General features: G+C 43.7%; 1 long non-coding RNA gene across 1 annotated transcript; it reads left to right on the top strand.

The window, feature by feature from the left end:
* The first annotated feature begins 45,282 nt into the window (after positions 1-45,282).
* Positions 45,283-62,122, top strand: LOC120388047. The gene is made up of 3 exons (XR_005590481.1): positions 45,283-45,398; positions 61,484-61,543; positions 61,997-62,122. It is a non-coding gene; the product is annotated as an uncharacterized LOC120388047 (long non-coding RNA).
* Positions 62,123-72,089: the final 9,967 nt, after the last annotated feature.

Here is a 72,089-nt window from a genome sequence, read left to right as displayed (position 1 = left end):
GTTCCTGCCACATACCATCCTGGAGCCAATGCACAATACCATTTGACATCAAGAGGGATACCATTCAGGGACTGTAGGTTCCCTGTGACAGTGAAGACCATGTGACCATTTAAAGGACTAGTTCCTCTAGCTGGAAGCAGGAGCAGCCTTGTAAATCTCCACAGGCCTGTTAAGAGAAAGGGGACATATAGCACACACTGAACATTGCTTCAAGCACCCAGAAGTGTTAGTGCACCCCAATGTCCTAGCTCTGGAGCTAGCAGTTTCTCTTCGTGGGTTTTATCTCCCGTTAGCGTCAGAATCAGACTGAGTTTCTATGGGGTGATATTGAGCACTCAGTTGACTTCTTTCTCCTACATCTGCTCTTGCTATCAAACCTACTTAAACAGATCAAGAGCCTCCAGCTCATTGATGAAATAGGATTGAGTGTCGTGTTTCTAACCATCATGGGTGAAATCCTGGCACCATTGAAGGCAATGGGAGTTTTGCCACAGACTCAGTGAGGCCAGGATTTCTCCCTAGATGTTGCCTCATGAATTTATTTTGCAGACTTTCTAACTCATTGGGCATCAAGCGTTTGGAAGTTCAGCTGAAACTCAAATGTTGTTGGCTTTGCATTCTGAAATCAGTGGCACTACTCCAGCTTTACAAGTGAGATCAGATCCAGGCTGAAGCGCATTGTGCCATTTCTATAATAAACACAGACATCAGTTGCTTGTTTCTCAGCACAAAAAACATTCATGAACGATAGTGGAGCATTATGTCGAATCAATCCATGTAAAATAGCAGGACATTAGTCTGCTATGAAGCACATTATCTATTAGAGCAGTTTATGTGGCAGAAAACTGGCACCTGGCTGGTTTCTCCAGATTGCTGGGTTTTGTTTAAAATCAGGGAAGCCCACAAAAGTCCAGGCTCTGGATTGGGTGGCAGCTCAAAGTTGAGAGCACTTGGCCTGACTGCCGTTTTTCCCCTTCCAAGTTTGCTTCTCTCTAACGCCATATTGTAACATAATCCCCGAAGAGCCCATGAACTGAGAGTCCATCTCTGGAGAGAGAAGGGTGGGGAAGGAATAGGCAGTTTCTATACCAGACTAACCTTTCCCTGCCATTGGAGCTCCAGGTATGGCTCATGTAGGGTGCACGGTTCTCAGCTGTCATTGCAACAGGACACAGATAACCTGAGTTCAAAAGCTAACGAGCCCTCACAATTCCCATGAACTTCAATAGGGACCAGGGATGGCCAGTGCCTCTGAAAATCAGGCCACGAGTCCCTGAATCTGAGGTCACAAAAGTACAGCTTCACTCATCTGACCTGAAGCAGAGCTGGTTCACATGAACTCAGCCTATTGTTCAAACTCTGCATTGTCTTTTGATTGCATTGCTGTGCTGCCAGGCTCCAGTCCCTGAGCACCCAGAGAGGGTAAGCACTTCACCCCAGAATAGCCCAAAAGTTAGGGCTCCTTCCTGCAAGGTGGGAGACTCTGGTTCAAGTCCCTCTACAGTTTCTTGGTCTGGCTTTGATCAGAAAATCCATCCTGGACCTAGGAAAAGTTTCACTCAAACTGACACATTCCTGTGAAAAGTTTTGGTTTTGTCCAACTGCTGCATCATGCCTGACAAATAGACTGTAAGCTCCCCTGGAGTGGGAACTGTCTTCTTTGTTATTTGTCATCATTGCCTAGCAGCATGAGACCCCGGACTATGATTAGCGTTCCCAGGTGCTGCTGTCATATCAATAATAAATAATAACAAATGCAAATCAGTGAAGTTCCACAGCCCAGAGTCTGACAGTAAATTACATTCCATGATGCTCTTAGGGTGGAAGAGCATGGAAAGATAACTAGCCTCACTAAGGAACTAAGCTGCTGTAGAACCTGACTGTGGACAACCAACTCCAAGATCCAGTAGGGGAAGCAAGGAACTTGATGCCTAGGTTACAGAAAGACAGCGGCTGGTTTATGAAAATATGCCAAAGGAAGTGAGAGTGAGTGGACAACATGCAGGGAAAACTAAATAATGAATTTGCCCATTACAAACTGTAGAGCATCTGTATCCATCATGTAGCAAAATCACCTTGATTTACCTTCAGTTTTTAAGTGAGTCTGTGTGACTAGGCTTTGTACTGGCCATATACACCAGGGTGAATCCTACCCTCACTAAAAATCCTTGTGGACAAATAATTACTCAAAGTGTGTTCAGAGAAGTGAAAAAAAAAAAAGGTCTGCAAATACCATCGCTGTACAGCAATGTTCAGGACTATGGTATGGTTTTGCTCAAGCTCTGATCTCTAAATTCCAGTCTCCGTTTATGCCTCCAGTAGGACAGCTTGACAATTGTCAAAGTCACGAGCAACTAGCTGAATGAATAAATGTAGGCAAATTGGCAGTGAACATGGCTTTGCTGTAGTTCTCCAATGATTTACTGTGTGGTTATTGTTCCTCTCTACGTTGGGATTGAACACGACTGCTTGCACCTTTCTTAATCTGTGTGAACTGAATAAAATGAAAATCTGATTCTGCCCAAATAGTGACTTATGCAAGATGATACTATAAAGACTGAATTTGAAGAAACAGCTACATCTATGATACCCACAGGCTCTCTCCTATGCACACAGTTTGCATGCTTGGAAGTTTGGAATTTTGGGTGGCTGATTACCTTTGTACACACATGCAACCCTAATTTGTGGGCATGCATGAGGTCTATAGACACTACAACTTAGATGCATAGAAACTGCACAGACTTTGCATGGGTCTCCATACAAAGTAAATGAACTTTTGAGTTTTTTTCAAAATTTTACTCACTGTTGCAATGGGCTCTCATCAAAACTGAGCACACAACTTTAGCTCTGCCTCATTGTGCATGTGCAGTACTATGCAGGCTTTAATTAAAAGTTTGCAATATGTTACAATAATTCTACAGCTTTTGGTAATCATATGTAGCCTCTTGGAGTATTATAAAAATTTAAATCTTTAGGTAGTGCCTAGTTTCTTGTCTATTTTTACATATTTTTCTTTCTGAAAAAAACCCACAGGAAACCAGTCTGACTCTAGGAAGATTAGGCACCAGTATGCATGGGGATGGGGGTGGTTAGAATTCAGATGGAAACTTTGGTGAAAAAACAGAGAGGAAAATGTGTGCATCACATCAGTCTGGCAAACCTGCTTGGCGGGACAGATAGTACTATGAAGATGACTTTTTTGCTTGGAAGTTTCTACACATGACTTTTTGCCAGCCAGGGAAGCTGACAATAGCCCTCCAGGCAAATCCCAAAATTCTCTTTCCTCAAAATGGAATTTTACCAGATGTCTCTTCCCATGAAAAAATTCCATTTTTGACTTTTCATCCAAGTTTGGGAAGGGATTTCCTTTTTCTTGCCAGCTTTAGTAGATTCCATTGCAGTAGTCCAGGCAGGACATACATTTGTACACGTGCATGGAACATACGTCAGTGAAGCGATTGTCTTCACATCTTGTGAGATGAGGGAGTAACAAGCATTTAGTTACCATAGTGATGGCTGCTACAGAAAGGGCTAAGAAAGGTAAAGAGACAAGAAGTCTGTGGTGAGGTGACCCCACGTAGGGCAATCAGCTGGACACTGAGCAGGTGAGCAAGAACCAAGATAGCTGCAGATATTTACCCAGCCATCACAGGGCTGAACTCCAGCACTTGGTTTGTTATTTGAAAGAGAAGAAGAACTCCTGCCATCAGAACGATCAGCCTGGGACGGGAATGGATGCATTTTGCCAAGGTCCATTGTCATCATTACGAGAGTCCTCTGCTCACAGAGACTGTGGAGGAGAGGGGTGGTCCCCAGAACTGGGACACCTTGAGTGTAAGACAAACCATCTATCACAGCTGATAAAGATGAAAACAGCAGCAGCAGCAATGGAGGGCAAAGCTCCCTACCATGCTCCCAAGGTGAGCTGCAAGGGCAACATGACAGATAGTTTAGAAAGAGGAAGCAGAAGAGAAGAATGACTAGAGATGGTCCCTGCAGAAGAATGCTTTCTCTTGCATTTAGTTTTCATATGAATGCAGTGATCTCCCCGCCAGGTCCTTGATCTTTCTCTTGCCTCTCGTTGCTATCCAAAGGGACATTCTTGCTGCTATCTGCGCTAGCATTAAACGCTGGCACTACATGCTTCATACCCCATCTCCCAGTGCAGTCACTTGGCATTATCCAAAGGGTGGCAGCAAAGTAGCTGTGGTGTATGGGGCTTGAGGGAATAAAGGTAGAAAAAAACTGGAGAGGGGTGTGCTGAGAGCCACTGAACCAAACTACATGAGGGAACCACTTCAAGCCAGGGGGTGCGGCAGCCCCCCACGTACCCCTAGTCCCAGCACTTCGGTGCCTGCCCTTTCTATACGCATTGGATCTAGAGTCCTTGGGCCTGATTCTTCTCTACATGCCAGGCCCTTCCAAGTGCTCTGGCAGTGAAGGTGGAACGTTTGGTCTCTGACTGCCAGCTAAGGCGAAAAAGGGCTGTAGTGTAAATGGGAATCTTCCTTATAAGGCACAAAGTGTGAAAGTGCGGAGAATAATGGTCAATTCCAAATATTCTGGTTCTCAGGACTTAACTGGCTCATAATTAAGAACGTGTTACGGCAGAAGGCCTTAAGACAATCTTTTACCTTTTTGTTAAACCTGCTGTACAGCTCAGCGTGGATTTCTCATAGCACTCAAATGCAACTGTTTCTTGAACTCTGAGTTCATTATCCATTAATTAACACATGTACCTGCACAGGCACACACAGAGTACATGCAGAGACAGTGACATTATGGATTTATCAGGATCCAATCTCTCCCTCAGGTGCTGGTACCCCTAAGAGCCCTGAAATGATTGGGCATTTGATAATGTATGTGATAAAATAAATAGGAGAAAACAGCTTTCTGAAAACTCAGTAAAACACCCTAATAATGTTGACAGCACCCAGCTGCAGGGTCAGGAACACAGGACTGGGGCAAAGGAGGGTTTTTCTCCTCCAAACGGGTTTTGGATAAATTGGGATCAGCATACAAACTTCCTTATGATTTGGTTACCTCAAGGCGCAGATTGCCTCTGAACAACCAGGGCCCCGCTCTGTTGTAAAAAGGCTAATCGGGAGGGGGCAATGCAGAGCAGGAGAATGCAGAGCTGTCTTCAAATAGCACGTCTGCAGAAGAGAGGGCGTGGGGGGACACCGCCTTCCCCCGGGCAGGTGTATAGAGGCCGCTCAAGAGTGCTGGTGCACTGGAATGGACGCAGTATGGAGTGGCACATGCAGGAAGTGGGGGGACCTGGGCAAAGCCCCCCCCCCCCCGCAACACCTTGGACCGCGCCAGTGGAAGGGCTGCAGGCTGAAACGTCTCAGGCATTAGGTCTTAGGCCTAACCCTTTGCACCTTCTCCCCCATGCTCGAGCGTCTCCGCGCAGTGAGAGGTGTAGACTAGCACACTCCGTTGTTTCTCATGAGGTAGCAGCGGGCGTCTGAATACGCTCTTTCCTGAACTCAGACTCCCTCGGCTCCCTGTTGGTTCTGCAGGAGCTTAAGTACAGCGAGCAAAGGCCATTTCTGAGTCAGCAGAGAGTAGCAGAAAAGCTGTCTTCTATCAAATGTCGTCTCTGGGGACAACCAACCATCTCCTCTGCTCTGCTCAGTGAGGGAAGCATCTCCGAGTTGTCAAGTTCCTTGTGTTTAGTCACTATAAAGGCTCTTCTATAATGCCTGGAATGGAATTCCAGACCCTAGCTATGGGAATGCTCTACAGAAGTCAACAGAGAATTCAGTAGGATAGCTTGAAAGCAAATATCGAATGGACCACATTCACTATTCAATTCTATACGCTGTTAGAATAATTTCTATAGATCACTGGTGGGTTTATCCCTGTTCAGTTCTATAGGACTTTTACATAAGGGTTATTTACATGGCAGTATATAGATTAGACCTCCTGGCACATGCACTCATATTTTAAAGCTTCTTTCCTGAAGAATGAGACACAACTAACGCCTGCCCATTGTGTTAAAAGGAAGTACACACAGGGACATAACATTCGGATGCTGTCCTTTGGCTGTTGGCTTCTAACGGCGTCCGGATTCCAGACATGATCAGTCCAAATTTAACACTGTAAAAAAGCTGAGAAAATTATTCCCAACAAACAATGAATGAACAATAAATTTAGCCTCGTTTCCTGCTTGCGGAATAGCTGTGGGCAGATTGACAAGCACTGAATAATTTCTACTGCTACTAGCTGCATATGCAAATTTAAGCTTTGGATGGTGCAACTACTTGTGCGTGCAATGTTGGCAGTCACTCTCTGTGAACATTTTTGTGTGTAAAACTGATTGCTCAGATCTCATGGAAGGGAAACACTCAGGCAGGGTGAAAATTAAAAGAGAATTTGTACCGAGTAACCTTTGCAAAAGTGAGATTCTGGCGCCTAGGTTACTTTTGAAATCAATACCCATGAGATCAAAATCAGTATGAATGGAAATACTTTTTTGAAGGATTCACCGAGCTCTATGCTATGCAGCTGATGTTCAGCGGGACCTGCCTTAGGGGCCCTCTTTGGCATGGGCTTCCTAAGAGATTATCTCTGCTGGGCAGAAACGGGTACCTACACTAGCTATTAAAGTCCAATGAGCAGAGATAAGTGAAACATCTGCCTCGCTTATAGCTATGTGTGTCAGGCTGCCAGCATGCCTCCCCCGTGAAGCTTCCTGCTGATCCAGGAACTGCTCAAGCATATAATAAGCAGACTTCCAATGAGTTCAATCCTCCAGCTTTTGTTAATGTGCTTGCAAAATGTCTCTCTTCCTCCACCTTATGTGGTGTATTAATGTTTGGGTTTTGGCCTTGAGATAGTTGCTGGAGTGGCCACGTATTTCCTGTACTCTCACTGTCCTATTTTAATGCCGCAGCAATTATGCAGGACTTTGGTAAGCAAGCATGCTGCTAGATTGCCGACCCAGAGCTGTTAGAAACACTGGGCCGCTGTTTAAGTGGCATTCCCAGAGGAACTTATCAGCCTTTCCTTTAGGCTTCATTCTGTAGAACTCAGTTAAGAAGCTGGGAAACAACACTTGTTTCTCTTCCCAGTGGGCAGCTTTTCCATTTGGCACAATGATTCCCTCATCAGCCTCTGGTTTCAGAAGGCAGGTGGCTTCTTCTTAATGTTGTGCATCAACAGCAAACGATGTCGCAAGCGCTCTGGGAATAGGGTTAGTTACCTTATTCTACATCAGCTCAGAAAAACATTTTCACCAGTGTTTGCAGATAGGTAAAAGGGGACCACGATGGCATTTCCTATGTCGAGGGCCATTTGTGTACACTTTGCTGTATTCGGGCAGCTGGAGGGGGGACCCGCATTGGAAGCCTCTTGTACGAGATAACATGTCCTCACTCCTTCCTCCTTACATCATAATAGTTGTGTCTCCTTTCAGTCTGTGAAGAGGACAAAGGCATGGAGCCCGCTGAGGTCGAGTTCAGTGGAGGAATCTGTCCCTCTTTTTCTCTCCTTCCTGCATGTCAAAGTCAAACATTTATTATTCGTGGTCTGTAAGTTGCAGATCCTGCAGCTGTCTGGGGGGGCTCAGGTGCTTTGCTTGGCTTATACCATTGGAACAGTTGTAAACTCCCCCCTCGGCATTTTACTACCAATTCATGGAGCCTCTCCCATACTTTCAACCAATTCTGAACTGTGACGGATTGTCCGTCCCTGGCTAGTACAGGAACATCAGAACAAAGATGAAAGCTCCACTTCTAGCAATTTCACTGTTCTCTGACATGCTTTGTATATAAACTTTGTGCTCAGAGGCTCCCAGAGACTGGCTATGGTTTGAGATGGAAGGGAAGAGGAACATGAATGAGGAAATGTCAGTTCTTCCTGGTACAGGACCATTTTTTTTGAGATGCCACAAGTTAGCAGCCAAAGTTGCAGCTAAACTTGTTCAATCTCAATCTGGTTGCACAATCTACATACATTGCATTTTAAAAGCTTGCAGGACTGGCCTCTGGCATATGCACACTGCATAAGTGTGGTTGTCGTTGGAGATCTTTTCATTCCCATGTTCTTCCACCCTGGCACACAGGGCAGGGCACAATCTAGACCTCCATTAAACTCAGTCTCCACATAATCAGATGCTTCATCTGAATTTTTTTGATCAAGCAATATGGCTGGGAATTCCATGAGTCTGTTAAAAATAACAGCCTAGCGGCCCTAAATGATGAAGGAATGATGGTGTCACATACTTTGTGTCCTGTTTGAACTTCTGCTGCTGGCGAGCACATGTAAAGATGCGCAATGTATCTTTGAAAAGGAAAGTGAACTATTCTTTTCCAAGCCTGAAAACTATGCTGTGGGGGCTGAGTTACTGTTTGGATGAAGGAAGGTTTAGGTCGCTTCTTATTGGTTCTGGATGGATTCACTCTGTTCCCCACTACTTCTAGGCTTTGAGCAGCCAGATGGATTTGCTGTTGACTTTTATTCTGGCCTGAGCAGATGAGGAGTCAGATGGAATTAAAAATGATTTTGGTTAAAAAGAAGCTGCTTATGAGAGTCTTAATAAAGTTTTGAAACACGTAGCTGAATGATTTCTAGGGCAACTGTCCCTGGGAGGTTCCTGTCACACTTGTCAAGAGCTGCACACAAGAAGCTATTGGGGGTATACAACAAGAAGGGTTGTTGGCCCTACAAAATCTCGAGAGCTACGCTGCACATTCCTCAGTGCCATCTACAAGCACCTTATCTGTTGGCTGGCTATTTACATCTCTGCCTTACAGAGAACTCCTGGAACAACATCTGCATATTGCTTCCAAGTTCCACTTTTTTAAAACAGAGGAATAGGTAAGAAGCAAAATGTAACAAACAAATGAATTCTAACTGATTATTACCCTCATTTCACAGATGGGGAACTGTGGTCCAGAGAAGTCAAGGGTATGTCTACACTGCCCACTGTGTTTCCAATCCTGTGCTTGAGCGTCCACACTGCATTGTAAACCTGGGCCTCAGAGTCTTTCACACTATGCAGACAGACCTTCTGACTCGGTCCATGGCTTGACTAGCATACTGCAGAATGACAGGGCTTGGACCCAAGTCACAGCAGGGCCTAGGTCCCATTCCCCTAGCCGGGTCCTAGGACCTAGGTGCTTGCTGACCCAAAGGGGGGCCGTGGGCGCAAATCTGAGTCAGAGCTCAGGCTTAGCCTAGACATACACCCAGTGACACTGGGAGTCTGTAACCGAGGTGGGAAATGAACACACATTTTCAGAGCCCCAGTCGTGTAGCAAAGCCACAAGGCTCTCTCTCTTCTGATGGACAGGCTCCTGTAGGCCAATCAGAGAGGGGTGTTGTAGTTTTGGACAGAAGGATCTCTGCTGCCATAAACTTCTGAATGGCATACAACCTAGTGATACCCCGATGTCCCAGGAGGCCAGCGATTTGTTCCAGTGTATCGGAATGGATTCAGATCCAGTCCATTTTGTCCTCTCACTTACGGAACTGGAACATGATTTCATTGGGTACAGCGGCTTGGCAAGGCTCCTGAAGCTTATGGTTTGCTCAGCATCTCAGTTACATCCCCGAGCCTGAGAGTCTATAATTCCGGGAATGCAGAGTAGTGTTGTCTCTACTTAGACAAGATAGCTGCTCCACAGTGAACCTGGCAGACAATGCAAGGCTGTGTGTGTGTGTGTGTGTATCGGGGTCAGCAACCTTTCAGAAGTGCTGTGCCAAGTCTTCATTTATTCACTCTGATTTAAGGTCTCACGTGCCAGTAATACATTTTAATGTTTTTAGAAGGTCTCTTTCTATAAGTGTATAATATATAACTAAACTATTGTTGTGTATAAAGTAAACAAAGTTTTTAAAATGTTTAAGAAGCTTCATTTAAAATTAAATTAAAATGCAGAGTCCCCCAGACTGGTGGCCAGGACCTGGGCAGTGTGAGTGCCACTGAAAATCAGCTTGCGTTCTGCCTTCGGCACCCGTGCCATAGGTTGCCTACCCCTGGGGTATAGTATATAGTGAATGAGGTTGTGGGGTCTGATTTGCAGAAGTCAGTGGGAGCTCATCTCTGAACTTATAACATTGTAGAAAATGCTAAGAACTCTGAAAAATCAGGCCCTTGGTATCTTAAATTGGACACCCACAATTTTGACAATTTTGACCTTAAGATCTGTGCCTCAGTTCCCAATCTGTAAAGTGGGGAGAATAGCCCCTCACCTCAGGGGATTTTGTGAAGATAAATTCGTTGATGGTCCAAGGGCGGTGAGCACCAGAGAAAAGTCCATGAGGAAGTGCAGATTTTGGGGATAATGTGCAGTAAATGCCACAAATGGAAGGATGAGGATGAAAAGAAATACCCATCCAGTGAGCACCAGACATCCCGTGCACTGAATGAGGCAGGTGTCCTATGGGAAAAAATAGCCTGTGATTGTGTAATTAAAGCCTATCCTACGCACAAGGGGCAAACTGAGGTTGCACAGGCAGCCTTTACACGGGCATTTCTTTACTTTTAAGTCCTTGGCTTTTCAACCTTAACTTTCTTTCAAACAGTTTTTTTTTATATGTAACTGCCTAAGATGATGATGGGAAGTTAATATGTGTTCTGTGACTTTGTGACTGATGATGAATAGACGGGGAGGATAGATTAATTTGTTCCACCTGGGAAATGATCTGAGTGAGAAGCTTCTAGTTACCTGGACTGTGCATTTCTTAGGAGTATATGTCTGAGTGAGAGCAGTAAATCCTTTTGTATCCATTCTGAGGTGGGTTGTAACTAATTGGCTGCATTACTGATGTGGAAGAGTTATAATGGTTACAAGTCTACATTATGGAATAGAAGGGAGAAAATGTACACAACGTTGCTCTGTTCACTTTGATATATACAATACACACACACACACACACACTCACTTTCTCTAAGTTCCAATGACTTTTTCCCCAGCTTAGCTTTAATTAGATTCTATAAAACATTTCCAGCTGAGAGTTCTGGTTCAGTAATTACTATATCTTTCAGGTTCAAAGAAACCAGCATCTCTCCTCTTAGTAATTTAACAGTACATTTCACACTTGAAGGGCTAAATGCCCTCCAGATTTTCCAATCCTTTCTAACATAACTGGAAGAGGTATTGTTTTTACTACTAGTAAAAGCAACCTTTTCCTTTGATCTCTTCACTGTAAATTTGGCTAACGGTTGGAATTATCCCCAGCGCTGAGCACTAGGTGTGGAATCAAGTGACGAACATCCAGTCATTCTGTTCCAAAGTCAATCATTTGACATTTTTGAATGTGAAGCTCCCATGCCCAGGGCCTTCCGTCTCACCAGTGCATGGAGAAAGGTATTCGTTTTATACTGTTGTACCTGAAAAGCCCGTCCTTTTAACCACTGCTCAAAATTGTGCTTTACCTAAAAGGAGGATCCTTCAAAAAAGACAAAACTTACAGAGGGACCAGATTTAAAACAGAGTAACAACAGAAAAGCCATGTGAGAACTGTCATCTCTGCTCATAGCTCAGAGTTCTTTGTGTTTTTAAAATGGGCTCACAGCTATAGCTGGTTGGGACTATTTCATCTAAATGGTTTTTTTGGACAGAAAATGCAGATGTGTCAAAACTAAATCTTTTTGTGGGAATGAATCAGTTTCAGCAAAACTTTTATCAGGAAGATTTCTCAGGTCAAAGATGGGATTTTTAGTCAAAACCAGAGAGACCAGAAAAACCAATCAGGGATTGAATTTTGGCCTCCGACATCTCAGGTAAATGTCCTAATCCTGAAGCTATAGAGTCAACCTCTGCATAAATAAAGAAACATGTAGTGGGTAACTAAGCGGCATATCTCCAACAGGTGAGATTGAGAGTGGTTAGATGCTTAGCATAGGGACTTGAACCTGACCCATATCTCAGTTGATCCCCTAACGACTGGGTTTTTGGCTAGTCTGATCTCTCTTGTTCTCACTATTGTTTTTCCTGAAAAATTTCAGAAGATCTCAGTTTTGTCTCAATGCAGAATGAAACCAAATGCCAAAACTTAAATTTTCTACACAAAATGGAATTCTTGTTTTTCTGCCAGCCCTACTCACAGCCCATCTGAGTCTCAGCTGTATCAACACTTTGTCCTGTTGAAGACCGCTTAGCTCTCTATTTGCTCTTGCAGTGCAATTAACGAATCACATTTTCAGCCATGGCTTCTGATTTTGCGGCTGTGGAAATACATTGAGTCTGTAGAATTGCTTGCTCATCCCTTTGGCCTGTGCAAACATTTGCCTCTGAAAATTGGCTAGTTAGGTGCAAATATTGGCAGATGCACAATTTTGTGAGAGCAAAAACTTGCATGTACTGCTTGATGAGTTCAAAACAAATTTGATTTAAGCCTTGCTTAAATTTAACCAGAAAATATCATGGGAAGGATGATGGTGTCTTCAGCGCCTCCAAGATCAAGATGAGCAACTGTCCAGGCTTCAAGAAGTCTTATTCAAAGGTAACAATCTGGGACCAGCTAGCATGTTCCTATTTCTATACCTGGCTCTTTTCCCCGCCAGTTTAATGCTGTTGGTAAAGTTCCCCTTTCGTGACAGCTCCACAGTCCACATTTTGCTCATCACTGCTTTCCTCAGCTGCACTAAGTAAGATTCAGCATGTCTCCAATACTTTTTCCCTTGGAAAATCCTCGGTTCCTGATCCATCATAATCAGGGCTAAGAAAACACAAGCTGCAAAAAGAATAGACAGTCACACAGTGAATGTTTGTTGATCTCCAAATGCAGCTGTAAGGTAGGAAAAGCTTCCATCAGCAGAGAGCTAATGAACTGGAGGGTTAGCGGGTGGGAGCTGAGGAGGTATAGTCCCAGGGAGAGGAAAATTACCAAACCTTCTCTCCCCTTCTCTATTTCTTTGCAAATTTTCACTAGAATTCCCCCAAAGTCTCTTTTTCTGATCTGTTTGCTTCATGCCAGAATGACAGCTCTGGAGATGAGGCAGGCGCAACATCAGGGCAAATTTTGCTGCCATGTCCTGCCATTGAGCTTCACTTCTGACCTGGACAGACCCGGTCTAGGATTGAGGGCAGCGTGGGGCAGAGATTCAGTCCCCACGGCCCTTTCCATACCTGGCTTCTCAGCAGACTGACAGCATGGGGCCGTTTGGTGCTGGTTGTAAGAGTGCAGCACCATAGGACTCCATCAATGGGGAAAATCCCTTTCAGGCTGTGAGCAGATGAACTTACCGTATTTTCAGCTGGCTCCCTGCAGACTCATCTTGCAAGTAAATGGAGTGTGACAGAACACTTTGCAATCCGCACGGCAAGATGGGAGAATGTCATCTTCAGTGACCTGAATAACATGCTTTGGTGCTCACTAACTACCCTCCCGGAGTGGGTCTGTGAGCCCATCTGAAACTGGCTTTTGAACTCTACATTGATTGCTGGCTTCAGACTTTGTTCAGCTGCCGGGGCTGCACTCGTGTGGCTTTGCAAAGCTGCCACAGACTAGGATGACCAGATGTTCCAATTTTATAGGGACAGTCCCAATTTTTGGGTCTTTTTCTTATATAGGCTCCTATTACTCCCCCACCCCCATCCCGATTTTTCACATTTACTGTCTGGTCACCCTACCACAGACTCATTTTACTGTGGCTCTCGCCGTGACATTAAGGCTTTTTTTGCACATTGGGATAAATGATTTAAAAACAAAGCCATTTGCACCAGAAGGCCCATAGTTGGATTTCACCTCTTTGCTTACTGGGCATGGGGGTTAAACTCTTTACTGGTGTAACTGAGCCCTGCTACATTGACATCAGTGCAGTTACATCCATTTGTATCAGCAGAGAATTTGTGCATGGAAATGGAGGATTGGCAAAATCCAGGCATGTAATAATAACAATCCTGTACAGTGCCGTTACACAGCATCTTCCTTCCAAGGATCTCAAATCCCTTTACAAATGTCAGCAGCGAGTAACATGCACTTGTCTGGGTGCCCTTAGCGCCTGCAATTATTGGACTGCTGCTTTGGTGTTTAACAAGAGGAAATTATGATTTTATTAAAACAGTCTGCAACAACATTTATACTTTAACTGGAAAACACACACAGATGAGTTGTTAGTGCCAAACTCTGACGTTCACACCCAGGCCGCATGCTAGCATTGCTGGCCTGACAAGTGCTAATATGCGGCTAGCTATGGTCCCTGTACACACCTCTGACCATCCAAACGAACCAGCCTGGCACTGGGGGAATTCCTCTGCTGCAGACTGGCAGAGGGCCAGGGCCAGGACAGGGGCGTGCGAGGGGTACGTCTGGGAGCCGGGAATGGAGAGTAGAAATGGAACGGGTGCTGCCAGAATGGGAAGTGCTCTGCTCTTGGCGGGGCAACAGCCAATAGGCAGCACAGGATCTGGTTCACTGCTCTCAGTGAGAGTTCATCTGTGTGGGGACTTTATACAAACTATTTATGCACACTCCTATCATCGATCTATCTATCTATCTATCTAGCTATCCACTCATTTCTGCCATTCTAGAGTTACTGCGTTCTTTTACCCCAGCGATTAAACCGTATTATAAGATAAGAGAGAAACAATCAATCATTCATGTTTTAGAAAACTGGCAGAGTGACCTGGTGCATATATTTCACATGAAGTTTACACATAGAGCCATCTTCGGACTTCTTTGTTGTTAACTCAGTAAGAATGCTTATTTCTTCTCTTCATTCTCGTATCCCTGGTCAAAGCCAGGAGTTTTGTAGGCCACTCTAAAGAAAAGCCAGCGAGGCTTGTTCTCTACACTCTCATCTCTGGTGCAGAGAATGGGTGTAAAATGCTGATAGTCTGATATGGCAGGTGTTCATACCCCCTTTCCCCAGAGGTATATGCACACCTTACTGGAGAATCTGGCCCAGTATCTTCATGGTATATTAGGTTTCCATACCAATGCCTGATTCTCCTAATTTACATCAACTTTGCACCAGTGTAACTCCACTGACTTCACTGCAGGTCCTCCTGATTTACAGCTGTGTGCATGAGCCTCCCTCATGTCTGCATTTAGAAGTAACAGTGCTTTGTGAACGGACTGGATCATTGTCAGTGGAAGTGATCTGCTGGGACGAAGCTCCCTAATTTAGCAACAACATTAACAGTAAAAAACAAACAAACCTCTGCTTTATGAACTGGAGTAAGCCATAAAGTCATCTGATCTGTGATAATTCCCCAATAACATTCCCCAGGGAGGAACATTCAGCTCCTATAACCATGAGTGGAAGGGAAGATTTAGAAATGCCAAAAACAGCTTGGAAGCCTCTAGTCATTGTTCAGAAAAGATTATCTCAAACTTTAGATACAGTTCTTGGGACGATTGACCTTTTCATTTGCTCGGTATTCTTGTTCACACCCAAACGTGTTACCTGCAGCAACACAACACAGACTGCAAGCTTCCAAGCCAGAGGTGGGGATTAGCCTTTGCAGTGGAGTTTTAACATCTTTCCTAATAAGGAAAGAAAATTCATTTAAAAATGGTAGAAATGTACTCTGGAGAGAAATTTAGCTCCATGGCAAAGTACTATTTGCTGGCAGTAATTATACATGAGCTTTAGGACATCCACATTATTCTTTAAGTATCGGGCTACTATAGAGGTGGTCAGCATTACACTGAGTTCTAATTCACACCATTCATGAAGGGAGCAGATTAAGGGGAAATGGAATTAATTGTAACCTAATTCATTGCCCTTATACTGAGAGCTGCAGCTAATCCCTTTACAGGAAAAATATTGTATTCTGAAAAGGACTGTGCCCTAGTGATTTGCAGACCCAAAAGAAAGGGAGTGTGAGGATGGAGTAGGTGTTTACTTTGGACAGGCAAACCTCAAATGAATTGAAGCTTCTCCAGACTACCTCTGAGCTCTTGGAATGCAAAACTGGACAGGAAATCTTACAACAAGCATCTCTCTCCTAATGTTTCAAGGCATCTGGTTCTGGTCCCAGGCACAATCTGGAATGCAGAGGTATATGAAAATTGGGAAAAAAGAAAATGCCTCCATCAGCTATGCATGGATCTCCTCCCTTTGACAGGGAAGAGGGGCTCAGGATCAGTGTCCTCTATGGAGTCGGGACCGGATGGCCTATGGGTCACAATGAATTATGCGTAGTTAATTCCTTCTCCCACACCCTGTACATTTTCATCCCCAAAGTAACCTGTTTTGTGTTTGTCTGAGGTTCAGAAAAAGTTTGGCTCCTTTTTGTCCATTTTGACTGGAGCATCTACATTTCAGGAGAAGGGTTAAGAAAGACTGTTCTCATGGCATTCCTGAATGGACTGGAAACAGGAAATCCCTGCATAGCGATGAACGAAGAGAAGGCTTTTTTTTCTAAGATTCCCACACCAGTTTAGCAGATTTAAGAAACTTGGTGGCTCTGGAGAAGTTTTCCATAAATTCCAATCCTAAATGAAAATGGAAAGCCCATGCTCTCGTTGTTCTGGTCCATTCTCTAGTTCCCAGCAATTTGCTGCAGAGAAAATCCCCCTGTCCCTTATTTTCTAGTAATTCAGGAGCTCCTCACAAATGAGCATTTGCTCTCACAGATGGGTTCTGATTGTGTTGCAAGGTAAGTCACTGGTCCCTGAGATGGGAGGGATCACGTCTAAGCCCACGACTCTTTCATGTCTATCTGTTGAGCAAGTGGAGATCAAAAGAGGCAGCAGGGGAGTGTGTGGACATGTGTTCAAGGACAGATTTGGTACTGAATTTCAAACTCAGAAGAAGCTGCTTATTTTTAAGTGGGTGTCCTCGGGGTATAAAATTACAAAACAGCAGCAAGAAGAAACAGGGATGAGAAGGCTGGCACAGCAGGGAACATGTGGAGGTGGCTGCGACTCAGGGCTAGCACAGCTGGCTCCAGAGGAAGGGCAGAGGAGGGCAAATGGGGATTAGAAGACTCCAAAAATCAAAGCTAAACCAACTCTCAAAACAAAGAAACCATTCCACATCGGAGGGAAGCATCACAAAAGCACTGGGAGAGTTAACTGTGTAGGGACAAAAGACTGAATGTTTCCAGCTCTGATTTGTATGGAATTTTTTTCTCTAAAAAGAATAACACTCTGGGTTGACAATTCCTGTGGATCTGGATATACTCTACAACAAATGAAAGCCTGCTGCACTCTGTACAATTACTGCACGAGGGATACCAGCAGCACACGGAGCTGGCTATGGGACTATCCCTTCTGAATGAGCGTAGTGTTGGAATCGATGATTTGAGTTGTGCAGACAGTCCCTGTGATTTGAGTGGAGCTCATTGTAAGAGCAGCTATAGATAAGAATCTGGGTCTCAGTTCCTTGTCTGTAAAATGGGGATAATAATCTTTCCTCTGTTTCTTCTGAATGTAGATTGTAAGATCGTTGGAGCGTGGACTGTCTCTCACTCCATGTTTATACAGCATCTGGCACAATGGGACTCAGTTGCAAGTGGGGTCTCTAGGACTACTATAATAAATATCATCATCATCATCATAGCAAATGCTGGAAGCAGAAGCTGCTCTTAAAACCTTGTTCCAAGCCATTTTGAGGAACACCCACTGATTGGGGAGTATTTTAGCTATTAGGGGAAAATGAAAATTAACCAGAGAAATAGAAACTTCTTTTAATGTTGCTGTTGGAAGGTTCAGTTAAAGAAGTGGGTTTTAAATTCTGCTTGACAGGTCCTGAGTAGGAAAGCCATTAGAAAAAGAAATTTCCAGTAAAAAATTTCAATGAAAATGAATTTTTTTTTTACTTTTTTTTTGTTTTTATTGAAAAAACTGTAAACACAAAACTAAAAAGTTTATAATGTTCGGCTTGTGGGGTCTTTGTGTTGAATCCTTCTGGTCACCCTCCTTCTAGGGTTACCAGACAGCAAATATGAAAAATCGGGACGGGGGTGGGGGGTAATAGGACCCTATATAAGAAAAAGACCCAAAAATTGGGACCACCCCTATAAAATCGGGACATCTGGTCATCAAACTGGGAAGGAATTAAAACTGAGCTGCCCCCCCTACAGTATTTGAACCTGCAGTCCAAGGGACTCTGGAAAATTAAGAGCAGTTGATACCCAAGTTCATTTAAGTCAGAGGAGGTGGCTGATTGTCTATCATTCCTGAAAGGATAAATTCAAGGAATAGATTGGTTCAGTTCCTTCTTTATCCAATTATTTTCATCCTTCTCTGTTGTAAACAGTTCCCATTTTTCCCCTCTGTTTCTTTAAGGAGGTGTAAAATATTCCTTGTTGGAGAAAGTCCCTTTTCGATTATTAATTTTTATTTCTAATATGGCAAAGATCGTTCAGCATCTGAATTTGGAGGATTTTATTATTCCCTCCCCCACCCCCCAACCCCCGCACACCTCTGCATATCTTCCTGAAAATGTACTAGCAACTTGATAAAAATCTGTTTTAATGGGAACAATACCTGGAGGTATAACTGCCCTAACTTAATGGATTCTTTTAAGATAAAGGCTGTCAAATATCAGATTAAAAAAACCCTTTATACAACAAGAGCAACTATATTACGTGTACTCAATCAAAAGCAGACTGGGGTTCTATAAATGAAACCATGGCTGTTAAGAAAGATATTCTACTAGTTACCGAAAAGAAAAATGAGATTTGGTAAAAAGAACAAGAAAACCTCAGAACCAGACATTGTTGTGTTCCAAGAAACCCAAGGTGGCTCATGTGAGAAGCATCTTTAAAACATGGCAGCACCATCTATTCAGAATAAGGTGATGGGTTCCATTCAGTTATTCTCCACAGCCTTTAAGATCTAACGTGAAAAATGGAAATGATGGCCTCAGCACTGAAATCAGCAGGTTTGCTGCTGCTGGACAGTGACCACCACAAACTTGGACTGAAGTAGAAAAACAAGCTGTGCCCAAGTCAGGGTGGGCATGAATCCAGAGACGTGAGGCTTTTGTGGTGCATCGCAAAGTTTGGTCAAACCTCTTTTGCTATCCACATGCTGCTGTAAGACTCTGCGGCTGATGCGTTCATTTGTGCTGGCTGGATGGGAAACCTCCTAGACCTTTCCTCAACCCTCTGCTCTGAGACAGGATCTTAAGTGCTGATCGAAGAGGCAAAAGCCAGCACTCCATGGATGGGCATAAGGAAACAACCATCCTTCTTCTCACTGAGGACAGCCCCAGGGAAACAGCCAACTCTCTCCTTTGTCTTACGCACTTGGGATGGGCTGCGGGATTGTGACATGACTCACCATGTGATGCGAATGTCCCTCAGCTGAGCTCCCAATGGCTGAGTTGGTGCATGACTCAAGTGGCTTGTCTAGGCCTGTGACTGAGGTGACACTGATGTTGGGGTTACTGCTGGCATGAGTGAGAATGAGACAACTCCATGTGATGTGGCCCTCTTGGTTACTACAGCAGGATGTGTCCCCTGGAGGCTTCTGGTGTCTCACTATCTCCTTTGGCATCAGGTATTTGGGCGTGGCAAGGAGTGAAATGTTTTATAGCCCCATATCCAGAGGATGCTTCAGATGGAAAGATTTGAAGGCTTCCCTGGGAGCAAGACTCCCATGATGCTTTGCAGTTCAGATGAAGCTAACTTTAGAGAGTGGAATTACCCCAAGTAGTAATCCTTAGCAGATTTTTAAACCTGCGAAGAAATTTCCTATGTCCTAACAATGTCCTAACAGCAAGATATGAAGTAAATTGCAATGGAACAGGGAACCTTGGCAATAGCCTGAGATCAGGAAATACACGAGGACCAGAACAATGCACAATAAGGGTGACAAGGGCATAATTGCTCCTAAATCACAGGGAAAGCAAGACCATCTGTAGGCAGGATGCCGGCTGTAAGAGAATTACATGGAAGGTCTTCCACAGCTATTGCAACTGTATGACTCTCTGTGTATGTGCTGGCTTTACTAACTCTTAATCAATAAATCCAATCAAAGCTGATTTACCCAAGGTTTGTTATTATTAAACTAATCTGGACTGGAGAGAACCCCTCTCACAAAACATATACTCGCAATTAATTGATAACCAATAACTGATAAATACAAATTTAATTGTTAATTGATTATTGACAAATATTGATTGTTAATTATTAACACTATATACAGGCAATATCATCAAAGGGTTAAACCCAGCACAGTTTCGTTTATAGCAGATGACACAAATTCACACTGTTCTCCCTGTTCCTTAGCTCTCTCTCGTTGATTGCTGTTTCTACCCCGATCTGACATGTAGCTGAACTAATCCACCCCTTCCTTGAATGCAGCACAGAATCCCACAGAAGATTGGAGTGATGATATTATAAATATGAGGCGGGTAATTAATCTGTCTTCTGCTTCAGTGCCCTGGCAAGGATTTAGGCCTGCAATGAGCTGTGGTTTCTTTGCTTATGAAAACATACCAAGGTGACTGCTCTTATGTGCTAGGCTATCACAAGATAACACACAAAGCATCCCGTTTCTGTTGCATTCATTCATTCATTCACTCGGCTCTAGTGCCGGTGGAAGCTCTGGGCTTGCTGTGCTGGAGGCTGATGTCTGCTGTTAAGAGCAGAATGGTACAGTACAGTACAAGCAATTCAAACCCCTCCCTCTGTCAGTGCGACTGAGACCTGACCAAAGCGGTAAAGAGGAATTCATTTTCCATCAGTCTTTGGTCCCTCTGCTGAGTCTGCTAGCTGTGTGACCAAATAAATAACAAGTATAAGAAGAAATGGGCTAATATTCAGAGTACTTCTTTCACGCAGGCCACCAAACAGCCATTAGAGGGGAACTATTTTCAGTCTCTAGTTACTTAAAGCCACACTCAAACCAGTGAGCTGTATGTCCCATTACCAATCTTTTGAGACATCCATTAGGATTATCTCAGTGTTATTTGTTTGGGTTCAACTAATAACATGGCTACTACCATACTCTACTAAATACCTGGAAATCCAGATAAAATACTAACCTGACTGGTTTGCCTGCAGCACGTGTGGGAGTAATAAATTGCTCATTTCCTTCTGCCATTCGTCTTCCCCTCTTTGTCAATGTTGCAAATTCTCCTAGTTAAAGTGAAACTGGGGAGCTATTGTTATCACAGAAGTAGATGAACAGACCATAAATATGTGTCAAAATGTGCCATGCCAAATCTAGGTTATTTCCCTGCAAAGATAATTTCTCATCCTGGATTTCAAGTCAAACACAGCTTCAAAATATAAACTGTTCAAAGAATTTTTATGGTCTTTGATTTGATTCCACACATCCATCAGATTAAAGATTTGTACCACAAATAAGGGTTTGCATGCAAATAGAGTCCAGCAGACAACAGTCTTTCCATCCTTTTTACTCTTGCTTTGGCAGATTAAAGCCGCCCCTCTGAACAGAAGGATCTCTGCTCGTGACTCAAGGGGCTTCCACTTTCCCTTTGTTTTCAGCCCTTGAGAGATGGCTGGCCTGCAGAATGCAGGTGATGGAACATTTTGTCCCTCTTCTCACTTAGCTGACAAAGTGGGAGAAAGTCTCCATCTGATTTCATCTAATCTAAGCCAGTCCACCCATGACATCTGAAACGTGCCCTGCTCCTCCTCCCCTGGGAAAAGGGGGAGAGTGGCTTTCCAGCCTAGCCATCATCAAGTACATCTCCTGCCAGGTCACCAAATGCCCTCCCTTTCAGCCTTCACTGCTGAGCACTGGGTAGCTCTTTCCAGTGCTGCTTCTCTGTAGGAGTGAAAGCCTCAGCCAGGCCCTCCAGGGAATGATGAGAGAGTGAACCAGCTATGCAGAAAAAGGCTTAATTTTTGCCAGGCTGAAATTCTCAGAGAGACATTTCCAGGCAAGGTGCACAGTACTGGGGAGGGAGTGTCTGGGATTAGGGCTCCAATATTCTAGCCTTCTCCCCCATTTCACAGTCTTACAGATGAAACCCACAGGGATCGGTAGACATGTCATGGGCATCTATAGAAATTAGCCTAAAATCCAGTAGAGATGAATAGAGACTGGATAAAGAACAGTTCTTTATTGTCTAGCTGATTCCATGGGATTTCTCAGCACACTGCCTTTCAGGTGTCCCAGGCCTGGGTAATACGATACTAACCCATATGGCATTATGAGACGGAGCCTCCCCTCTTAAATCAGCACGTAGGACATGGTACTCACTGTACCTGTCTGCACAGACTATCCATTTCCTTGTGATAAGAAACGTCTGTAGAGGCTTGACCCTGCCCTGTTTCTTATAAAATATTCACTGCTACAGAACCAGAGGTGCTGTCTTAATAAAAATGCCCGGCTGGGTAACCAAACTCATCCATCTAAAAGGCTGCAGGTGGAAAATATTTCACTAACGCGCCCCCTTTGAGAAAGCTGGGGCTGCAGATCGTTAATGAAGTGTGTGCGCAGAGGAGAGACTAGCATGGACTAGCCGTGGAACAGGGAGAGAGAGCCCCATTGTGAGGCAGCCACGGATTTGCTGAATAAGGGTGATTGACAAGGTTATTTTTACTCATCAGAAAAAAATGAAAAATGAGTTACAATACCCGAAACAACCTTCCCTTTTCTTTGCAGAGCTAGTCAAGGCTGAGCTTCTGCAGCTCATCCAGAATATAACCTCTCAATATCTTATCAGAGCTCAGCTCTTCATAAAGTGGAAAGAGGGAAATGCCAAGGGCTTCTTGAATAAGAACTGGTCCAACAGATTTTGGTTGTCAGATAAGACGGTGTCTTGGTTACTGAACTAGCCTGTCAGCAGCAGAGATACAGGGACCCTATTCTTCATCTGAAGGAAAAGCCATGGTAGTCTCCCGATTTTGGCTCTCAGGTGGTTAGATCCAAATTGCTTCTTATGCCTCATTGCCTAGGAACCTACAGAGGTTGCAGTTTTACCCCCCTCCTCCCTGTCAAGTTTATTGCTTGCAGCCCGAGATCTGCAAATGTGAAGACAGGATGGAGTCCTGCTTGGATATCTGAGCAAAAAAATAACCTCGCTGTTCTGCAGCTAGCCTGATGGAGTTCTAGAGGCATTAATGAATCGGTGAGAACCTGGCATGTGCTACTTTAATGGGTTATCCACTGAGGTGGACTAGCTCACTTGTTCCTCTACAACTTGCTTTACATGAGCATGGGTACAGTGCTGACTGGACAATGTTAACACGTTGCACCTTTCTAGAATTGAATTAAAGCAGTTAATTAGGTGTGACTGATCAGGCAAGGAATCTTTGATCATCCAGCAGATTAAGACTCCAAATATTGTTACATTCTTTTTCACTCCCAATTTACTTAAGCTCATATCTAGACATCTGACCATGGTTGAGACTCAATACACTGTGGTCTCATTTTTAGTTTTATGTTACAGTGGTGTTGCATCATTTTGTATATTTTAAGCTGGGTATCTATGGGAGTGTGTAAGTGTAATGGTCTGTAATCGTTTATTGCAAGAATGTTTGGAGAGATGGAAAGATTCTTGGTTTTGTTTCTATATCAGATTTTGGTATTAGTACCTACCTTTCTTTTCAAATGGGATGTTTAGCCTTTTTATCTCTTTGGTTTCTTTTCAGATACTTCTCTTTGGGGATTGAACAACTTGTAAATACAAACTCATTTTTACAAATAGTTATTCAGAGCTATACAAAGAGAAGGTCACTATCATCTAAAACATCCTGAAGTACATTAAATAATGTGTATAAAATAGATACATTCACTAATGTACATAAATCATAATACATGAAATAGTGTACATACATTACTTGACACTTAGTGCATGAGATGCTTTGTGCAAATTCACCAATTAATGTATTGTACAGAAGTGGTAGCACAACTTGTGCACATGAATGATAGCTGACGCAGTCACATGTTATTTCAAAATATCATTAAGCTTTTTAAATAAAATGAACCACAGGAACATATTCAATTAAATGCACCTCTGGCAAATTTATGTGCGTTCTTGAAACAGCTCTTCACTGGATGGTGACAAAATATTTAATAATAAACAAAAAGAAGTAATTGTGCCTGTCAGTGGAGACTTGCAGAGGAAAAGCTGAGTATTTATCATTCATGTCTGATTTTCCTCATCAAGGGCCAGCCTGCCAGGAAGAGGGGCGGAGGAGATCCTGAGAGCTAGATTAATCCTACTGAACAATTTGTACATCTGATGCCAAACATACACGCTTTTTTGAAATCTAAGAGAACATGCTGCAGGTCAAATGTAAACTATAAGGTAGTTTCCAGCTGAGCATTGTCAGGGTGAAGTGACTAGCACAGAGAATACACAGGGTTGCAATCTATTTTTCATGTGGCTTCAAAGGCCTATTTGGTCAGATGTGTCAGCTAAATTTTCATTTCATTATTCCCAGAGTTGCTGCAAAAAAGGCTTCAGAGATCATGTAGATAAAAAGGGACCATTTGTACTAGCAAACCAGCCACATTTCTTTTCAATAAACTTCTCAATGGGGTGGTACTATCTGCTGAACATGCCTTGGCTTGGCTAAAATGGACATATAAACATATTTTACATATATATAAACATATAGCAACATGTGTTAATATATACTATAAAAAAATTTCCAAAAGAAAGCACTCCACTGCATACACCTCTCCCCCTGGGCAGAGGATGAGCGAACAAACTACATGTGACAGAGATGTAGTCACATTGCTTAATGCACTAGTGGAAGATGCTCAGATACTATAGCGATGAATGTGGTAGAAGATAGTATATAGACTGGAATATGCACTGTTGTTTCGTACGGCTTTGTAGAATATGATTAGTCCACCTTAACAGTTACCTTAAATATCATGGCATGTTAGCAGCGATCTTAAATCTGTGGAATAATAACAAAGCTGGAGTTTGTTGCTGACCTGTCTCTGGTGTGTTCCTTTATTTATCAGAGCATCCAATGGGTCAATGAATTTAGCTGGCAGTATTTCAGAGCCAGAGGTTTTCAGTCTGATTCCACATGGCATTGTTAAATTCACATTAAGAAAATAAATGCATAGCTTGCTTTAAAATGTCTGCACTATGTCCAGAAGAGATTTCTAGGAATGGCAATCAGCAAGCACAGTGAGTGGGTCACAGGAGCATTTGATAAGCTCTCCCTTGACTTCGTTTCATCTCTTTCTCTCTCACACACTGAAGTGAGAATCTTTCTTGTGGAAGGGAAAAAGGAACAATGATGAGAAGCAAAACTGAGTAACTGATGGACATGCACACAGAATAAAAGTGGACGTCCTTCTCAAAGATATGCTATAGCTCAAACAGGAGTTATGGGCTTGATGCAGCACTTATTGGGCGAGGTTATGACCTGTGGTATGCAGGTCAGATCAGAAGATCAAAATGATTCATTCTGGCCTTGCAGAGATGCACACGTACTATTTTCTCATACGCCATGGAATTGTGGTGAGTGGCCACTTGCTTTTTTTCTGCAAAGTGGTGGGAATGGAAGGAGCCCAGCTACTAAAGTCTTTATGTGGCCTGGCAACCAAGGCATCTGAGCACCCTACAATCTTTAATGTATTTATTTGTCATCATGACACTCCTATCCAGTAGATTAGGGTGATCGTCTCCATTTTCCAGCGGGAGAACTGAGGCACAGAGAGATTAAGGCTATGTCTACATTTGGAGTCTCGGTAGGTTTGTACTCGGGGAGGCTTGTCCATGCTGCAGCTCACCGCTGCCAATGCTACCCAGCTATTCTTAGCACAAGTGTGAGTATCTGTACATCTGCTGGGAATCCACCCCCTAGCTCCACTGGGTGCATATTCAGGACAGCCAGCCTATGCCACCCCAGCTACACTGCTAGTTTTAGTGCCTCCATGGAGGGGCAGAGTGCTCTCCCCATCCCAGAGCACAAACCCGCCCCCCCTTCTCCTAACAAATCCTGCACACCCCTGTCCTTTCGCAAGGCCCACAGAAATGTGCCCACTGTGGGGTGCTGGTCCCTGACTGGGACTTCTGGGCACTGCTACAACACAAATGATAAATAATCATAATTATCATCAGTTACTACAATAAGGATGAAGAAAAACCCAACAAAGTCACCCCATCTCCGGATTCCCCAGGCATCCTGTTTTCTGTGCATTTAATGCTTTAGATTGTAGCTCTTTGGAGCTGGGACAGTGTTTATTTCACAGGGTACACAGTGCACAGCACCTTGTCTGCACAAACCATCTAAACAAACAGATAATAATAATACTTAGGGAACTATTGTTATTAGGCCTGATGAGGCCTGATGTCACTGCTCTGGTTTAGTTCTGAACACTCAGAATGAAACACAGTGTTTGCCTCTCTGATCTTGTTGCACTGTTCAGCCCACTGAAAACCAGTTGCTTTTTAAATATAAAAGTATAAGGTTAAGTATAAGCTACATACGAACATATTAAGTGCCAGCTATTCATCTTGAATGAGTTATCAAAGAATTATTATTTATTGGTTGTATTGTGATAGCAACTAGGAGCCCATTGTGCTAGGGATTGTACAAGCAAAGAACAGAACCTGCCCCAAAGAGGCTAATAAATGACAAATGTCTCAGGGCAAAGGACATAATTTAAGACATTTTAATATAATTTATTAGTCTCCCTTCTCCTTCAAATGCTCATATAGACTCCAGCTGGCACCCACTAAACAATTTGTTTCAGATCCTCAGATGGCATAAATCAGCATTGGCTTCAATGGAGCTGTGAGGACTTTATATCTGTGAGAATCTGGTCCTATGTCAGGCTGTAACATCCCCCATCTCCAAAGAGAGTTGTGGTAATATCGTTTAAACAATCCCTGCACTTCCTGTAATGGGTTTATGGGGAGATGGGGGGCAGAAAACAAACAGAAACAAGGCAGCGATGATGACAACGATGATGATGAGAGAGATGCACCTGAAAAGAAACCAAAGGGATAAAGAAGGCAGGCAGTCCATACGTCAGAGCAGACAACCCCAAGGGGAACTAAAGTTCCTGCAGCTGAGGTCTCACTCATAGATTTAAATTCCTTGAAAGAATTTTCTGAGGTTTCACCGGGGGAATATAACAGTCCTCAGATGTGATCCCAAGCAGTGCCGGAACATCAAGTCCAAGGTTTCCTGGTGAGATAGTACCTGTTGGAACTTTGTTTCAAAGCCCATGCGGACGAGAAGAAGAAGACAATGAAATAGTCCACATGAAAATGTAGGAGCCTCCAAGAGAAAATAACAGACTCTTTTCTAGCTCACTCTTCTGCACATTCAGCAGAAATAGTGTCTGGATTTCAGATTTCTTTTGCTGATTATTGATAAATGCTTCTTCCTTGGTCAGAATTTTGATGGGCATTAACATTTGATTTTCACTCTGCTTTCCTTGTTCTGTTTCTGATCTCTCTCCAAGCATTCATTTTTTAATAGAGGCTGTGAATTAGTCTTTTAATATTTAGCTGGAAGATATTATTGCAGTGTGACCCACTTATTTGCTTTTTGAAAATATATTTGGCTGGAATTTGAGGCATGGATGGGGTGGTGGATCCCTGGAGGTGTGGTTTGTTAAATGTCGCATATATCTAACATTTAAAAATTTACATTAACAATTCAATTAAGTGAAAGGTCCTGGGCTGAAGCCCTCTGTTTATCTCTTGTAGAGGTACAGAATGGGAAACAGAAATACCAGCTCTCCTGAACGACACACTGCCAAAATGCATCACCCCTTTCCTGCATGAATGATATAGCTCATTATTACTATTTCTGGTTACGTGACAGTAGCATTTGGAGACCTCACCTGAGATCAGGGCCCCATTGTGGCAGGCGCAGCACATCCACAGGGGAAGAAACAGTCCCTGCCCCAAAGAGCTCACAATCTAAATAGCCCGGACAGACAAAGGTGGGAGGGGCCAGAGGAAATAAAACACCCAGAGTGTATGAAAATGAGCAGAATGCCTTCATGCCCTCCCTCCACTCAGAACCAGCAATTGTCTTGTTGGTTTTTCCTTCCTTGTTCTAAAACTATGAGCACACATTCAATCTTCACTGTCATTGTTAGTTTCTTCGCCCTGTCATTGCTGACTCAGGGAGAGATATCCAGACTCGCAACACAATGGTTCATTTAATTTTCTTGTCAGTCTATTTTTTCTCCCTCCGTTATTTCCTCGTTGCAGCAGGCCATTTATCTTTTCAAAGCCCGCAGAGCATCGTCGCTCCTTGCACTTACGATCCCAACTTACAAGACCTGCCTGGTGCGCTAATGGCTTAGGAGTGAAGATCCGGGTGTAGGCACTGGACTGCCGGACCAGAGACACAGGACATGTCATGGAGCAGCTTTAGTCTCTGGGAGACACCAGGCCTCTGCCATTGTCGAGGTTTATGCTGTCTGACATAGAAAGGTTTGTTCTGAGCTAGTTTACCTCAGTAGGTAAAGACTAGCCTGCGGAGACATCACTCCACATTGCAAGTATAATGATGCCCCCATGCCCAGGTCATCTTCAGGGACGGTACCCAGGATCTTGGGGTCTCAAAGCATAAACTTCTACTGCTTGAGACAGTCCCAGACTGATACATCTCCTTACATGATCCAGTCACTACAGACAGTTTTTCAGATTGCACTGAGCTCAGGCAAATGAGTACTTTGACTTCAAGGAACTCAGTAGGATATGCTGATAAAAGCCACATCCGGCTACTAGGTGTCAGGATGACATTGCTGCTAAGCTTACACCACTTCCTCCGAGCAGGGCTTACATTATGGATTTTAATCTTTGAGACAGGGCAAGCTGCTTGGAAGAAAAGTTGTTGTTGTTTAAGGCCCTTTTTTGGCTCCCTCTGCCTTGTATTTGGGCTGCACAGTTTCAGGGAGAACATCTGAGATGAGATAAACACTTAGCGAGCAAAGGGTTCACAGGATGTAAAATCACAGATTGTTCTCTGAGGAGTCCAGGCCCTAATAAGTCATTGTAAAGAACAAACTCCCACTTTTTCCTCATAGAAGATGCATCTAAATATTTAATGAAAAGCTAACTAAGCCTTAATTCTAGGGTTATTTATCTTTTTCTATAAATATTTGGTGTATGTGGCACATGCAGAGCCTGGATATTAAATTATACAAGAGTGTGAAAGGGACACTGGTACATTTCTCATCTGCTATATATTCACCATGCAGAAGAACATAATATGTTGTTGTTGTTTTTTAAACTAAGGATGGATCCAAACCACAGCCCTGGATCTGGACATCACTAGAACTGGGAGAAAATTAAGCCCTGTATCTGCTCAGACCCATTTTTATTTATATTTTATTTATTTATTTATTTATTTTTAACAAAAAGAAGGGGAGAACAGAAAAAGAGTCAACAGAACAAAAAAGGAAATGATGGGGTGGGGAGGGAAAGGAAAGGGAGGATGGTGGGCAGAGAGGGAAAAGGAGAGTGTCCATCTGCTAAGAAATCTTTTCCAATGTGTATGAGGTCCTTCTTCAAATATTACCCACTCTGTAGCTACCAGATCAGCCTGGTTACAATGCCAGGCTTCCACAGAGACAGTCAGTGCTTCTGTCTATGCACCATAAGTTGTTTGCCGGCAAGTTAAAGAAGTATGGGCTGGATGAATGGACTATTAGGTGGATAGAAAGCTGGCTAGATTGTCAGGTTCAATAGGTAGCGATCAATAGCTCCATGTCTAATTGGCAGCCAGTATCAAGCAGAGTGCCCCAAAGGTCGGTCCTGGGGGCTGGTTTTGTTCAATATCTTCATTAATGATCTGGAGCAGGGGTAGGCAACCTATGGCACAGGTGCCGAAGGTGGCACGCGAGCTGATTTGCAGTGGCACTCACACTGCCTGGGTCCTGGCCACCGGTCTGGGGGGCTCTGCATTTTAATTTAATTTTAAGTGAAGCTTCTTAAACATTTTAAAAGCCTTATTTACTTTACAAACAACAGTAGTTTAGTTATATATTATAGACTTATAGAAAGAGACCTTCTAAAAATGTTAACATGTATTACCAGCACGCGAAACCTTAAATTAGAGTGAATAAATGAAGATTCGGCACACCACTTCTGAAAGGTTGCCAATCCCTGATCTGGAGGATGGTGTGGACTGCACTCTCTGCAAGTTTGCAGATGACACTAAACTGGGAGGAGTGGTAGATACGCTGGAGGGTAGGGATAGGATACAGAGGGACCTAGACAAGTTAGAGGATTGGGCCAAAAGAAACCTGATGAGGTTCAACAAGGAAAAGTGCAGAGTCCTGCACTTAGGAAGGAAGAATCCCATGCACTGCTACAGACTAGGGACCGAATGGCTAGGCAGCAGTTCTGAGGGAACTTGGATTGTTTAGTCTGCAGAAGAGAAGTATGATGGGGGATTTGATAGCTGCTTTCAACTACCTGAAACGGTGGTTCCAAAGAGGATGGATCTAGACTGTTCTCAGTGGTACCAGATGACAGAACAAGGAGTAATGGTCTCAAGTTGCAGTGGGGGAGGGTCCAGGTTGGATATTAGGAAAAACTTTTTCACTAGTAGGGTGGTGAAGCACTGGAATGGGTTACCTAGGGAGGTGGTGGAATCTCCTTCCTTAGAGGTTTTTAAGGTCAGGCTTGACAAAGCCCTGGCTGGGATGATTTAGTTGGGGATTGGTCCTGCTTTGAGCAGGGGGTTGGACTAGATGCCTCCTGAGGTCCCTTCCAACCCTGAGATTCTATGATTCTATGATAAGTCCAGGTCTAGGGAACCCCCAGCAGGCCAGTGGCCAAGTTGGGAACAGAAACCCAGGCCTCCCAAGCGCCAGTCCAGTGCTCTATCCACTAGGTCATACAGCTGTGTGTGTGCGTTTGTGTGCTGTACTGTATGTGGTAGCATTTAGACTTGTAAGGGGAGGTGCTTCCTTTTCAGCTAATACAGAAATCTGTGCTTGTTGCAGTTATTCAGAATTGCTGTTATTGTTATTCATCTGCAAAGCTACCACTACTGCAGCATTATGGAAAACCCGTCCCATGAGTAAGGCTGTCTGGCATACGTTCCTTCCCCTACCTCCTCCGACTCTGCCTGCACTGCTTCTCTTTGTCTCCATGGCATTTCATATTTCAGCACGTCACTTTCCCTCTCTTTTCTTAGACGAGTCCAAAGCCAGAGTTGCTTCTGATCCTCCCGCTGCTGCTCGCTTGTTCTGAAAGCAGGTGCCAGTTGAGCGTTGCACCAGAGACCTTTAAGGACTGATTTATTTATTTGGTGAATTCATTCCAGCGCTATTTATCTTCTCTTGTTCATTCTGGGATGCATTATTTAGTGCAGTAGGAGCTGAGTTCGTGACAGTTTTCCTCAGAAAAGTGAGTTTCATTCCCTGACAGCTCCAGCCAAATACTATTTTCCTTCTTCATTGGATTTAAGTTTTATACTTTCCATATGCCTATCCTTCTTCCTGCACCACCGTTTGAACTCAGCTCTTACTGAATATGCAGTTGGCTCAAGCACCTCTCATGCTTCAGAGGGGTGACTTGGTATTGGATAGAAAAGTGCTGGTTTGCTGAGTAATTCTTTGAAATTTCCATAAGCCCAGCCTATGAACAGTGCTGAAATGTTGGTTTAGCTCACAGGTTTGCCTCAGATCCACTTGCTGCCATTCTTTCCCTTTCTTGGTGAGTGGTTTGCTGCAGTACTAATTAAAAGCAAACCTGGAAGAGGAGCTTTGGAAACATATCCTCAATAAACTGCAAGGAAAGGGAGCAAGAGGCCGAATGTGATTTGGGAGGTGTTGCTATATAATACCAAGAGATGCATTTTTCTCCTTCCAGTAAAGATAATAAGCTAAGGGCCAAAATCTGATGGTGTGAAATCCGTGGGGTTACATCAGCAGAAGATTTGTCCTGTATCTTCAGAGGATTCCAACATGCTTTAGAAAATGCCTGTTCTTGTGGAGTCACTGAGAGTGTCACCAATCATATACCAAGCCCTCTCCAACCCATGGCAGTGTTGCATCAAGACCTCCGGTACAGGCATTGTAGGGTCACTGCAGTGGGATGCTCAGACCACTTGACTCACTGTGCCTAGCTCCTCACCTAGATTTCCCTGCCCTGTATGCTGCCACCTGCTCTTCCTTGGGTCTGCACTCTCCGATTATCATTTATATGATCATAGAGCCTAGGAGCCCCTGTCATAGGCCATTGCACTAGGCACCGTACAAACACAGAATGAAAAGAGACTCCCTGCTCTAAAGAGCTTGTAATCTTTGTAGAAGAGAAGGCACATGCTAAAGAAGGGATTTCCAGGCAGCTAATGAGGCAGCCTTGTGGATGTTTATGAGGAGCTCCTCCCAAGCATGGGAGAAAGTATGAAGATGTTTATTTGAAAATTGAACAAGTAGGTGATGGAAGCTGGCCTCATGGACTGATCAGAGGTGGGGGGCACATTTAAGACTGAATGATATGAGAGATGATCATAGAATCATAGAATATCAGGGTTGGAAGGGACCTCAGGAGGTCATCTAGTCCAACCCCCTGCTCAAAGCAGGACCAATTGATACTTACGGTGGAGGCAGGCCATGGAGGGCCTTGAGAGTGAAGAGAAGTAGTTTATGTTTGATACAATAGAGAAAGAAAAGCTGGCACAGGGTTGCAAAGAGAGGGGTGATGTGATGAAAACAATGGGTTAGGAAAATGATTTTTGTAGCAGCATTCCCATGGTGATGAGCAGGGCAAGACTGCATTTGTCAAGGCCAGAGAGAGGATGTTTCAGTAATTGCGACACAAGATGATGAGAACCTGGGAGAGAGTTTTAGCTGTGTAGATGGGTGGGAATGGTCGTACTTTAGAGATATGCAGAAAAAATCTGCATGACTTCAACATAGCCTGGCTGTGAGGACCTAGAAAGAGATGACACCCAAAGAGGACAGCAGGTTATGGGCCTGAATGACAGAAGGATGGTGGTGTTGCCCACACTGCTTGAGAAAGAAGGTAGCGGGGAAGACATGGGGAGAGAAAGTAGAAGTGAAGAGCTCTGTTTTAGCTATGTTGAGCTGGAGCTCACAGCTACACCCCTTCAAAAAGAGTCAGAGAGTCAGGCTGAGATTTTTAATTTTCCTACACTTTGCAAGTCCTGCCAGCTGGTCCAGTGACATCTGAGGATCTGACCCTCTGTTTATAAACTGTTCAGATGATACAATCTGCGATGAGGTGAGGTGGCTGCTTGTCACTAGGGACATTTCTTAAGGGAGATCTCCCCCCACTGCTCCTGCTGAGAAAATGCAGGTTTGTTAGCATAGGGCAGACCTGGAAAGCACAGGTAATGCAGGCTCGGTGGGTGACAGCTTTTTGTGTGAGGCACCATCCATTTATTTCTCTTGGTTTATCCACCTACTTTCCCATCTTTTTATACTGAGCCCATCAAGGTGATATATGAGCATTTCAGAAACATGTCAAAGGCCAAGGAATGCAGTTGCTTTGATTTACAGTAGCTGAGGATCTATCCTTAAATCGCTAGCATGTGACCAAACTATAACTACTTCCAACATCTTCGTTACAAGGGCCTGTTGTCAATAATTGATAATTATTACAGTTACTTTGGACAAGTGCTTATTTATGTAGCTCACAGCAAGCAAATCTCATACAAAAGTGCTTATTTTCCATAATTGCAGATAAGCACTTTTATAACATCGCTACAGCAGTGTGTGCGGCGGCTCAATCTGGATTTTATGGGCTTTTCTTTTGTGGTCTTAACACTTCTGGTGAATTGCCTTTCTCACATTTAAGACAATGTCATCTCAGGGTTTCTGTAATGACCATGTCCTGTTGCTAAACTTTCTTTGCCAAAGAAAGACTGTAGAATAAAATTGAACATAAAAGTGGTCCTCTCTCTTTATTACTGTGTTAGACTCCCCTTGGGATGGAGTCTAACATTTCTCTCTCTTGCTGTGGGATAAACAGTTTCTAGGATTATTTGCTATGAGCGGGCTCTCTCCAGATTGCATGTCTGGGCTTGAGGCAACTGCACAAAACTGCATTCCATGCACATGTTTTCCTGAGTCTCCCGCTCTTGCTGTCAGAGTTACACACACACAGTGCGTATAAGTCCAGTGAAGTCTTCTGAAAGAGTCCCATTGACTTTAACGGGCTGTGGGTTTTACTTTACAGATGCTGTATAATACAGATGACTGCTCTCTGCTCTGTTATTCTCCTTACTTCTATTTATTTCCTATTTAGAAGAATGGATATTTTCCAGATATCTAATTCTTGCTGTCTGCTTTCAAATTTTATTGCAAAGTCACACCAGCATTTAATTTACTATACAGTTAGGAACATCTCTTCTTTTTCATACATTGGAGAAATGCTGGAAAACACAGGATCGCTCTGCCTATTGAAATACATGCGTGATCTGCAAACATCTATTTACCAGTTGCCTAGAACAGGTTGGGGGTGGGATTCCTCCGGATTTAACCTTGTCTGTTCTGTGCATCTCTGTCGACACTAGTGATGGTGAAACCTCTGAATAATTGGACAATCAGATCAGTTTGGTTTGATAAACTCTCAGATGTTTGGATGCTTATCCACACTATCTTGACCTCTGAATCAACATTTGACTGGAAATCTCATGAAAACAGGTATTCTTGCAAGATTTTTAGTGGTCAGAAATATGCCACTACTGCTTCTGGATGGGACCAAGTGACTCAGATGGGGGTGAAAATGAAAGCAAGATTTTTTAACCCATCTTTTACCCAAACCTTAAAGATTTGGTTCATGTTCAGTTTGATGTCTGGTCAATATTTTTTATATAAACCAGAAACCCTCCTGGAAAATTCAGATCCAGATCTGGATCGAAACACTGTAGGTTTGGTTATCTTTAGAATAAACTAATAATAGAGCAACAAGTAGATTTTTTAAGATTCATACCAAAGCATGTTACAGTCGCTGCTCTGTTTGGGATCTAAGTACAAACCACTATCTAGCATAATACATTGGACAGAACACTAACAATTTGCTTTATTAACTCGTCACCTATCCAAATAGAAATGCACTGGCTGGGATTCCAGGATACCGGTTACGTTTCATCTACACAACTGATTCAAAGCATTTACCTGGTGCTCCTAGCTAATAGAGGGAAAGTGACATCTCAAGGGAATCCTGTACCACTAATTAAAATTATGCTTCATTTGAAGTGCTGCTAATTTTTGCAAGTCTTTTACTGAGCTAAAGGAGATAGGTGTCAGTTCAAAGAAACGTATTTCCTCAAGGCTTTCGAATTCAGTATTTTCAATCTTTATTTTATGACAATTTGGATCCCTGACATACAACAAGTGCTATCATAACCTTGTAGAAGCAGCTGCTCTACAGTGCAGGACGTATGTTTGAAACACTTCTGCTGCACTTCAGGCAGCTCTGCTGGTGCTTGAGGCTATGATGCCTGTCTCTTTGGCTGTGGAGAGTTTCCCTGGCACAGCACATCCTAAACTTAGGACCCACTTAATGAACATTAAGCAATTGTATCTATAATAAATCTGAATTAATACTCTTTATTTGGGAAACTCAGCCTCATTAGCATCATCTCCACAGCAACCAATTGTTGGAGGATCACGGCTGCAAATGGGAATAACAAATAGAGCAGGAACAATACTAGGAAACAAAGATACTGGGTTAGATTCCCAGTTGCTGCATTTGGGTGCAGCTCCTTCAACTTCCATGGCCCAGGACCTCAGAGATGTCTGCAGCCATTTGCACCAGTGGAGGTATCCGCCCCGGTGTATTTATGCAAATGTTCCTAAAGACAATGATGTGCTGAACAAGGAAGAGGAGAGAAAATATGGAAAATACATCGTGAAATTGGTAAGCATCTCCCAAGGGAAGCGAGGAGAGCTGTATTGCTGAAGTTATTTTAAAAGAGAGTGTACAAAGTCCTAAGGAAAATAGCGTAGGGGCCAGTCTTGCATGTAACAGGGCTGGAAATGGAAGGGATTATTAATTTAAGAGGAATTATCTGAGCCAGTTCTGCTGAAATCATCAATGTGCTGCTGACTAAACGAGCTGAAGATCTGGTCCTAGTTCAACTCCAGCTTTGGTGATTCTGTGGAACTAGCAGAAGAAGAATTGCTGCTAAATAGAATAATTCTCAGCGTTTCCCCCATGAGGTGTCAGTGGCTATATTCATAGCTGGGATCATTTCTGAGTTACTTTCCTGCTGAATTGATGCTTCCAGCCTGGATGATTATTTCCAGTTTGTCATGAAATGATCACGCCTCCTCCTCCACCATTTACCAGCTCATAAGGCTCCATTAGGAAGAGACGAGGCCCCTAATTAATTAACTCTGGAAAAGAAGAATATTGACAAACAGTAAGGAACCATCAGCTGGGCTGCCAGGATTTTGTTCTCTCAGGATATGGTGATGCAATCCCTGCACAGCTGGGAACGCTCAGTGTCTGGTTTGTTCGTTCATGGAACAGACAGGTGAGGGTTGGTCCAAATGAGCATCTAAAGATGAAAATGTTGAAATTAGAGAAGGAAACGACTTACTAGCTCATTTAATCCCTTCCATGGCTTTCCTGTCATTGCAGAATTCGTCCCTATTCTATGAAATATGTATGTTCTCCAAGACTTTGTCCAGCCTTATTTAGAGTGAGCCAGTGATGGGGATCACTTCCATTGATCGAGTCAAACAGACCTCACCACATCAGGAAATCCATCCTGATAGCCTAAATATTTATGTGATCGTTTTCACAGCATAACTTCTACTTACACCCCTTACGCTACCCTAAACAATTCTACACACCCCTCACTCTACTCTGAAGTTTGTCTGACTTTACCCAAAGGTTTGCAGCTTGGACATTTCTGGAGAACAGGCTCCTTATTCCCGGATTTCCGCAGTTCCTGGTTTAGCTTGGGTTGGCTATGCCATGGCTGTAATAGACAACCTACCCTAACTTGGCAGGGGGGCCACAGAACTGTCGGGGTGCCCTGAGGGGAGCAGGCACATCCTGCTAAGAGCTGATGCAGGCAGCCTGCTTCCCCTGCACATGGCTCCTGGAGGGTTTGCAGCACTGCCCCACACCCAGCGTGGCACAGCCTGGCCCGTAGCAAGGATAGTGCAAAGGAGAGGAAGAGTTAGTGAATGCTCAGAGCCAGGGGAGGCTGGATTTGGGCTGGCCCTGCCCGCTGTCACTACTGAATCCCCGCTCTCACTGCAGTCTATTTCCATGATAAGAGGGAGGGCTGCTCCCTCGGCCTGACAGGTCTGCCCCTGGCACTGCCTGAGAAAAGCCAGCGAGCCGCAGTACCTGCGCCGGCTGTTTTATGTGTCAAAGGGACATTCGGAAGATTAGCCAGTCCTGTCAGTGCTGCTCAGAGGAGTCTCTGCAGCTCCTGCACTGGGCTCTTCAGCTGCTCCACAGCCTGATAACTTACTGCACCAAAGAATGAATCATTCCATTTCTTTCTAAAAAAGAGTCCTTAAATCTTTGATCCACTGACGGCTCCTTCTGCTGAGTCCAGGTCGCTAGGCACGTCTCCACTTCAGTCCCAACGTCCCCCCTGGTGCCTGTTTTTTCTCTTTTCCACATAGGAGGCTTGAGGGCTGGAGTGGCGTGTAGCAGCTGCCGTGCAGGTGCCGTCGCATGCTGAGTGCTTTGTATTTTTGCTTATCAGTTTAATGCCAGTTCGTTTTCACATTTCTTTCATCTGCCTGGTACAAGGGATGTCCTTAATTTGTGCAGCAAGTGGCTTGAATATGCTGTGTGAGGTGGGAAATACATTGAGGCACCTAGACTGTTGCATTAGAGCCGGTTGCATTAAAAGTGTTATCTAATTTGTTCAAAGGACAAATCTGCTGGGAAAAGTATCGCCCTTTGGTAAGCTGGCCACATACGTGTTTCCATTTATTTAGTGGGCATTTGTTATTTCTCGCTGCCTATTTCATTCCCTTGCTGACACATAGTTAGGAAAAGGAGGCGGCAGATAGGTTTGTTTTCCTCGTCGCTCTTTGGGATTTGGTCAGAGTTCTATAAGGCGTCCAGGATCCTGCCTTTCCCCCTTCTCCTCCACCTCATGGCATGGCTGGAGTCTCCTCTCTCACCCTTGCAGCCAATGTCCTTCAGCTCAGCTGGCCTGGCATTCAGAAATGGTCTCTCTCCCAGGAAACCTGCCCCTTTGTTCCTCTCCCTTGAACATTTCAGCCTCTATGGTTTTAAGAGCAGTACCAACACCTTGTTCCTTTTTGGCCCTCCTGGGGTTTTCTATTACTTCTCTAGAGACCTAGGCCACCACAGTGATTAAATCGCCTGTGTGTCGCACACGTGGCTATTTGTGTCGGCGGTGTGTGTCGTCACCAGGAACGTTTGTATGGATGGTATTGTCAGTGAGGGGCTCCTGAAAGCCAGTAACAGTCGATGTGAGCAACACCGTGCCTACACTGATACTGCATTGAACTAATTACATCGAGTGTGACCCTATGCCACCTGGGAGGTGGTGTTACTATATCGGCATAGAGAGGCATTAATGTTAGTGTGAGCCAAATTTAAGTGAAGACGCTTCCACAGCTAGGTTGACACAAGGCAGCTGATGTCAACCTAACCCTGTAGCGTAGATCAGGCCCTAGAGAGAGCAGGTTTTATTCAGGCTGCAGCCTACCATATGGTTCTGCTAGGACTTGGCCTATTCTCTTCTTGTTGATAGTCTTTAATGACTATTTTGTTCAAAGGCAGACACTCACATGACTCCCTATTTCCTTAGAGCAATGGGTATTTCCAGAAAGAACTTCATTCCTTCAGTCCAAGTAGGTAGCAATACAACAGTGAGTGGGTAAACCGAGTCACACATTTTCCTACAACTACAGAAACCCCATGTTCTCTGAAAGTGGAAGTGGGACTCAAGTGATGCCTTGGCCTGTTGTGATGCTGGCCCCCCAGAGGGGTAAATCTCACCCGAGGTGAGTAGGCACTGAAATGTGTTGGCATAAACCATCTGTCTAGGCATGTCAAATTAATGGAGAAATTCTGAAAAATCAAATCTTCTCATGGCTAATTCACATGCGGAAAAAGGGGCTAAACTGATTAAGTAAAACCATTTGCTGTGAGTACTCACTGAGCTCCACTCAGTGCTTTTTGGTAGCAGATTTTTAAGCCTAATCGTATCAAATACTCTTCTGGCACCCATTTTATGAAACACATCGCAACCCCTGCTGGTTTTAATGTATCTAATCTCCCGTTGATTATTCCTGGGGTTTCAGCCAAATAAGCACTTCGAATTAAAGCTTTCACTGCAGCTCAAAGTTGGGTTACCATGGAGATCAAAGTAGTACAGGGGAGTTGCATCTTACGTGGGGGTTAGGTTCTGAAGTCAGCGCGTAAGGCGAACATCGCGTATAGTGAAACGCTCATTGAGTGGAATGGCGGGCGGAATCGCCTGCACTACAGGTACAGTATTTAAATTGTTATTTTTCTCTTTTTTGTTTTGTTTTGCCAAGCGCGCATAGTTAAAATCGTGTAAGTTAAATGCGCCTATGACGCGACTCCACTGTATTTCTTCTTCCTGTATTTTGTTTAAACCAGTTTAATAATTGCACTAATTAGACAGCACCATTTCTGTAGGTGCTGAGGTCTGGAATGCTGAAGATGGTGGGATCGCAGGACACTGTCACAGCAGCCACTCCCATTAGGTTATAGTGGCAAAGAGCTTCCTTTTGGTATGAGTGAGTAGGTTTGTTGTAGCGAGGCAGAGGCGAGCGCATGGACTCAGCGTTGGTTACACCGTAGTGCTCTGTGACTAGCTTGTCCAAATAAAGCAGTTGTGGGAAGAGATCCAGCTCCAGTACAGGCTGCAAGCATGTCTGGAAAGGAATTTTGCTGACATCGGGGAGGACTAGCATGACCCACAGTGGAGATTGGAGATGGGTGCTTTGCTTTGATGAATGTACAAAACACCCTGTCCACATATGAACATGTGAGTCTGCTAATAATGCACAGATAACACAATGCCCTGGTTGAAATTTAGTACACAAGTGGGTTTTAGAATGTCAATGGAGATCAGAAAAACTGGCCATCAAACATTATCAAACTCTTTGTATGGAATATGCATCTGATTCCATCACATGCCACTTGCTTAAACAATTATTCAGATTCTAGGTCTACTCTCAAAGACAACATGGACATTCTGCTGCACCAGGCCCTAAGCATTAGTTAAGTCCTTTACCTGATGGAGTTTAGGGGGTGCACAGGGACTCATGCAGACCACCTGACCTGGGCTGAATTGCACATCATCCAGTGCTCAGTCTCCCAGTGAAAACATTTCAGATCCTGAGTGGTGATTTCACCAGAACCAGGACCCTACAGAAAAGAGATGGGTTTGAACATTGGAGTTACAGTCAGATCCAGAGGAAGATTCTTACTTTCCTAAATTCGAAGGGGCTTATATCTGAGACTTGGATTTGGGCTCATCTCCTGATGAAGCAAGTAAAGGAACCAAAGATCATGACTGATTTTTCTGGCATTATGGTTTATATTCATTTTTCCCTCTTGTTGGAAATTCTAACAAGAATTCTGGTACCACTGGACTTGCTGTCCTGCGCCAGCATTTCATTACCCTCGAAAGCCATTTTTGTCTAGAGTCCTCTTCTGCCGGGGAATTTATCCCCAAGTATTTCATCATTTTAAGATCATCTATTTCTAATGTGAGGAACGATGCCAGGCAGACAGAGCTAAGGTGTAAGTTTTTAACCAGGGGGGCAGTTTTCTAAGGGTTGTGGTGGATTCTCCTTCACTGGTAATTTTTAAGTCGAGATTGGATGTTTTCCTAAAAGATCTGCTCTAGGAATTATTGTGGGGAAGTTCTCTGTACCCTCCACAGGAGGTCAGACTAGATGATCTCAATGGTTCCTTCTGGAATCTGGGCTGCGGGAGCAGTTTACAGGGGTAGCAGCCCCCCACGCACAGACCCTTGTCACAGTCCCATAACAGAGGGTCCATCTAAAAGCAATTGGACGGACTCACCTGCAGTAGGAAACTGCGCTAAGTTCCACCATCTCATTTTACTTAGGCCAGTGAAAACGATATTGCCTAAAATATCCTTTCCTCCAATCTCTTGAGGAAACTCTCATTGCTAATCATGAGTATTTGGATTACAGGTATAATATCCAATGTAGGGCTAAAGAAATAAAGCACTAATTAAAATTCTGCTGAAGTGAGCAAATTGCTTTGAAATGAGAACATCAGGGAAGGAACTACGTGTAGATTCAAAACATTTTCCCCTCCTCCCCTCTATTCCCAGGACAGTAAACTTTTAAGTATTTCTTCTTTAGCATGTCTTGGAATCCCATAAACCCCTTGACTCCTTGGTCTGAAATCTTGCAAATTGTTTTGAGAGGATTATATCATCTCGCCCTTTCTGCAATAAAGCAGGGCATTTTCTTGTGCTTGAGGGAATCTCTGTACGGCATCATAAGGGGGAAGAAAGTGTCCCAGGAGGAGAGTAACATTTATAGAGCTAAGTCATCTTCCTCTCCTATGCAGTCATCAGAGCTCAGTGTCCAGGTTGCATAACCAGAGGATAGTCAACTGCCTTCCAGATGTCAGGTTGGACACTCTTCCGCCACATGCAGTATTGTCTGAAACACAGTCACACCACGGAGAGGAAACCAGGGCAAGCTGCTGCATAGTTGTGACAACTTCGGATGAGCCAGAGAGTGGCCTTTAAGCCCAGACCACAATTTACAATCAAGTGGACCAGAAGGTAGGTGCAGCGATGGACTCCTGAATTTATTTAGTGTGTTAGACTTTTTTCCCCACCGATGCTTCCACTCAGAGCATAGTCACGTGCCATGTGTCACCCAGCTTGACAGGGGCTGCTGTCATTTCTAGAGCTGGGCTTTTCAAAAGAGCCTCTGGCAAGGGGGTACCCAAATGCCATTGAAATGCAATGTGATTCGGGCCCTTTATGCTTTCAGGCTAGTTTGGCTAGTGACCCTGATGCAGCATGTTCATTCTACATTAGCTGTTGCAATGGGAAACAGGCACTGAAAACACACACTACAGGCCATTTCAGTGAAAATGGGCTGCCCGTTGGCTGCTTAACTGGGGGAATTCTGCGCCACTGCGCACATGCAGAATTTATGTCTCTGCAGAAAAATGACTTTGTGACGGGGAAGCAAAGGGAAGCCACAAGGGTGGTCATACGACCCTCCCCAGCAGCATGTTCTGGGTGCCCAGGGCAGCCAGCAGAGAGGTAAATCACTGTGGGACGGGGGGCAGGACTGCGGAAGACCCGGCTGGTGGCTCCTACCCTGCACCGGGCTCAGCTGCTCGTCCTGGCTGGGCTGAGGACAGTACTTCCTCTTCCCCTGCACAGCATCCAGGGCTGGGTCAGACCCACCTTGGATCCTGCCTTGCTGAGCCTGCCAGCCCACACCTGGTGCACCTGGCATGGAGGGGAAGAGCCCTGGGGTGCTTCTGGGGCAGGCCCGGTCCTTGCACCACGTCAGGTTTGGGTGCAGCCTCACCGCTGAGTCTGTGTTCCAGGGGGGAGCTGCACAGTGATCTGGAGCCTCCACATTTATTTGACAAATACAATTTGCAGAATTTTGCAGAATTTTAAAAAATTGCACTCTGCAACAGGGGCAAAAGTCAGTCTGCTGGGCAGCCACATGCAGCGGGCTGAGAAAAACATGGAACAACTGAAGGGTGGTCTTTGCACTCCAAACCCTGCTCAGATCAAGCAGGGTTTGGAGGGATGGAGGATGCCCTGGGGGATGGAGGATGCCCCAGGATTCTGTTCTGTTTATTGACTTTGAACACAATGCAAAGTGGGATTTGGGATTTTTGACCAATCTGTGTGTGTCACTTACTTCTCCAGTGAAGCTGATTTCAACTGGTGATTAACAAGTGATCCACAAACACTCTCACAAGGGGAGTCTTTGATCAGACCTAAACCACTACCAGCTACAAGGCTGTCAATCTGGTGCTCACCCCAGCAATCATTATCCTGCTCAACCCACCTTGAATGAAGAACACCCTCAGACAGCTCTTTGCTCTCGAGCGCATCTGTTCATAACATCTTTCGCTCACCAGCAAGAGGCTGGGGCCATTTGCTTTCTTCGCCAAAGTGGAAGAACTTGAACAGATGTTTAAGACATCACCATCAAACCAGTTGGGAAGGGAAGTGGGCCGAACAGCTGGGAAGTCTCAGGTGACCTCAGCCTAGCAAGCGGAACAATATATACACTAGAGGATGACTCCTCTCCCTGGGTCATCTTGTCACAACTGTGGCATCAGGAGCATGCAGGCTGGCTCCCCCTCACCAGACATTATTTAGGAGGGCTCCAGGACTTGAGAACGTGTGTCCCTCTTGGTCTAAAATAGCCTGAATGTGGCGGCCTACCAGGCATGCTGTTAGCTGGGGTTTTTGGAGAGAGCAGAGGGTGTGCTTCTCGGAGCGATGACGGGGGTAAGGGAGTTTATGTAGGTGTTGGGTTGTTGAGTCCCTGCTGAAATGATAACTGTAATGCTGCTGAGATCTAACTGTGTTGTGAATAGTGTTAGGGTGGTTAGAGTCTTGGCTAGGCATCTTCATAGTTATTTAAATATAAATAAATAAAAATATAAATATTTGCAATATACACAAATTGTCAGCTTAATAATAACACCAACCTCTGCCCAAAAGAGCTCAGCCAGCAGGAGAACTCTCCCTGTCTCACCTATGAAGATTCTGCCCTTGCTAGCTTTATAGGCGTGACGTGGGTGAATGAGGTGAGCACATGTTGGTTCTTGGCATATTAATGGACTTGTAGCTTCAGAATCATATGTGCAATATTGCTCAAATCCTGATCAATGGTTCTCATATGCAATTTTTAGCAATTCTTTCTTTTGTAATGGCAGCCCAGGTACATGGGTGTGAATTGGTCTGACTGCTGTAGCAGTTAAGAAACACATCTTGATTGATGCAACATTTCCACTGGTCTGTCCTGAAGATTTTCCTGAGACCTACTCAGGTTACTGATGGCTGCACTCTTTGTATTTCTTTTACTTCCATTGTTATCTTTTGCAGTCTATCTGATAAATTCTCCAGACTGTTTAGCCCTGTTTTAGCTGTGTGTGTGTGTGTGTGTGTGTGTGTGTGTGTGTGTGTGTGTGTGTGTGTGTGTGAGAGAGAGAGAGAGAGAGAGAGTGTTCATTACCCTTTTAGTTATTTATGGTATTCTCAGAAATAAGAGCTAATCTCCATTGACTGTTCTAAAGATTAATTTCACTGAGAAGTTTTTGTCCTGAGGTTGGAACTGTCTCGAACCTTTCATTTAACATCAGACTTATTCACATGTAATAATTTTTTTAATCTTTGTAATTTGAAAATAGGTTTGCTGAATGACTTTGAAGTGAATAAAGTGGTTTGGGTCAGCGCTGCGTCTCTGGAGTGTCAAACACATTGTCAGGTTTTGACAGTGGAATTATCTCTGTGAATGTATGTGTGGCTAAATTAGCAAATAGCTTTAAGATCTAAGAAATGATGGTTATTATAAGAACAAAATAGTTATTAATGTACTAATTTACTTGGGAGCCAGACTTTATGTAATTACAGTTTAGGATCGAGATAAGGTTAATGCATTTACCTTCCTGGGGTATTTATAGAAACTGTAAATTGTTCTCCACCAAATTGTAATAAATAATTGTGGGTGTTCTGTAGGGACAGAGCAGTGGGATTGCTGGGCAGAATGTGACTCAATGGAAATAACATGCGTTTGGAGAGAATTATTATTAATAATATTCACACTAAGGTACTTTCTCATGTCAGGAAAGCTACCTGTGCTACTGGAATCAATGGACATTTTGCTATTGATTTCATTGGTGCAGCATCTAACACACTAGGCCTGCTCACCTGACATGTGTGTCAGTGCTTGTTGCATCATCCCCTAAATCAAGACAGTGTACAGATAATGTGGGAGGGGGGAAGCGAAATTGAAGATAAGACTTTTTTTTTCAGAGAGTGATTTGATCCCATGCCAAATTCTTTTACTGCATTCCTCATTAAATGCTTCCTGAATACATGGTTTTGAAAAGTCTTTGCAGACCTATTACTGTTAATAATGCTCAGAAGTTATATGATGTAGTGATCTACAGTGTTATGAACACGAGGACCCATTTATGATTAACCAGAAGAGGTATAAAGTAATTCCTCAAGCATGAGACAGGTGGTATTTTATTTCCCACCATTTTAATGGGTCTAGAATTGCAGGACTCTGTGGAATCTTTCAATATTTTTTGGCCATAGAGACACTGTAGTTGGGGTCTGAGTGACTGACTCTTTATTGAAAGTGTTGTTATACCCGTGTCGGTCCCAGGATATTTGAGAGTCAAGTAGGTTAGAAGTTGGTCCACTAAAAGATATTACTTCACTCACCTTGTCTCTTTAGTGAAAAACAGGATTAGTAAGGGACCACCAGGGAGCAGCAGAGAGAATCAAGAAAACTGCCAGTGAAATGAAAGAAGGCTGCTTTCTGATCTGAGGAACCACTGCCCTGACAAATCCTATCAAGATCTGTGCCAGGCACTGAATCAGTTTGCAAGACAAAAGAAGGTAGGATTGAAAAATAAATGTGATGTGATGTTTTGGGGTTGGCTTCTCATCTCCTCCAAGTAGCTCAGGAAAGCAGATATTACCCACTCACAATATCCTGAGCTTGCACTTCGTCCGCTGAAAGTTTGCAAAAGTTCTCCGATGTGCATTAAAAGGTTCAGCAGTATTTTGGTTAGCAAGCGCCTGAGTCAGAAGCTAAGTCTGGTGCTGGGCCATTATACAGTTCATTTCTTCAGTGCTTATGTAAGTGCTTTGCACAAAGCCCAATTTCCTGCCCATGTCTTTAAAAGCACGTTGTTTACATAAGTATCTTAAAGCACATTTAAATTAGTTTTCAATATTAAATACATTTTAAAATCAGATCTGCGGAGGAAGAGACAATTGGGGATTTGGCTCTCTAGAAACACCCTTGGGGAGGGAGTGCAGCTAAGTGCTTCCAAATCCCTGGGGCTGAGATTAAATGACAGTCTGAGGAAGGGGCTTTATTGTTGCTGTGAAAATTCTTCCTGTTTTATATATCAATAAATTATTAAAGCAAATGACTTTGACTGCTGGAAACTGCCAGTTAGTGCAAGAATATTTCAGCTTAAAAGAAACATGGGAGGCACGGCTCCCGCACATTAAAGCGCTAATAGAAGAAGCCCCGGATTCAGATTAAACTCCTGTCTAAGGAGGAATGCTGGGGCTGACCTGCAAAGCACATTCACACCCTCCAATTCCAGCCATGCTTTTGGAATCCCACTGCTCAGCCATGGGAGTCAAATTTGACACTGCTCTGCTCACAAAAGAAACTAGAGCGGGGCCAGGAAGGACAGGTTTGGTTTTGCAGTTCCGTGCCAGCTGGGATTTGGTTTTGCAAGTAGTAGTTCAGAGCTAAACTCTTGCTGGGGATGGACTTAGGGAAATGGGTTTGGGTCTGGTCCATCTTTAGAAATAAATGGATGGGGTTGGGTGTGGTTGTGACACATCCAGATGCCATTTGATTAGAAGTACCTGAGTTTGGAAGAGGCCTAGTTCTAGAGTGTCTAACGTCATGTTGATCTGTTTTAGGTGCTCAGACGGCTCACATTTCCATAGTGTCTGAGCACCTCCCAGTACCCCTCTGACAAAGGGAGGTTCTACCCCATTTCACAAATAGGGAACTGATGCACTAAGTGATTTACCCAAGGCCAGCCTGTGGCAAAGAAGTGAATTGACTCTGGGCTTGCCAGCTCACCGGCTAGTGCCCTAATCACCGTACCAGCCTCCCTGTCCAGGAGGTGATGTCTTCTGCGCTTTTCACAATAAAAAAAATGTGAAGAAACAACACAGGCACAACTGAATCCCACATAACCATGTTTTCCATAATTGTTCACAAACACGCAAGGCCCAGCTGCTTACACCCTGCTACTCTGGTTTGAGCAGTTTCTTAAACAGAACATGGTGAGCTCCACTAGAAGGCTTACAAACTATTTAAAGAGATACCACCTGATTCTTGTACACTACACAGAGGAAATATTCTTCCAGTCGAGACCCTTAGAGTGAAATCTCATGACTCTTAAATCCGAACATCTGACATTCTTTTGTTCTCAAGTTCTGTAATGCCTTTGGGACTAGGTTGTTTTTGTGTGGTGTGGGCAAATGTCTCTTCACCTAGGGACCAAAGAGCCACCAATTGGTAACACTGCCTCCACCAACTTCCAGCTCAGATTTGCTCCAATTTGTAATGCACTCAAGCACAAGTAGCTTTACGTAACTTTATGCATGTGAGTAGGCTTCTGATGGCGATAGGAATAGGCTTAATGTTAAGCACCTGCTTAAGTGTTTTGCTGGCTCAGGGTGACTGGGATTAGTGATCTAACAGCAAAATTCTCTAACAGAATTTCATCTCATTATCTAATAGACCAGGGGTTCTCAACCTTTATAGCCCCAGCTATAAAAACTCCACGGCCCACAACAACTGTTGCCACAACAACTGTTTTTCTGCATATAAAAGCCAGGGCCAGCATTAGATGGCAGCAATCAGGGCAATTGCTGGAGGTCCCATGCCACAGGGGGCCCTGCAAAGCTAAATTGCTCAAGTTTCAGCATCAGCCCCCGGTGGCAGGACTCGGGGCCCCAGGCTTCAGCCCCTTATGGCAGGGCTTCATCTTTCTGAACTGGGGTCCCGCAAGTCTAATGCCGGCCCTGCTTGGCAGACCCCCTGAAACCAGTTCCCAGCGCCCCAGTTGAGGACCACTGTAATAGATGCTGCTTTTTAAGCATCCTTCCCCCAGGTTTCACAGCATGTGGGATACATCCCACGTCTAGTCTCCACCCCTTCAAACAACAGCTTTACACCAAACCAGCATATGTGTTCAAAGTGTTTCTTGCACGTGAAGAAGATTGTAAGAGGTAACTCTGTCTAATGCCAAAGGTTGCATCTCTGAAGCCTGAGCAATCCAGTAAAACTTCAAACATTTCTAAAATATCAATTCACTGCAACATCAGCTCAGACTCAAAATGTCAAAGGAGCCAGCCAGCCAAATTCTGGCAAAAGACGGTTTAATGGTAGAAATTAAGCTGGCATGTCTCAGGTGTTTGAAATCTTCGACATCCACATCTAATTTTCAATAAGACTTGGGATACTGGGGAAGTCCCAAAAGACTGAAAGAAAGCGAATGTAGTGCCAGTTTCTAAAAAGGGTAAATGGGATGACCTGGATAATTATAGACTTGTCAGCCTGACATTGATCTCAGGCAAGATAACGGAGCAGCTGACATGAGACTCAATTAATAAAGTATTAAAAGGGGGTAAAGTAATTAATGCAAATCAACATGATTTTTCTGGAAAATAGATCCCATCAAACTAACTTCATATCTTTTTTGATGAGACTACAAATTTGGTTGATAAAGGTAATAGTGTTGATATACTATACTTAACAAAGTATAATTCTGTATAGTACAATAATTCTGTACTGCGTCTTAGTGCTGCATGACATTTTTATTAAAAAAATAGAAGGATATAAAATTAACATGGCACACAGTAAATGGATTCAAAACTGGCTAACTGATAGCTCTCAAAACGTGATAGTAAATGGGGAATGTTCATCAAGCAGGTGTGTTTATAATGGGGTCATGCAGTGATTGGTTCTTGGCCCTGTGCTATTTAATATTTTTATCTATGACCTGGAAGAAAATAAAAATCATCACTAATAAAGTTTGCAGATGACACAAAAGTTGGGGGGGTGGTAAATAATGAAGGGGACAGGTCATTGATTCTGAGAGATCTGGATCACTTGGTAAACTTTGACAAATTTGAAAATTTTCCACATTTTTTAAAATGGAAAATTCTTTGAAACCAACCACTTCCCATGAAAAGTTGTAGTTTTCTGATGAAATAACATAAGAATGTAAGAATGGCCATACTGGGTCAGACTAAAGGTCCATCTAGCCCAGTATTTTGTCTTCCGACAGTGGCCAATGCCAGGTGCCCCAGAGGGAATGAACAGAACAGGTGATCATCAAGTGATCCATCCCCTGTTGCCCATTCCCAGCTTCTGGCAAACAGAGGCTAGGGACACCATCCCTGCCCCCCCCCCCAATATTTAGTCAAAAAGTTCCTGATCAGCTCTAGGTATTATGGTCCAGAGATTTAGTATTACTCTGCTGTTGCATGGAACACAATGGCTAATGGACAACTAGATATTCCACCATTAAAGCAAAAAGTGACATATGACAAAAATGTCAAGAAAGAAAATGCCACTATGTTCCTGCAGAAAAGACTTGCTTAATGAGAATTTGTTTTTAAAATGTGAATTTACATTCCCTGGAGCTCAGTCCTGTTAGTCATGAATTTTTATGCTTTTTGCTGTTGGAGTCTAGTTGGGATGAAAATTTAATCCTCAGAATTTCGTTTTCCCCAAGGCAATTGGTGTTGCACTTTAATTTTGGTGTTCTTGTTAATGATTAAATTGCCTCTGCACCGAACAGAATGGGCAGGAGAGTTTCTTGCAGACTGGAGCTCAGTTGCACATTAGAGACTGTATCTATATAAGAAGTTCCAAGGTAATCAGAATGTCAAATTTGCCATCAGACAGTAGGACAATGGGACACCTGTAGGCATTAGGAAAAAATATATTTCAAGATTATTTGGTCATTTTTTGTTTTCTTACATGAATTTTAACTTTCTGATCCCTTTAAACATACAAAACTGCCACATCTCAACAAATATTTGCATGATTATTTTCTCTGAACTAAACCAAAGGCCTCATCCTTACTGAAATGTAGAATCATTTCCTTGTAGTAGAAGCCCAAGCCTGTAAGCTGGAAAAGTACGCCCCCCCGGCGGACACCTGAGAGCGAAGGGCTACGAGGTGCAGATGGACGCCCTGATCGTCGGAACCCTGGGCGCCTGGGACCCCTGCAACGAGCGTGTGCTGTGGACCTGCGGGATCGATCAATGCTACGCATGGCTCATGTGGCGCCTCATGGTCTCAGACACCATCCGATTGTCCAGGGACATCTACATCGAGCACATCACCGGCCACCGACAGTACTAGGAGGCGTGAGCCGGAGTAACATTGTTCTTCGACTACGAGAAAGGGACCAAGAGACTTTCTCCGTTGGATCATATGAACTGGAACCATAAACTCCCTGAACATTAAATCTCACCAAATGAGGGTCAATCCAGCCTCACCATCGTATCCACTCATTATACTCCACACCCGAATAGAACCACTTTATGAACTTCATACCCTCATATCTCAATGTCTGTACTTTGACCCATCAACCTTTTACCCCCAATCGGGGATATTGCAGATTATGTATTCCTTATGCCACCCGATCTTAAACCAAACTTTGCACCCTCGCTAATCTGTATGTTATTCCCTGATAACCACAAACTTCTATGCTTAAACTCTGTCCGTTCACTTTTTTATCATCTTAATAAAAAATGTAAATCTGTTTTTCCTGCTTCCTTTCTTATCTCAGTCCCTTCCTTCCTGTCACATGCTTTCCAGTACTGTGCCTAAGGCAGAATCCATATCTGTTGGCATGTAATCATTAATAGTCTGTTTTAATGTATTTGCAAGGGCCAGTCACTTTTCTGTTAGGGTAACAATAGCAATTGTTCACACCCTCTTACCAGAGTGTTTCCTTTTCCTTGTAGAGATACAATCATAAAGAAGGGGCCCTGTGCATTGAGAGCAGCTAAACTACTTCCTTTCCATGTGATGGCAGGATGGGTTTGCAAAGTGCAGAATCCTTTGGAAATCTCAGTTCAAGCTACTCTGAGAACAAGCGCCCTAGAAATGCCAGCACATACTAAGTAAATACAATCAGTCTTGTCGATAGCTGTTAGTTACTGTAAGCAAGATTTAACTGTCAGTACAAGCCACTAGAGAGAGAGAGACAGCCTGGCCTGAGATAAAGACAAGGTCAAAGGGCAGTAATGAGAGCTTCAGCCCTCAGTGAAGTTGGCTTGTCTTTTAATTTTCACGGTTTGAGTGAAAATAAGAAAATGAAACAAACAACGGTTCCCAAAGACTTCCCCTTTTTAGTGGCGGGAGAAACATCATCAAGGTTTCTTTTTTCTTTTTCTTTGCGTGTGTCTCCTAAGGACATTTCCCTTTTAGAACCTTTAAAAGATTCCTTCATCCCTAATCACACAGCATAAGGCATCCCACAAAACTGGCTTTATTAATGTCACGCTGAAAAATGTCAGCTATGTTTGTTAACCCACTCGAGGTATTAAACTCTGTTCACTGCATATTCAGCTTCAAAAATATTGTTTGTTTGCAGGCCACTTAGAGGCATCTGAAGAGTGTCAACAAGCATCTTTCCTGCCATGTTAAAAGAAGAAAAATGACAAATCACAGAAGGTCAAAACTCCCCCTCCCCCCAACAAGTGTTTTTTGGTTCTTCATTTAATTATTCAGCACACACAAGCTAGAGAGTGAGAAGGCCGAGAGCGCAGAAATTGAATACAGGTAACCTTTAATACCAACAGAAATGTTTAATAAGGTTACATTAGGCCTTAAGGACTCCTCGACAGGATGTTAGCTTGGCCTTTTAATAATTTACATTGAAATTGCTTTGTAAGTAATTGTCTGGAGTTCGACAATTTACCCTGCAGTATACAAAAATCCCTAGCCCCATATTAACAGTGCGGGTGAGAAAAGGCTGAGTGTGAGACTAAAATATCTGACAAGGAGAAATTCTTGTGAAATGAGCTTCAGATGAGTATCTTCAAAATGACAAAGGGATACTACCACACCTAACAAAGATTTCTCTGAAGATGCCCCTGTGCCCAAGGTCTCTGAGCAGCTTGGCTCTGGAGATGAGCCTACCACAAAACCCTGGCCCTCAGCATGGATTTGGATCTAGAATGCAAATGTTGCAGCTGGCTCATGAACCCCTGAAGAGGTGTGTGATGGTGAAAAAGGATGTAAGCATGAACTCAGGAACTGGCAAGAAAGCAGACAAAAGGTGATTGCCACCTAGAGTAGAACCCTCACTTTACAACCCCACTAGGGACTGTGGAGCTCAATCAATTGAACATTGCAAAATGACAGAGGGTCTGGTGCACAAGTAGCAATGTGGTGCCATGTGTAGCTTTCTGAAGCATGGCAAAGCAATTTCCAACACACTGAAGGCACTGGAATGTCAGGGGATGTCAACTTGGTCTTCACTGATGTCACTTTTATTATGTGATTTTTTTTTTCTGTTGGGAAAAATGGCTCATATAACTGCTCATTTATAAGATTGGTGATTGTAAAACTGAGGTTCTACTGTGTTTTGATTAGAAAGGTAGAGCATTTAGTTGTGATTTTTAAGCCTCCATACTGATGGGGCACCTAGGACAGATACTCTGGCCCATGCTACACTGAACACATCTCACTGAGACTTTGAGAAGTGGTCTTCGAAAGTAATAAAATAAAGGGGAGGGAAGCTGATACTTTCCACACAAAAAAATAATCTCATTGAAAACTCAATTTTTTTGGTCAAAAATGGTTTCAATGGAATATTTGTATCCAGCTCTATCTGGAGTGTATAAATTAAAGGCATTAATTTTATTATATTTATTTACCAAGGAAAGCACTATATGTGACTGCGAAATGGCATTTTTGAACTGCATTGACAACCAGAGGAGTGGTACAGCTTTAAAGCAAAACAAAAAAAACAACAACAACCCTTTTTCTTTGGGGTATTTTTTGTTTAAAAAAATCCCCATTCTAAACTCCTAAATTGTTAATTAAACTGCTTAGCCCTCCATTTGCTTTTGATTAATGGTAAATTATACTTACTCGATACAGTTTGCAAAGCAAACCAACCGAGTGTTAACTCAAATCCTTGGAGATCAGCTAGCTAGAACCTGTTAGACAACTAGGCAGCATTATGATACCATCAGAAATCTATACAGATCGATATGGCAGAATCAATTTTGCTTCACACACAGGGTGAGACTCCTTTGCTACTATAATTGTGCTACCTTTGCAAACACTCATTGCTACTTCACCTCCTCCCATGTGGTCTGTGGCATTAATGACAATCCCAACATTCACCAGCTGCCATTTTTTTTTATAGTCTGTTGAACATACCAAGTTTGGCAGTGGCATTGGAATAGTGGGGGTGCTGAAAGCAATTTTTACATATTACCTCATGCCCCCCCGCACTTATCTCTGTTCACGCCCCCACCACATTCCCAAGAGCTGGGGCTGGGAGCAGGGCCGTATCTCTGGGAGGGGGAGACCCAGAGAGGGGTAAGGGGCTGTGGCTGGGGCCGGCATGGGGCCAGGAGCGGAGCCCCAGGAGCAGGGCTGGCAGCTGGGATCCTGGGAGCAGAGCTCTGGCGCTGGGAGTGGAGCACGGGGACGGGACCCAAGCCCCAGGCACAGGGCCAGCGACCAGGGCATGGAGCTGGCAGCCGGGGCCCCGCGTAACCCCCCCCGGTACCCCTAGCTTCCACGCCTATGAAGTGTGGCAAAGTGGTAATGCTTGTTTGGATTCTATGTTGCTGTTCCAGGGAACTGATGGCAAGATGCTCTGTGTGTGTGTGTGTCTTTGTTTACAGATACACTTTATTACAAGTGCTAAGCTACAGCAAACATTGGACTCCTCTGGGGTCAATGGAAAAATATCTCAACCAGAATGTGCAACTCAGCATTTGATACAGCATATTTAATAAAAGAAATCGCCACCTGCCCACCTGCATGTATGGCAACAGCACTTGTAGTTTCTTTCTTTCTAAATGTATAAAGAAATTAAATCACTGTATTGACTAGGAAATGACCTTTCTACCAGGTAAAGGCCTTGCTCCCCTTTTAAAACAATTAAAGAACTGCTCAAAATTTTTCTTTAAGTGTGATTGTACTCTGAATAGTGACTTTTTCTTACTCAATAGATCTGCTTCTCATGTGTTCAGAAGTCAATCTGCTTACTTCAATGGCAAAAATAACTCCTGCTAGCACTGCTGAGCCAGCAGAGATATAGGAGAGTGATCTGGAGTTTATGCTGGGTCAAAAATCCTCAGCTACACAGCTAAGTAATTTCCAACTGCAGAGCTAAATTATATTCCCAGTTAGCCCTGGCCACTGAAGATTTTGGCCTTGCAGAATCTGTGATACAGATGCATGAGCCACAAAGACTCAGCTTGACAGCTAGATCCCATAATGAGTTTGCAAGCCTAGCAAACTCAGCAGGATGGCTGATCATTTTTACTCATTATGGGTGAAATTCACATGTGTGCAGCCCCCCACATAGAGCGTAGGTAGTGCACAGGCTTCCTGCTAACTCCTGTGCACAGGTGAATTTCACCTAAACCAAGCAAGCCTGATATGGGACCATTGTAGAGATCAGCACTGAGGCCTACAATGCCACTTTCTAGAGAAGAACCATCACACTTTAAATTCTATTTGTATAGCACAATGTGTAAACTCTTCAAGTTCAGCAGGAAATGAAAGTACATATAAAATATAGTAATGTATGCAGTCCACCTACAAAACGTAACTCTTAGCAACCTGACTGGAAAACGCGGCAATCCTCTCCTTGGTGCTCGTTTCTAAATCACAGTCACATGTTTCATAACCTACAGCATTAGTTTCTGCTATTTAAAATTCTTTGATTTTTCCTCCCCTAATAAAGTATGTAAAATGGTAGCCACTTTTCCTGGAATACCTTCCTCTTGTCCCTTTGGCCATCTATTGCTGGTTGTGATACAATTTAGGTTAGTCTTTCAGTGGTAAAATTGTGGTCTGAAAAGATTTATACCGTGCCTCCAATAGATGGCAGGTCAGCGAGCCTGATGTAAATAATAAAGATATTGCAATATTGTTTATCCAATGATCCGGAATGACTCACACTGAGAACCAACACAAGTATGATACATTTTCCCATGGAGACGTTTAACCAGATAAATAAAAGCTTCAAAAACACAGTGGGACAAATTCTACTCTCACTTATACCAATGTAAATCCAGACTAACTCCACTGAAGTCATGTTTTCTCAGCGGTGAGCTGAGGCTGATGATTGAACAGTGTTGTGGCCATAATGTTTCTCTGTTACTGCCTGCTCTGCCAATTTTAAAAAGAAACTATCTAGGCAATCTACTGAGCACAGAGCTGATTCTCTGTCCCGGGCAGTAAATTCAGAAGGGTCAGTGACAATTCATTTTTGTCTAGTTTTGTGCATGAAGTTTGTTGCTATAGAATTGAAAGGCTACTATCTCAGCAGTAATTGCATCATCTCTGAACATCCCCTATGGCAAAGTTTCACTGCAAGCCCCAGCAGTTTAACAGGAGTGTTGTTTTGCTAGTCTAGTACTACCTCTGTCCAAACAACATAGATGATTCCCCTCGGTCCTGTCCTGCAGACCCTCTGCTGTCTTCTGCTAGAGAGGTGGCATGGTCCAGGGACCAAGCTACTAGACTGGAAACCAAGAAACATGCAGTCTATTGCCACTGACCTGCTGTGTGAACATGGGTGTGTCTGTTTCCCTTGCAGTTGTTTGTCTGTCTATTTAAATTATAATAGCTACAGGACAGGAACTGTCTCTAACTATATGTGTGTATGGAAAGTTTAGCACAACAAGACATTGATCTTAGATGGGTCACTGAGTACTGCTGTTCCATATTGATATTCTGGTTATGGATTCCCACCCAGCTCTGCAATTTTCTTCAGCCTTACACTGCAGCAGTCCCAGCGTTTACATTTCCAGCAGTGTTGTGATGTGGACAAACACCCACTCAATGCTGGGCTGAGCACATGCTAAACCAGGGGTTCTCAAACTGGGGGTCAGGACCCCTCAGGGGGTTGTGAGGTTATTACATGGGGAGTCGTGAGCTGTCAGCCTCCACCCCAAATCCCACTTTGCCTCCAACATTTATAATGGTGTTAAATATATTTTTAAAAAGTGTTTTTAATTTATAAGGGGGGGTCGCACTCAGAGGTTTGCTATGTGAAAGGGGTCACCAGTACAAAAGTTTGAGAACCACTGTGCTAAACTAATTTGACTTGTGACAAGTCCAGAGCTACAAAGCTAGCACATTGAAGATTCGCATTGCCTTGCTCATCTCAACAGCACTTACTGATGAAATTAACTAGGAATTGGTTTCAATAAAAATAATTGAGTGCAGCTACTTTAAACTGAATTTCAAATGAAATCAGAAATTGTCATTTAATTGAAATTTAATTGTGGTCAATTCCAGTGATACTCCAGGTATTATTTGTTTAAAGAAAACTGGCTGAAATGTGAGACTCTATCAATGCTCGCATTAAAGACTTCACCATTTACAAAAAATCACTCCCAAGGCACTGCAGAATAGTTTACCAAGAGAGAAAACTTGTTAGGGCTAATAGATCAAAACAATATTTTTCCTTTCGGGGGGGTCATGGGGATGTTTTTTGTCCTAGGCCCTCTATTCCCCCAATGGGCTTTTGGAGTTCGAAATTTTGAGTCTGTGAATTGAAACGAGGCATTTGATTAATTGTTGAGCTTGGTTTGCAATAAAAGTGTTTTGTGATATTGGCACATGCCTGTGTGGTGCAGGAGCAAAGTGTGTCTGTTACTTCCCACCAGTGGATGAACCTAAAGGGGAAAAACCTGCAACCACCCTGGCTAGCTCCTTTCACTCAAGTAGCTGAAGTTTGTACTTTGGTGCTATAAATCCTATGTGCAATCCCCATTTATGACCCTACAACTCATTACAAAGTGGTGGCTCATACACTGAATATAGTTAGAATTATTGCTAAAGAATCAACACTTGGCATTTCTGTAACTCCTTCCATCCTGAGAGACAGCGAAAATGCTGTGCAGGCTGCAGATCACTTCATTCACAGTGAAATGCAGCCAGCTTTGGACTGTACCACGGCTCTGGTTTAATAGCACACAGTGAAGAGTACACAGCTGTTTAGGAAAAGAAATGTAGAAGAATTCTGCGTACAATTGAAACTTCAATGGGCAGAGGGTAATTACCTGATTTGCAATTTGACAGGGACAAAGTAGAAGCTTTTTCCCTTCTTGATAATTTCAGTGAGCCACCAGGTGCTCTTTGCGATGCTACTGAGAGAGCAGAGCTTGTAACATGACCTGTACCAAGGAACAGCACTTCTACCTACACTGTCACATCTGGTTTTAAAAGTAAATATCACTTTTCTAACAATAACTATTACATGGCATGTGCAGCCTACAGCCTCAAACAGCAGCTTGGAATGAAGATTTTCTTCGGTGAAAATAGACAGCTTTGTACATATTTCATTTATTCCCCAAATGCTAACAGGACACATTCATTGGTCCTAGCCTCTACAGAACGCATATGTAGAGAACAGCAGATTTCCCCTACTACACGAGTGTCATTACCTGCCGTTCTCAGTTCTCAATTTGTGGAAATTTGCTGTTTTTGTTTGAGTTGCTTCTTGTTGATCTCAGGAAGAGAATGAAGAGCAAGGTCTTGCTTCTTGAGACTGCAGTCTGCAAACAGCCAGTTAGGACTAGTTGTGTGCAAATTCCTGACTGGCATGCATAGGCTGGGCACACAAATATTTATCAGCCCATGAGGCTCTACATTCTATTAGGTACAACAGGAAAACATGGAGAGGAATCAAAAAGCAACAGGAGTCAATGTAGTTTCTGGTCATTTCATCAGACTTTTTGTTTTTGCAGCATATGCTTATTTACATTTCCAAGTGTGTTGACTCCCAGCAGATTTGAACCATTTTTCCAATTAGGAAAGTCAGTTATAGTTCATTACTCTGTAAAGTAACTTGGCTATAATGTACTGTATGGTTTTGTATAATTAACTTATTATACAGTCTTCTTAGGAAAGACTTGACTATGCAAACAAAGGTTAATCTCAGCTCAGAAATCTTTCTATTACATTGGCACTAATGTCATTGGCAGGAGCCAGGGTGAGAATCCCAGGCTGCCAGCACCACATCTGTTTTGTGATCAATTTACCTTCTGTGATGGGTGTTTGCTGACACTCCGTTGGCTGATGTGCTGTAGTCGCATAGGGATCTCAATGAGCACAGTATAACGACTCTGGCAGAGCAGTTGCTGTGTTCCTGTAAACACAAATAAAACATCCAGTGTGCCTCTGCAGCAGCCCCATTTTGAGGATTTAAACAGAGCCTAGGTTTTGTGTTGTCAGGAATTTAATCACACGTGAAGGGAGTAGAGCACTAGTATTCCAGACAGTACCCTCAGATTTATTTAAGACACTAATATGCTTAATAAGGTAATAATTATGCATTGCATTCATATAATGCCAGCTACACAAGGATCACATAACTTTGCAGAGCGCCTCCTCAGAACCACAGGATTCTGGGAGCGCACCACCCTGTCTGCTCTCTCCGCTGGCTTCCCCAGAATTTTGAATCAAGGTCAAGTTCTCAGTCCTTATCTTCAAAGTGCTCCTGGCCTGGGCCCAGGATATCTAAACGAGCCTAAAGCTTTGGGGTGAAGATCAAAGTTGACTTCTTTGCTCCTCCAGCACAATGGAATTCGCTACAATAGCGTTAAGCTTGTCTGTGTGGGAGAAAGAACTTCCTTGGGGGCTGGTCTGAGACTGTGGAATGAACTGCCCCAGGAACTAAGGAACCAGCCCAAACCTCCCCACCTTCCACCCAAGTCCAAGCCGCGTTTCTTGGCTCTTGACTTCTGTAATATAAACACAGAGCAACATGTGTATATAAAGAAAGAAACCCAGCAAGGCACTCCACTGCATGCACTTCTCCCCCTGGGGAGAGGAGGAGAGGACAAACAGCATATGACAGAGCTGTAGTCACTTTGCTTAATGTAGTCACTGCTGGAAGGTGCACAGAGACTATGGAGATGAGTGTGGTACAAGAACCTAGACAGAAAAGAATAGAATTAATTTCACCTGACAATACTCCTGCAGTACAGTAGGTGGGCATTACTGTCCCTCTATTACACATCGGGAAGCTGAAACACAGACATGTGGAGCGTTGCCAAGGTTGACACAAAAAATTTGGGGTCTCGCTGAGCATAGAAAACAGGTCTCCCAACTCCTAGTGCCTTGGTCACAAAGCTCCCCAATTCGCTCAGTGATCCGTGCAAGACATAAGGAGAGGGAAAACTGCCCCCCCAGAATCTTTTACAGCAACACTGTTCATCTGTCTGATGGATGTTATAACACTGAGAACATTAAAAGAGAAATTAACTCTGTAGAAGATGCATCAGCTTGCTGACATCAGAGGACAGCTCTGCTGCACAAGAACTGAAAAGTATTACTGTGCCGGGGCCTGAGCTTTGCATCCAAACCCTACAAAAATCTCAATTTGTCCTGGCTGCAGCCTGAAACCTGAGAACAGAAGGTGGCGATGACCAAGGGCTTAATTATATGTAAACTATACCATTGTAATTCACCATCAGTTCCTGACTTCAGTTATGCAAATTATATGTAACAAAAGTTATACTTTTCTTCCACAAAAAGAAAGACCAGGCACAGACTTGCACTGAAATGATTAAGGGCGTGACTGAAAACAGGGTTAGCTGTTTCAGTTCCAGGTTCTGTGAGGACAAGCCTCACTTGAGTTGAAATTTTTTCAGTTGATTTCAAGCCAAAACTCAAAGCAAAGCTTTGCAGGGAGGCGTGCGCATGTATGTGTGCGTGTGCCCGTGGACCCACTTGTCTTGAAACCACAGAATAAAACAAAACACACAGCACAAAGTGCGGTGATGTGCAATGCTGAGGTCCATGCAATGCAAATTTCAATCCACCACCACGAGATTCAAATCTGCTAATTGTGAGGATTATTCATTTGGAGCAGGAGCCTCTGAGATAGTATTTTTTCAGTCTCTCCTGGATTTTACAAATGAATCTGTGTTCTTCCTCAGATGCCCTTAGCCATTATAAATGCCATTTGTGAGGAACAGGGGCGGTTCTACAGTTTTCAGCGCCTGCGCCGCGGCGGAGGAGCGAGCAGCGGACGGGGGCCGCCGCTGACTGCAGAGGGCGCTGGCTGGTCCGGGGGCCCTGCTGACCCCCCCGCTGCGCGCGGTCGGCTGCCGGATCCGGCGGCTCGCTGGGCTGTCAACAAAGTCCATGCCGCGGAGGTCCAGCCAGCGAGCCGCAGCGCCCTCCCGCAGTCATGCGCAGGTGCGGTCCGTCGGTCTGGGCCTCCCGTGACCTCCCGCAGGCATGACTGGCGCAGGTCCGCCGCCGCAGCCTGCCGCCCTAGATTTTTGCCGCTAGGGCACCAGCTTGTTTTGCTGGTGCCTAGAGCCGCCCCTGGTGAGGAAGGTGATATAAATGTTCACAAACTGACTTTCCTTCCTAGAGAAGAAGCAGCAGCATGGTACCTGGTTCTCTAGAAGTGCCTTTCCATTCCCAACTGGAACCGCTGTTTTGATGTCCAAGCAAAGATCGGGAATCATTTTCATTTTAAACAATACAGACAGATTTTCCAGGCCCACCTTCAGGTCCTGAACAGTGACAGCAAAAACACAACCTGGCTGTTCGATTTGCTTTATTATAACTCTTATGCCCCTTAAATTGCACCTTTTGGTGATGCTCGGAGTAAAGGTACAAAGAGAAGAGGATGAGACTCAAAGTTAATGGTCCCCTCCAGTATTAGCAGCTTCTGCTGCTCTCAGAAGCCATCATGCCATTAGGAGTTGCCTGTTTTATCCTTGTCTTATAAACGTATAAAGGTACTGGGACTCGATTCATTGTGCAGTAGTCAGTGCTCGCTATAATCAGGAAAGGTATAGTATTAGTTAATTCTGTAATCCTTACTCCTCTGGAGTAGAATTTACACATGTGAGGAGTTCCCTTCTATGGGAACAGAAAGTCTATACATACATACAAATGAATGTATGTTCACACTTGCACACACACGCACACACTTATTTGTATTATGGTAACATCTAGAAACCGCAAGAATGGGTCCCGTTGTGCGTGGTGCTATACAATACACAGTCCGAGAGTCCATGCCTCGGAGAGCGTACAATCTAAACAGACATGAGACACAACGTGCGGAAGGAAGGGTTGCACTAACCTTTGAGGACAATAGCATATGAGGATGTAGATGGAGGATCTCTCCCCCCCTCCTCTTTGTGAACTAGCAGAGAGAGTGAGAGTTCAGACCCTGCTGGAATCAGTGCACCTGTGGGTATCTGCTTATTTCCATGGGAACTGGCTCTATTAATTTCTCTTTGGATGCATTGTGTGAAATGGTTCAATTCTAAATATCCCCCTGACACCCTGAGGAATCATGCTGAAGGGAGACCCTTGTGGGAGCCCATTCCAGGCTCAGGTGTGCTGCTGCTGCCTCCTACAATTTCCTTTCCTTTTGATGTGTATCACACTTCCTGGTGTCTAAGTCAGCTTGGGACACATCTTACCAACTGGTTCCTCATTCATGTTATGTTGTTCTCTGCTTTCTGTTTAACCTGCAAGTAGCTTTTCCCAGGGGCTGAATGGTTCTCTTAAGAGTGCCCTATTTCGATCAGAAACACCTTAATTGCTGATATCTATAAAAGTCTCATTTCTGTCATTTAAAACCGGCTCTCAGCTGTTTCTGAGATGCTAATTTCTTTTCAGCAAATAATTGTTCTATTGATATTAATCCTGTCTAAATCCAGATCTATCTTTATTTCCTTCACAGGCCAGGCTGTGATGTGGGCTATCAATCTGCTTAGGCTAGAAAGGGAAGATACAAACTCAGGTATTTTCTTTCCCTCAAATACTTGAATCTAAAACATACAAGTATGTTAAATATTGAGTGTGCCGGGATAATTCAGGAGTCACTTCACTGAAGTCAATAGATTTCCCTCACTACGAACCAAGAGTGAGAGTAGAGAACCCCCATTACTTACAGACTTGACAAAGCTTTGCTTTGACACTGCAGCACCACTGCAATGCTGGTTTTCAGTGGCCTCTTGTCTGTCATGCAGATACACAGCTCACAGGGTGTGTTCTCTCAAATGAGAATTGTACTGATCTTTGGGGTAGCACCCAGGGAAGTCAATATCCATCCTGGGTGCTGAGAACTGGGCCCAGAATTCTCAGTGTGCACCTCATCGTCCAATAAAATAGCTGCCATCCACGGAATCTTGGATCAGAGTCTGATTTTGATACTTGGGCCTTGTTTCTGAGAGATCTTTTTTGGTTATTGCAGAAGCATACTACAGACAAGACAATAAACAAGCAGCGAATAGCTACAGCGGGGAAAACAACTCCCTTCGCCTTTCAGACTAACCGCAATCAATGAAGATAAAGTAAAAGAAATGAAAACACCGTATAGGTAAATATAATGTGAACATGCCTGAGATATTGTGGAGAATAGGAAATATTGGAGGGCTTGATCCCATGCGTCTCAGGGTCAAATTCTCTGCTGGTGATGCCAGTGGAGCTGCACCAATTTATACTGGCAGGGGATTTGCAATAGTGCTGTAAGTATTAAGTATCTATTATAAGTAAAACAATTAGAGATGGGCCCAATCCACACATTTCAGGACTTTAGGAGGGTCACACCTGGATTAGGACATAAATTTTGCAGCTGGCTGTATTGATACTTGGAATGAGTTAAACCAACACCCCACCCATTTGGGCAGGAGTTTAGAAACTGGATCAGGTTCTGAATTTTGCAGCTGGATGATAGTTTAAAGAGAGCCAAGCAGCCAACGAGGTACCAAAGTGTGCAAAATCATTCCCTCCCCCAGCATTTTGAATTGTTTCTCTATCTGATGATTAGGGAAAAAGGAGTACGTACACTATGGGGCAGAACTGTTTAAGTGAATCTTGTGAAAGCACATTCCTATGCTAAAGTGGGATTTAAATCTTAGAGAGTATTTCCCAGAGCCCCCCATGATTCCCCACCTCAGTTGCTATAAATCTCTAGGGAGTTTGAAAATATTTACTGGAGGTCTGCTTCGCACAGCTGTGGCTGAATTTAAGCCTTGGATTTAAGTGATACGTACACCCTTTGCCAGCCTTGTGTACATGGCTGAATATTGCCCTAGGAGAGTAACTAATTCACTCTGATGTCTCAGGCCCACCAGTAAGCAAAGTGCAGAAATGATTATTAGGAATATATGGCCAAGCCTGCTCTAGGACTCAAAGACTCCTTTCTCTGAATCCAGCTCACCATAAAACATACAGTTTCTGACAGAGATTTCCCTTATTTTAAAACTTTTCTTCTCCTCTTGAACTAGAAAGTAATTTAAAAAAAAGTGGACTCTTTCTTATTATTTTATCTGGTTTCATTCAACATTTTTTCTTTCCCTAAAATCTGAGAGCCGCTCCTTGGTTTGTAATGCTAATCCCTTTCCACTGGGAAACAACTACATCTTCTCAGCTGTCACTCACTCACTCAGTCCCCAGAGGTCTCACCCATTTCTCTCTTCTCTGCTGTGCCCCACTGGAGTGACAGGACTATCTATAATTCAAGGGTTGATGGGATTCATTGCATTTTTGAGAGCTGGCAGATATCCCATGTTAAGGGACATCCTTTCTCAGTACCTGTTGCTGGGTGAGATTTTTCCTCCACTTGCCCAGCTAATAAGATGGCTGATGTGCTAAAAAGTTTGGCCAATGGGTCTGCAGCAGCTGGCCCCTCCTGACAGCAGTATAGAAATTGCTCAGGCTCAGCAGATACTGGTCTCTTCTTGTTATTGACTGACAGGAGACTATCAGGCCATGCTGTTGTTCTCTGCCTTCCTCGGTGCAGGTTGGTCAGGCAATGTCTTATAAATCATCAGTGAATGATAGGGATTATTCTTCCTATGATGGGATGAAACTGAGCTCAATGCAGAGGGCTCACACAAGACTAGACCCGCTCTTGTGTGGGGCACAGTGGTGAATAAGCTCTCTGTACTGGGCTGGATTTCTGTCGTGACATAGACATGTTTGAGACTTGAGTAATGGCTTTAATTAAGACATGCATGGACATATGGCACTTTAGGGAGGACAGCTCATCAAGCATTATAAAAGGCAAGACACAGAGGAGTTGAACTGGAGTGGCAGGTTGGTTAGTGGTTAGAAAGGGGACTGGGAGGGACTGCTGGATTCTACGTCCAATTCACCACTGACTTACTGTGGGACTGTGACCAAGTCACTTTAACCTTGCTGGGCCTCACACTGGCCATTGGAAAAATGTGGGTAGTAAGAGAGGTTTGAGGTCAGGCGGAGTTAATCGATGCTTATAAAGTGGTTTGAGATGCTCAGCTGAAAGGTGGTACAAAGCACCGTATTGGTCTTTTCAAATCATGCCTGTATTTTTCAGCCCGTCAATGGGTGTTTTGCATAAAAGACTGCATTATGTATTGTTTTTCTTTGTTTAAATTATACAGTAATCCAGGGGACACCAATTCAGTTCTAACAGAAGCAAGCATAGCACTTTTGAAGTTAACAGAGTGCTGAATTTGGCCTGTGGCATTTAAACAGCAGCCAAAGAGATCTCAGAGAGCAGAGAAAAGTGCAGAGAAGAATAAATCTGAAAGGAAATAAGGAAGGTATGAGAAGACCTTTAAACATTTCCATTTCCTAGAATTTATGTCCTTCTGTTCAAACTGGCAATCATCTCGTAGGCAGCAGAAGTCATTACAACATCTGCCTTGTCTAACTGGTGCTTTTTTACATGGTAATGCCTAGCTTTGAGCTGCCTTACGAGTCTCTTGAGCGTTTAACAAGCAGGTTGAAGGCTCTTGCGTCAGCTCACGCTTCAGCACACTGCACATGTTGACCGGCTGTAGCTCATTCAGGAAACGGTAGCCTTGGTGGATCGCCCCGTGGAAAGCAGGCATTCTAGGAGCCACTCATATTCCTAGGTAGAAGGTTCTCATCATGGCCAATGAGATCGTCCTTCTCCGTCCTGACCTTTGACGAGTTGTTCTTTTTTTAGCATTCTGGGATCCTAAAAACCACCGCACTGCTTTTGGAGCTTGGCGATTGTCATTAAGTTAGCTGCGGGCTTCCTGTGCTTTGAGAACAGGGAACTGCTGTGTGGAACAGAAAAATGGTAATTTATAAGGTAATGTTTATACTCATCAAGGATAAATATAAGAAGTGGCTGGAATGGAACAATGGAAGCAATATTTAAGGACTGAAATGTTTTAATACTGGGGCTTGGCATCTGCAGGGTTGAGGATTTTCATGGTTACAAGTGATGGACTGAATGCATCCCCATGAATTTTGGTTTTGGTCTGGTTTCCCCAGAGCTCTATGGCTATGAATCATCCCAAGCTGGGTAGTCTGTATATTAGGGATATATGAGAAGTCCTAACACCCCAAGTATTACAGACTTGGCTGAAGGCTTCTTATTATCGTCAGTGATTCTCCTCCTTTAACACTGGCCACTTTTGTTTAGTTAGCGTCTCTTTTTCTGGAAAACAGACAGGTGGTTTTGAAGATAACGATTTCTGCTCTGTTGTGGCCAGTTCCTTCCATGATTGACTGGGGGGGAAATCAGTGCTGTTTATACAAGTGTATGCAGGGCTCAATTTTCAAATGTAGACATGTAAATTAGGAGATTCCTGTCCGCCTCTGTGTGCTCAAATCAGTATTTAGGCAGCTAAAGTGGCCATAAGGATACCGAGGTGCAGGGCACAGTTCTCAGCTGCAGAACCTATTGAGACAATGGAGATAATAACGCTTCCTTTGTCTGCCTTTTCCATTTCAACTAGAAGTTGTTTAGAGCAGGGACAGCCTTTTACTATGAGTATGGACAGCATCCAGCACAGTGTCACGATCTCAGTTACAGTGTCTACTTGCTATGGTAACTTGGCCAAAAATCACCACACCTGCATTAGAAAGAATTACTCCAACCCTTACTCTTTTCCATTCACATAAACCACCAGGTTTGTCTCCAGGTTCCTTTTAGTCCATAGAGAGATAACGGAGTAAAAGCTCAATTGCTTATATTGGTACAGCCACGTTCGCCAGATTTGTTTTGGACAGAAGCTGAGACATTTGCTGGAAGCGTGCCAGGTTAAACAGATAAGGGGATGGCCCCAACATTTCATCCATTACTTACAATTGAGGATACAGGTGGGAGCTTTTGATACTACAAAGGTTTCTCCCCCTCTCCCTTCACCCCCCGTTTATTCCTACTGATGGCAGATAACCTCTTGCACTAATTAGCTGTTTGAGACGTGAGGAAGGCACTACACCTGTAGTGCTGCCACTCTCCCTCCCTGCCCCCAGGATTTAACATGAGGGTGTAGCTTCCAATGCCAGCCAGGCCTCTATAGCATCCCACGTGGTGGAGGCATCCCAGAAGGTGCACCACAGAAGCGTATCTGCCATCTGCCTTCCCCTGGCCACCCCGAGGGGGCAGCTTCAGCCAGCTCCACACCCTCTGGCAGAGGAAGGATCCTGGGCAGTTTTATGCCTGCTCAGAGAATGCTCTGCTTGAAGGGGTACAGAAGCCCGCCTCTGATGGGCATGGTGTGAACCCAGCCTACCCTGTTTGATATCTCATGGGATTGTGATACTGAGGTCTGGGCCTGCACCACTGCATTCCTTCACGCTGGACTCCATTCATCAGATTAAGGTATCTAATAAATTAGTGGGCCCAGATGTTTCCCTTTGTATGTTACAGATTTAATTATCTTCTAATTACTTATTAGCAGGGGCTGGGCTGGCACAGATCCTGACTTAAATGCAGCCAAGTATGTTCAGAGCCTTGGATGGCAGTACACTAACTAACAGCTTCTTCTGGCAGGGAGTGTATTGGAAATTCTTATTATTCCCCCAAATATTTACCCAAGAATTATATGTGGCATAAAATGCCTTCACTAGTGCAGCACCAATAGGTAATGCCCATACATCCTCACTGAGCAGCACAGCTCATGAATAACTTCATTTCAGGAACATGACCTTTCATAGCAAGAGGACTAGGACATAATGGCTGCAAGGATAATGAACAAGGAGACATTTTAAAATTAAAGCTCAGGTGTAGTAAAAAAGTGGTGGTGAAATGGTATCATCTCACACTCTCTCTTCTCCTGGTTTTTCTTTACGCCATACAATAGCTTCTTTCCCTAGCTATAGCAGACAAGTCATTCTCCTTAAAATGCAGACCCAGTAGAGCCATGGGAGAGGAAGCTGTAGATGTATTTATCTCCTGGCTTATCAACAAAATCATACACTAAGCCCCAGTTGCAGACTCTTTGTTGCGGCTATGGTGAGAGTTGAAGGAACAGATGGTTGTTTGATTTTCAGATCGCTGATACGGTTTGCAGGGGAGGAAGCTACAAAAGGCACAATCTTGTGACTTGCAAGTTGATCCAGTTTGCCGTGGGGGTGAAGGGGAGGTTCAGAACTGGTCTGATCCAAGCTCGCCAAGGCCAGGGAGTCTTTCTGTTGGCTTTGGATCAGCCCCCATGTCATTGTTAGAGAGGCACTTTCTGGACTATTCCCACGTCAGTTTGTAGTAGTTGTTTCTTTGTTAAAGGACAGTTAGTTGTAATACCTCTCCAGCCCACACTGTCAGGCAGCCCTTACAAAGGAGCACGCTCAGAGAGGAATCTGTCATTTGAACAACTCCTCATTCTGACCGACAACCTTGCAGGGTTTCTGGGTGTTAGAGTGATTTTTTTTGCCAAGACACTCATTGTCCCCTTCACAGATGGTTTCAGGTTTTTTGCCTCAGCAACAAAGTCAGAGGAAAGCATGGCTTGAGCATTGGCCTACTAAACCCAGGGTTGTGAGTTCAATCCTTAAGAAGGCCATTTAGGGATCTGGGGCAAAAATCTGTCTGGGGACTGGTCCTACTTTGAGCAGGGGGTTGGACTAGATGACCTCCTCAGGTCTCTTCCGACCCTAATATTCTATGATTCGTCCTCTGCTATCAGGCTTACATGTCTCATGTAAAGTACCAAGCAAGCTCAGTGGGCCTGGGCTGAAGGATGGGGTCTGGTGAGTGAGTGAGTGAGGGAGTGTCATTGTTTTTTGAAGGGTCCAAGCACTAGACCTGGTGAAACATTTTTCCTTTTAGGATGATGGTGCGGGTTAGCGGCTGTTGCTAGAATGGAGGCAGGACTGCTGAACGGCCTGCAAAAGGACGATCTCTAGCCTAGAGTCACATTCGCACAGCTCTCACTCACTCATCAAGGCAAGACAAACCAGGAGGTTCCCATTGCTGACTCTTGGCATGTGTGCGTCCTGCCCAATACTGCAGCCAAGTCCAAACGCTGGGTTCCCGTCTCTGCTAAGAGGTTACATTCACTCTGATCGACCAATTTGGCAGTCACAGCAACTGCTAGTTTTATGGAGCCATGAAAAAGAAGGCATCCTTTTTGACTGGTGAGTGATGGAGAGGGAGCTGCTCTCCCTCTTATTTCTCATAATGATGCTTTCATAAGGCCGACGCAGTTTGGCTTCTCACTGTGGCTGATAGATACTTTATTGGGGCATCTGTCATTATTTGCAAAGATTAAAAACAGACAACCTCAAATGTTATTAAAACTAAGGGGCTTAGAGTTTAAGCAGTTGGAGTCCAGTCTCTGTCTGGGAAATGGTAACATATTTCTTCTTGGCACTGAGATTTTATTGATTTCCATGTAATACACAGGGCTTTGTGCATTTAATTCCATCAAGTGAAGAAGATGGATTGGCACATGTTCACCTTCAGGCTAGTGATACACTGTGTTTTATCCAAATAAGCATCAGTCTGCTCCGCTGCCTTGCCTAAGGATTCATTAAAAGTTCAGGCTATTGGACATGAGCGATGAAAGCAATGCAGAGAAAAATATAAATATTTGTTTCAGGACCGCTATAATTTTCCCTGCTGTGATTGGATATAAAAAGAGAAAGTCATCCTAGCTCTCATTTGCACTACATTATAGGCAAGTGTGCACTGCGGATTCTCAAGCTGAATGGATTCTTCACAGAGAAGAAGTATGAACAGACTGTGCAGTCTACAGGCCGGGCAATACAAAGTAAGCTAGGGGCTGGAGTAAAGGGAATGTTCTACAGTGACAGACAGCTGCCTCTTTAAGGGTTTCAGGAAGGAGAAAGGATGTAACAGAGCCATTGTATGGTTTTGTCATTGTACTCAGCTCAGTCAGCCCCTGCCCAAGATAGCATGTCGTCTAAAGGCACGAACACAGGAAATAATGCAGGCCGCACAGAGCATATGTTAGTAATGATGCTTAGCACTGATCCTTCAAAGCACTTTACAGACATCCTCACCCAAGAAGTCAGACAGGAAACACTGGCTGTGATAATAGGCAGTACGCACACACTCGGTAACTCTGACCACGGGGTAGAGGACTTCTGCAATCGCAAAGTCATCTGTCAGCTGCCACCCCACAAGCACATGGAAAAGTTTTGGTTCAGATAATTCATGTACCTGTCTCTGTGAACTCCAAGCGTCTTGTTTCTCCAAAGAAGGAAATCAAAGCATTTGGAGAGTTTGACTGTATACATTTCCTGCACCGCACACCCCCAAAACACACATCCACACATTTGAATAGCTCCAACGCCTTTGCCAATCTGAAAGAAGAGGATGGCAATCTAAAAGGACATCTTTTATGTGAAGCCCTGGAACTAATACTTTCTGTGCTAATGGGATATGCCCTCTATTTCTTTGTAAACTGAATGAGGGTCTGCTGAAGAAGAAGAAGAAGAAAGCAGTTAAGTTGCAGTTGTCATGATTGCATGAACAGCTGACAGCTCATGGTGACATATTTATTCTAATATCTGCATGATTTAGGCTCATTTGACCAATCTAAATTATAGAATCCAGAACAGTCCAAAGCCTTTAATTTCCTGATTTATGGTCTCACTGTCTCCCTTCCTTTGCGGGGCTGACCTCCCTAAGGTTGCATGCAAATGATCACAATCTCCTATTTCAAATGTCCTCTTGGACTGTGTTGGGGCTATCAGCTCTGATTCTCTACTGTAACAGAATTAATTTCTCACACATACTCCTATAGATACAGGTATGTTACATATAAGTCACTCATTCAAAATACGTGATGCACCCTCAGCTTCCATCTCCCAGGTAAGTGCATTCCGTCAAGGCTGCATCTACTTTCTTTCTAAACTGTTGCCTTGCCTGGGCCTCTACTTCTTCTGTCCATTCACTCTAACCGTAGACCGGAAGCCCCTCAGGGTTTTGCCTGGAAAGCTCTGGGCTGACCCATGTATACATATCAGCTACAGTGCAGGGCAGGAAGAGGAGCCAGCAAGCAGGGAAAAAGATCACATGCCAGCAACTAATATAACGAGTAGAAGAATAGAAGTATTATCTGAGTGCTTCAGCAGGGACTTGTGTGTGTTTATAGTAAATTAGTACCTAGCATGGAAAGGCCAAGGCCATAACTGTGTTCAGAACCCTCACAAATGAAACAGGACCTGGGTCCAAACTCTACCTGATTCTGGTTTTGCAGAAACAAAACCCACCCCGGTTTTTCTCAGCTGCACAGAAATGCCATCCATGTCTTCCCTGAGTCCTGAGGCCAGCCATAAATTTTCACATATGCCTCTAGATTGTCTAGAAAGCAGTGCATTCAGGGAAGTTATGGAACAGCTGTATCTCCAGTGTCTGCCAAGGTATTTAACCATAGTATCAGTCAGATTCTGACCTTGCTTACGCTGGTGTAAAGCAAAAGTAACTCCATGAAGGGCAACAGAGGTCCAAACTCTGTACTCCACATGTGAGAGGAGAATCAGACCCCTATATCTCTAAGTACTAAGCTGAATATGACAGAGAACAGAACACAGTATTGCTAATATCATGGGCACTGATTCGCCTAACAGTGGTGCACATCAGTGACACTAAAATTAAGCATGTGCCTGATATTTGCAGGTTTGGGGCCATAAAGAATTTATATTCATGTTAACATGCTAGAGAGGCTATTGTTTTGTTTTGTTTTTTGCTGATTTGCTTAGTAACTTTGCAAAGAACTGTTTTCCATGAAATATTTTATTCTTCTCTCATGCAGAATGGCTGTTTTATCTCAATCTAAAGGATAAAAAAAGTCAATGCAATCTATGTTATTTGATGTTCTAAAATGTTTATAGCATAGCTTCTGTGTGCTCATATTTTTTCTAGCTACTGATAACTTGTGGGCTTCAGTCTTTTGTAGTCCCCTTAATCTTCTAAAGTGTTACATAATTTAGATAAAAAGAGGTTTTGTACATTTCTGCCTTTAAAAAAATACTTTTAAGTCTTGGCTTCACTCAAGCAGCTGCTGAATCTTTTATGACAGTTGGAAGGTTTTCCAGCATTAATAGATGCCAGTGAAATATGCATGAAAAGGTTTGGCAACTCAAGATATTCAGATTAAGAATATTTCTTCATCCCGTGTTCCCATTTCCCTCTGTTCCTTCAATAATTCTCTTTACTTTGAATGTTGCTCTGTTTATTTTGTGCTGTTGTTTGTGTGAGCGTTTAGGAAATACAAATTGAGGCTTCCTTATAGAACCAAAAGCTAGAGGATATTCCCTTCAGATCTTTTCTAGTTCACTCCCAGAGACCTGTTAGTTTGCCTCAATACCGACCTGCAAGCACTTCCATTGACTCTAGATCTGGGCCACACACTGCTCTGTCAACATATGTCATTCTTGACTTGCAAGGCCTCCTATCCTGCCAGCCCTGGACTTCTCCCGGGCTGACTACTAGTCCCTCCAAATTGCGAATGAAGCTCTGCCATGCACTTGACTGAGCCCTTACAAAGTTGTTTTCAGTTCTGACTTGTGCCATCCGGGAAACCAGGAAGAATTCCAGAGAGGAAAGCGGCATGTGTAAATCCACTTTTCTAGTGGTTTCCAGATTTCCTGCTTTCCCGAAGTACTGTGTACAGTGACTAAAATGCAAAAATTCCACTAAATTCAGATTCTGCCCAGTCATTTCTTGTTCTATTTTCATTTCCTAGAGGCACAAAGTCAGAGGCTTATCCTCCTCGGATCAATTAACTTCTTCTTTGCCTGGACAGGGTGGTTAACAACTGTGGGGAGATTTGTGTTATCGCTTATGATCATTTAGGGGAAAAATAGGAATTCTGATTGCTCAAAATAATTGCTGTTATGACTGTCTGAGTATTACCACCCCATTTCAAATCAAAGCTGCAAAAAATGTGCTTCTCCTGTGCTTAAATGAAATAAACTGCCCTGAAATAACATCACCTTGAGAACAATTAACTGTCCCCTCCACCCCCACAAACCGCATAATGAGGCCCAACAAGGGATTATCTTCCTCTCAGTCTTGCATATCAAAATAAAAGAGGAAAGAAAAGGCTTAGAAAAAGTGTTCAGAGACTTAA

Source organism: Mauremys reevesii, linkage group 21 (genome assembly GCF_016161935.1).
Source record: "Mauremys reevesii isolate NIE-2019 linkage group 21, ASM1616193v1, whole genome shotgun sequence".
Lineage (NCBI taxonomy): Eukaryota > Metazoa > Chordata > Testudines > Geoemydidae > Mauremys > Mauremys reevesii.
This window is presented reverse-complemented; position numbering and strand designations above follow the sequence as displayed.